Below are 72,089 nucleotides of genomic sequence, written 5' to 3' on the forward strand. Positions count from 1 at the left end.
TTTCTTTGCCCACACATTCCAACTGATCTATATCTAACTCTTTCCTTTTCACTCTTCCACACTATCCAAAACTCCACCAATATTTATGTCACCTGCAAACATATTAATCAGATTACATACATTTTCATTAAGATTTATAATACTTAACAAAACATTATATCTTTATACAATACTTACACAAGATATCCTGCAGATGTTGGAAATCCAGAGTAACACATACAAAACGCTGGAGGAACTCAGCAGGTCAGACAGCATCCAAGGAAAGGAATTAAAAAGTTGATGTTTTGACTGAAAACCATCAGGACTGGAAAGGAAGGGGGAAGAAGCCAGAATAAGAAGGTGGGGGGAGGGGAAAGATAAATGAAGCCAGGTGGGTGGGGGAGGGGATAATAAAGTGAGAAGCTGGCAGGTGATAGGTGGAAAAGGTGAAGGGCTGAAGAAGGAGGAATCTGATAGGATAGTGGAGCATGGGGAAAGGGGTGGAGGAGGGGCACCAGAGCGAGGAGCTAGGCAGGGAAGGGGAAGAGATGTAAGGAGGGAGCCAGAATATGAAATAGATGAGAGAAAGGGGAGGGGAAAATAATTACTGAAAGTAGCTGTCAGGTTGGAGGCTACCCAGACATAATATGAGGGGTTGCTCCTCCAATCTGAGAGTGGTCTCATTGTGACAGTAGAGGAGGCCATAGACTGGCATGTCAGAATGGCAATGGGATTGAATTGAAATAGTTAGCCACTAGGAAATCCTACTTGTTGCAAGTGGAATGAAGGTGCTCAACAGAGCAGTCCTTTCTTTCTTTTCAAATCTTTTTATTGTATATATAGGAAAAATAACATGAGTACATTGAAGTAACAACACTTACAATGCCTCAAAAAAAACCATCATCTTAAAGATTGAAAACAAGATTTTGTGATAACAAAGAAAAACTACTGAGCAGAAAAGTGAGAGAAAAAAAAGAGAACCCATTAGGTGTACAACCCCGGAGCCATGCGTCATACAAAAAGCTTCTAAAAATAAACATCAAACCGCCAGCAAGAAAAGAAAATATACTAAAAAAATTTACAATTAGATCGTGGAAAAATTATATCAATTAACTCAAATGATAATAATGAGCAAATGAGCCCCATCTTTTCTCAAAATCAAATAAAGGTTCAAAGGTTCGACTTCTAATTTTCTCCAAACTAAGACATAGCATCACTTGAGAGAAACATTGTGACAAAGTGGGAGCTGATGTATCCTTCCACTTCAACAAAATGGCCCTCCTAGCTACCAATGTAACAAATGCAATAACATGCTGGTCAGACACAGAAATACCACGAATATTTTGAGGAACTATTCCAAAAAGCACAGTTAATTTATTAGGTTGTAAATTAATTTTAAGTGCTTTAGAAATTGTTGAGAAAACCGACTTCCAGAACTGTTCCAATATAGAACAAGACCAAAACATATGTGTCAGTGTAGCTATCTCAGTTTTACATCTATCACAATGACTATCAACATTAGGAAAGATTTTAGAAAGTCTCTCCTTTGTCAAATGATAATGATGTACAATTTAAAATTGAATCAATGAATGGCTAGCACAAATTGAAGAAGAGTTAACCAACTTCAATATCCGCATCCAATCCTCTGTCATAAAAGTCAAATTAAGTTCCTTTTCCCAATCAACAGAGCAGGCCTTATTGATGTAGAGGAGGCTGCACTGGGAGCACTGGATACAATAGGTGACCCTGACAGACTGGCAGGGTGTTGACTCACCTGGAAGGACTGTTTGTGGCCCCTGAATGCAGGTGAGGGAGGAGGTGTGTGGGCAGGTGTAGTAATTCTTCATCTTGCAGGGGTAAGTGCCCAGAGGGTGAACAGTAGGGAAGGATGAATGGACAGGGGAATCATGGAGGAAGCTATCTCTGCAGAAAGTAGAGAGTTTGGGGGGGAGGGGTAAAGATGTGTTTGGTGGTAGGATCCCGTTGAGGATGGCAAAAGAGAATCATGCTGTTTGCGGAGGCTCTTGTAGGTAAGGGCAAGGGGAACTCTATCCCTGTTAAGGTGGTGGGAAGACTCAGTAAGGGCGGACGTCCAGGAAATGAAAGAGATGCACGTGAGGGCAATGGTGGAGGAAAGAAACCCTGTTGTTTGAAGAAGGAGGATATGACGTCCTGGAAAGGAAAGCCTCATCCTGAGAATTGATGCGGTGGAGACGGAGGAACTAATAAAAGGGAACGGCATTTTTAGGGAAGAAGCATAGTCAAGGTAATAATGTGAGTCATGGTGATGCTTTACAGGCAGCAAACAAAACCACTAGCTATTCTATTAAATACACTTTTTCTGGACTATGATCACTCCGATCCATGGCCTATAATTTCCCTTTGGGAGTTGTGTTTTTGAACTGTCCATATGACCTGGCATTTCTATGGTATCCTGATGGATTCAGTAAACTGGATTCTCAAGAATGCAGGTATGGCCACGGCAGCCATTGCTGGAACAGACTTGGAGCCAGATTGAAGTAGCAGAGCCCTTGCCCAAGAGCAAAAATCAAACTGATGTTTGATTGATTTAAGCGCCAAGCCAGATATAAAAGATCCAGGCGTCAAGGCAGAGGGTGTAGGATGAACCAGTGTTCACCTCACTGCTCCGCAAGGTTTCATCGACTCTGTGCTGAACTGACTCCAGCTGTGGCCTAGAATCCATTAGCACTCACCTCTGTGCTGAACTGGCTCTGTGGCTGTGGCCTGCAACCATGGGCACTCAGCTCTGCGCTGAACTGGCTCCGTGGCTGTGGCCTGCAACCATGGGCACTCAGCTCTGTGCTGAACTGGCTCCGTGGCTGTGGCCTGCAACCATGGGCACTCAGCTCTGTGCCGAAATGGCTCCGTGGCTGTGGCCTGCAACTATGGGCACTCAGCTCTGTGCTGAACTGGCTCCGTGGCTGTGGCCTGCAACCATGGGCACTCAGCTCTGTGCTGAACTGGCTCCGTGGCTGTGGCCTGCAACCATGGGCACTCAGCTCTGTGCTGAACTGGCTCCGTGGCTGTGGCCTGCAACCATGGGCACTCAGCTCTGTGCCGAACTGGCTCCGTGGCTGTGGCCTGCAACCATGGGCACTCAGCTCTGTGCTGAAATGGCTCCGTGGCTGTGGCCTGCAACTATGGGTACTCAGCTCTGTGCCAAACTGGCTCCGTGGCTGTGGCCTGCAACCATGGGCACTCAGCTCTGTGCCGAACTGGCTCCGTGGCTGTGGCCTGCAACCATGGGCACTCAGCTCTGTGCTGAACTGGCTCCGTGGCTGTGGCCTGCAACCATGGGCACTCAGCTCTGTGCTGAACTGGCTCCGTGGCTGTGGCCTGCAACCATGGGCACTCAGCTCTGTGGCTGTGGCCTTACTTTCAGGGACTCTGTGGTATTTCTTTACTTTTTTATTGTTTGCACAACTTGCTCTTTTTTTTGCACACATTGGTTGCTTGACAGTCTTTGCTGTGTGGGCTCTATTATGTTTCTTTGTTTTGTGGCTGCCTGCGGGAAGACGAATCTCAGGGTTGTACTTCGTATACATACTCTGATAATAAATGAACTTTGAACTTTTTAAGCTGTGAGAGTCAGTAGGCTTATAAAAGATATCAGTGGACAAAGATTGAGAAAGAGGAGAGAGGTGTCAGAAATGGACCAGGTGACAACAGGTGGTAGGAAACTGAAAATTAACAAAACTGCAGATGTTAGAAATCTGAAAAACAATTAGAAAATGCTGAAAACACTCAGTTGGTCAGGCAGCATCTACAGAAAGGGAAACAGTCGATGTTTCAGGTTTTTGACCCTTCGTCAAAATTAGGGTAGCAAGAAATGCCAGTATGTTTCTGATAGGAAGAAAGGAGGTGGAGAAATATTAGAACAAAGGGTATGACTGTGATGGGCTGAGTTGACGTGACTAAATGCAGACAATTATCAGCACGAAAGAGGTGTACAAGATAATGAGAGGCATTGATCGTGTGGACAGTCAGAGGCTTTTTCCCAGGGCTGAAATGGCTAGCATGAGAGGGCATAGTTTCAAGGTGCTTGGAAGTAGTTACAGAGGAGATGTCAGGGGTAAGTTTTTTATGCAGAGAGTGGTGAGTGTGTGGAATGGGCTGCCGGTGACAGTGGTGGAGGCGGAAACGATAGGGTCTTTTAAGAGACTCCTGGATAGGTACATGGAGCTTAGAAAAATAGAGGGCTATGGGTAAAGACTAGGTAGTTCTAAGGTAGGGACATGCTCAGCACAGCTTTGTGGGCCGAAAGTCCTGTATTGTGCTGTATGTTTTCTATGTTTCTATGTTAATCTACGAGGGCTGATTGATATGTTCGTGGCCTAAGGTAGAAGGAGTCAAACCTAGCACATTTATTTTTTAACATAGTCCCCTCCTACATGTACACATTTAGTCCAGCAGTTGTGGAGCATATGGATTCCTTCTTTGTAGAAGTGGGTCATAGCAGGAGTGATTGATAAGTTTGTGGCCTAAGGTAGAAGGAGATGAGTTATACAGCTCTCATTACGAGCATGTGCAGTTCAACTCTTTGAGTGAAAATGCAGAAAGTTTGAAGTTAATAACTCACCTCCTTCTATCTTGGGCCTCAAACTTATCAGTCACCCCTCGTAGATATGTGCAGTAATTAAATCTATCTGAGGGCGGTGAGACCTGCCCTCAGACAGATTTGTGCCACATTGAATACAAAAGAACAGGAAATGTAAAATACTGGAAAGGCTGAACAAGTCAGACTGCATCTATGGAAAGAGAAACGGTCAAAATTTCAGATGAAAGACTTTTCCTCAGACCTGAGAAAGAGGAAAATAAGTTTATCTTGTTAGCATCAAAATGTGGGTGAACCCATGGGAATGTCTCTTTCTGCTTTACTATGAAACTATCCAAACAAAACCTAACTTCATGAATAGCAGACAAGAAAACACCTACAGATACCGGAAATGCTGATGAAGGGTCTCGGCCTGATGTCAACTGTTTACTCTTTTCCATAGATGCTGCCTGGCCTGCTGAGTTCCTTCAGCATTTTGTATGATCATGTACCATGTGATGCTTCATTCCCAGATGGGTTCAACACCTGTTATGCTCACTTTGAAAGGGAGAAGAAAACCACAGTTACGAAGATTGCTGCCCGCAGCACCCGGAGACTCTGTGATCGATCTCTGTCTTAGAGGATGATGTCAGACTGCCTTTCAAGAGGGTGAACCCTTGCAAGGCAACAGCCCCAATGGAGTACCTGGTCGGGCCCTGAAACCTGTGCCAACCAGCTGGTAGGGGTGTGGGAAGACATTTTCAATCCCTCATTGCTACAGTCGGAAGTTCAAAAGGGCGACAATCACACCAGTGCCCAAGAAGAGCAGGGTGAGCTGCCTCAATGACTATTGTCCAGCAGCACTCATATCTACGGTGATGAAGTGCTTTGAGAGGTTGGTTATGGCTAGAATCAACTCCTGTTTCTGCGAGGACCGGGACCCACTGCTATTTGCCTATCGCTACAACAGGTGTAAGGTGGATGCGATCCCATCGGCCCTTCACACACACTTGGATCACCTGGACAATAATACCCATAACAGGATGCTGTTTATTGACTACAGCTCAGTGTTTAACACAATCATTCCCACAGTTCTGATTGAAAAGCTCCAGAACCTGGACCTGTGTACCTCCCTCTGCAACTGGATCCTCGACTTCCTAACTGGAAGATCTCAATCTGTGCGGATCAGAAATAACATCTCCATCTCGCTGATAATCAACACTGAAGCACCTTATGGATTTGTGCTTAGCCCGCTGCTCTGCTCTCTCTACAACCATGACTGTATGTCTAGCAACACACATCAAAGTTGCTGGTGAACGCAGCAGGCCAGGCAGCATCTCCAGGAAGAGGTACGGTCGACGTTTCAGGCCGAGACCCTTCATCAGGACTAACTGAAGGAAGAGTGAGTAAGGGATTTGAAAGTTGGAGGGGGAGGGGGAGATCCAAAATGATAGGAGAAGACAGGAGGGGGAGGGATGGAGCCAAGAGCTGGACAGGTGATTGGCAAAAGGGGATACGAGAGGATCATGGGACAGGAGGTCCGGGAAGAAAGACAAGGGGGGGGGACCCAGAGGATGGGCAAGAGGTATATTCAGAGGGACAGAGGGAGAAAAAGGAGAGTGAGAGAAAGAATGTGTGCATAAAAATAAGTAACAGATGGGGTACGAGGGGGAGGTGGGGCCTAGCGGAAGTTAGAGAAGTCGATGTTCATGCCATCAGGTTGGAGGCTACCCAGATGGAATATAAGGTGTTGTTCCTCCAACCTGAGTGTGGCTTCATCTTTACAGTAGAGGAGGCCATGGGTAGACATGTCAGAATGGGAATGGGATGTGGAATTAAAATGTGTGGCCACTGGGAGATCCTGCTTTCTCTGGCGGACAGAGCGTAGATGTTCAGCAAAGCGGTCTCCCAGTCTGCGTCGGGTCTCGCCAATATATAAAAGGCCACATCGGGAGCACCGGACGCAGTATATCACCCCAGTTGACTCACAGGTAAAGTGCCACCTCACCTGGAAGGACTGTTTGGGGCCTGAATGGTGGTAAGGGAGGAAGTGTAATGGCATGTGTAGCACTTGTTCCGCTTACACGGATAAGTGCCAGGAGGGAGGTCAGTGGGGAGGGATGGGGGGACGATTGGACAAGGGAGTTGTGTAGGAAGTGATCCCTGCGGAATGCAGAGAGAGGGGGGTGTATGTCTAGACATAGTTCAAATGCCATCTATAAATTCCCTGACAATACAAATATTGTTGGCAGAATTTCAGATGGTGACAAGAGGGTATACAGAAGCAAAATATATCAGCTAGTTGAGTGGTGTTACAGCGACAACCTTGTACTCAACATCAGTATGACCGAAGAACTGATTGTGGACTTCAGAAAGGGTAGGGTGAGGGGACACACACCAGTCCTCAGAGAGTGATCAGAAGTGGAAAGGGCGAGCAATTTCAAGTTCCTGGGTGTCAATATCTCTGAGGATCTATCCTGGACCCAACATATCGATGCAGCTACAAAGAAGGCATGACAGCAGCTATATTTCATTAGGAGTTTGAGGAGATTTGGTATGTCACCAAAAACACTCGCAGATATCTGCAGATAACCCGTGGAGAGCATTCTAATTGGCTGCATCACTGTCTGGTATGTGGACGTGGGGGCACCACACAGGATTGAAGTAAGCTGCAGAGAGTTATAATCTCTACCAGCTCCATCATGGGCACTAGCTTTCCTAGCATCCAGGCCACCTTCAAAAGCTGATGTCGTAATAAGGCAGCATCCAACATTAAGGACCCCCATCACTCAGGTCATGCCTTGTTCTCATTGTATCATCAGGAAGGAGACACAGAAGCCTGAAGACGCACACTCAACAATTCAGGAACAGCATCTTTCCCTCTGCCATTCGATTTCTGAACGGACATTGAACACTACCTCACTATTTTTTTAATTTCAATTCTTGCACTACTTGTTTAATTTAACTACTTAGTATATATTTACTATAGCATTGTACCGCTGCTCCAAAGACAACAAATTTCACAACATATGCCGATGATATTAAACCTTATTCTGATTCCTTTGCAAAGGTTTCTAAAATGTAGATGGCACTTGTTTTCTGTAAAGAAAAAAAGACTTCAAGGAATCTGAGGAGAAGGTTTTTCTTGCAAAGGGAAGTTGGAATTTGGGATTGGTGGAGGCTGGTGCTCTCACATTTAAAGGCCATATTCCTGAGCTCTGGAATTACCAAGGCACAGAAGCCTGGGGGTCAAGTACTGGAAAATGAGATTAGTATCGATGCATACCTGCAGGTCATACAAATATAGTGGGTTGAAGGGCCTGTTTTCGTGTTGTATGAACATTTTCCATTGTTATATCCTCATTCTTCCCTTGAGGCTTTTTAACTATAAAATAATTCATTTTGCCTTTCAATATTTGACATGGTGCATTTGAGACAGGGAGCAAGGAGGCAACCCAGCTGTGAGAAGAGAGGTGGTGTTCAAAGAATCAGCTGAATCTATAGGGCTAAAACTGTGGGCAGTCTGCCCGGTGGAGATGTATTACAAAGGGCCAAAAGAGGCAGCCAGTCCTGGGTTTGGAGGCCTGTCTGGGTGTGTGGAGGGGATGGATGGGAAAGGAGCTTGTATTGTTGTTATTGCTGCTCGCTGTTTAGTGGAGCATTGTGGGCATGCTATGTTGGCCCAAAATGTGTGGTGGCACTTGCCGGCTGCCCAAGATTGTCCAGAAAATCCTTGGATCTGTTGGTTGTTAACGCAAATGCCGAATATTGATATACAATACGGTGCAAAATTCTTAGGCGCATGTAAAAAAAATTCTGGGATGCGAAGGTGCTTTCAAAACCAAATCAAAACTTTCTGAATATCAAAAAATTACTACAAAGAACAGTGAACAGTAATAAATTAAATCAAATCAATATTTGGTGTGACCATCGCTTGCTGTTAAAACTGCATCAATTCTCTCAGGTGCACTGTTGTGCGGTTTTATAAGAAAATTGGCTGGTAGGTTGTTCCAAGCATCTTGGAGGACTTGCCACAGTGTTTCTGCAGATTTTAGCTGTCCCGTTTGCTTCTGTCTCTCCAGATAATCCCAGACAGCCTCGATGACGTTGAGATCAGGGCTCTGTGAAAACCACGCTCTCCGAAACCATATAAAGAATCTAGGGTGTCCAAGAGTTTTGCACAATAACAGTATTGTGCATGTGATAAATAAATCTGAATCTGAAAGATTAGAGCAAACTTCAGATGTACCAAAGCAATAGAGCAGTAAAGCAACCAACGGAAATCATTCAGAAATCCAGTAGTCAGAATTCAGCGCCAGCATGTTCCCGTATGAAAGGAAAGGATAAATCAAAGAAGGAAGATTACAGCAGGTGCAGAGAGCTGAAATAAGAAGAAGCCTGAGAGAATAGAATGTGCAGGGGGCATGCTTAAATAGTAATTAGGGTGTGAAGAGGGAGCATGAAATAGCACTAGTGCGCAAGATTAAGGAAACTCCAAGGCTTTATATAACTATGTTAGGGACAAGAAGGTAGCCAGAGAAAGGATAGGGCCCAGAATGAAAGAAAGTGGTAATCTGTGAGTGGAGTGGAAACCCGTAGACAAGGTGTTAAGTGAATATTTCTCATCTGTATTCACGATAGGGAACAATAATGTACTTTGATGATAAAGGGGGGTGCGGAGGAATTCGAGAACACTAGTCAAAAACCAAAAAAGTGGTCTGAGGTGTACATGTGGTGGGTAAATCCACAGGGTCTGATGAGATATATTTCAGTCAAGGGAGGAGATAGTTGGGCCCTGACTGCAACTTTAAATTCTTTACTGGTCACAGGTGAGGGCCACCAGACTGGAGGAAGAGCAACAGGGATAAACCAGGGAATTAAAGGCTGGTGAGAGATAGGGAATACTCTGAAAAACATTCTGGGAGACAGGACTATTCTCCACTTGGAAGGGCCATGGTCAGCACACCTTTGTCAGTGGGATGTCCTGTCTGATGAATTTGATGAAATTCTTGGTGAGGTGATTAGGTGCATTAATGAGTATAGTGTGGTTGATGGGAGTCTACATGAACTTTGGTAAGGCTGTTGAAAAAGGAGACTGGTTCAAAAGGTTAGAGCCCATGGGTCCCTGGGCAATTTGATAATTGGTTTGTAATAGAACCATGAACACTACCTCAGTTGCAGAATGATATTGATGAGCAGAGAAATGGCAGATGCAAGTCAATCCCAAAAAAGTGAGAGGATACCTTTAGGGAGGAAAAATAGGACTAAGAATGGGAAAAATTGGAAAAATGAAAGATAGGACTCTAGAATGTACTGAACAACAAGGGGCCTCGGAGTTAATCTTTAAGGATCACTGAAGGAGGCAGTACAAGAAGATGTTGAAGAAGAAAGCAGAGCTGAAAGATTGTGTTAGGCTATAGTGTGTAGTTTTGGTTGCCATACTATAGGAAGTACGTGATTACACTGGAGAGGTTGCAAAGGAGATTCACTAGGATGTTGTTGGGATAGAATGTTTTGGGTGCAAGGAGAGACTAGATAGGTCTCTCATCCAAAGGAAACATTTGCTTTCATTGGAGTGGAGGAGACTCCTCACACATTGTCCACATCCACACCCCACTCCACTCTCTCACACCTCACCCGGATACCACACACACAGTCCATATCCATACCTCGCACTCTCCCCACACCAATGCTATATGCAACACCCAGCCACAACTGGAATAATTGAATTGGTGGGAATTATTTTCTATGGAAGAGCAGGCTGATGGGAGTCTTAACTGCACATATAAATTTCTGAGAAGCCGAAGTGGAATAAATAGTAAGAACCTATTTCTCTGGAGCAAGGTCAAAAACCAGGGGTTTACAATTGGTAGATGAATTAGAGTTGTGGTGAGGAAATATCAAAGAACATAGAACAGTACAGCACTGGACAAGTAATGATGGAAATTTATACTAAATGTCCTCCTCCTGTGTATCATTCATATCCCTGCATTCTCTTCATATTCATGTGTCATGCTTCCACTACTACTGGTAACACATTCCAGGCACTGTATGCATAAAAAAATTGCCACTTACATTGACTTTGCCCCTCTAATCTTAACTGCAAATCGACTTGGGTGTCCTAGTGCAGGATTCCTTAAATGTAACCTTGCAGTAATAAAGAAGGCAAATACAATGTTAGCATTTCTTTTGAGAGGACTAGAATATAAAAGCAAGGATGCAAAGCATTGGGAAAACCACATTTGAAGTACTGTGAGCAGTTTTGAGACCCATATTTAAGAAATGATGTGCTGGCATTGGAGATGGTCCAGAGGAAGCTTATGAGAATTATCCTGGCGATGAAAAGATTCACGTATGAGGAGCGTTTGATGGCTCTGGGTGTGTACTTTGGAAGAATGGGGGAAGTGGGAATCTCATAATATACCAAATATTGAAAGGCCTAGATAGAGTAAACATGGAGAGAATGTTTCCAATAGTGGAAGTCTAGGACCCAAGGGCACAGGGTGAAGAAATCCATTTAGAACAGAGATGAGGAGGAATTTCTTCAGCCACAGCATTTTGATTTCACGACATATGCCAGTGATATTAAACCTGATTCTGATTCTGTGGAATTCATTGCCACAGATGCCTGTGGAGGTTAAGTACTTGAGTATTTTTAAATTGGAGGTTCATAGGTTTTAAATCAGTAAGGTCACCAAAAGAGAAAAAGGAGGTAAAAATGAATCAGCCATGACTGAATGTCGGGGCAGACTCAGTGGGCTGAATGGCCTGGTTTGTTACTATGCTTTTGATCATATGGTCTAAGGCAGCTCACCACCACCTTTGTGAGGATCAGTGAAGGATCAAAAGTTCTTGATGGGTTTTTGGAAATTTGTAGGACAGTTCCAGTTAGCAACAGCCATTTTAACCCTATTGGAGTCTGCCCTCTCCCTCAGCCAGGCATTTACTCATCTTTTCACCGTCTCTCTCCACATACAGCAGCTTCTCCGTACACTTTTTGTACTTGAGTGTGTTTATTTTAAAAGCTCTAATCTGCCTGTGGATTTCCTCACCTGTAATAGATGGGTAGATACTTTATTGATCCCAAAGGGAATTACAGTGTCACAGTAGCATTACAAGTGCACAGATATAAATATTAGAAGAGAAGTAGAAAGAATAATGGTATTTTAAGGTTGTACAACATACAATAACAAGTCCTGGAGTGCACCACATGGTTGCTGACCATCACATCTTCTCTGTACTAATCCCATCCACCAGCACTTGGTCCCTACCTACCATACCTCAGCAAGGCAGATGCTTGTCCAGTTGCTGCACGAATCTTGTGAGAGCCTCTGCATTAATGGCCTTCTGTCTCAGGCTTCACTCACCCTCTGGATGAAAACAATTTTACTCAAACCGCCTTTAAACCTCCTACTCCCCGCTACAAGTCTGTGCCTGTCTGGTCTTAGTCACTCCTAACATGGGGACAAGTCTGCATACAGGGCAATCCACGGTGTGTCATGGACCTAATGTAGCTAATTGCAAACAAATCAAATAGCACGGTTAGTGCAGTCAGCATGTGAAGATTTTAAGGTTGGAGTTCTTGAGTTTCTACAGAAATTTTAATGCTTTCCTTTGGTGAGTAGCCAAGGTTAAAGTGGTATTTATTTTGGCAACGTATGTCTTGGACTGGTTTAAATGGAGTTGAAGCAGAACTTTGTGGGAAAATGTTTCCGCGGTCCTGGTGGTAATTTAAGATTTCCTGGAAGGCAGTCATTTTCAGGTAGGATGGGGCTGCTTTCCTGGAATTCTCAAGCCGATTCTTTCAAATCCGTCTGACTTGTGCTTTCCTCAGTTGATGAGTGGAATGTAAATTATGTAATATAGCAGCTACGAGATGTTTTTAATCCACTGAACAAAGACACCTCTGGTCTGGTGTGTGAGTTTTGACTGCCCAGCCCCCTGAACCTACTGCACCCTTCGATACATTCATGACAGATCCAATCCAGGCCTCAACGTCCCTTCTCCATGTTCTCCCCATATCGTTGTCTCCTTGTGATTACATGTTCATCAGTCTCCTCCTCAAATATATTTGTAAATTCCACCTCCAGATCCCTTGAGTTTAGAGAGTTCCAGATTCATAACTCTGAGGGCAGAACCTCATCCTCATCTTCTTTTTCTGAGTGGGGTCTTTTTCTGACTGCACTCCCCCTCAGTCACAGTGTTTTAGAGTGACAGGGCATGGAAGCAGGTCCTTGAGACCACCCTGTTAACCAAGGACCCCATCTAAGCTAGTCCAATTTTCCCATGTTTGGCTGATATCCCCCTAAACATTTCCTATCCATATGACCATGTAAATGTTGTTATTATGTCAGCATCAGCCAGCTCCTCTGGCAGCTCATTCTTTATATGCTCCTCCCTCTCGAGAAGAAGTTACCCCTTAGATGGCTTTTAAATCTTTCCCCTCTCACCCTAAGCCTTGTCACTTTTGATTCCCTCCTCCTGGGAAAAATACTGTGCATTCACCCTAGGTGTGCCTTTATAATTTTAGATACAGTAGCTCTGGAAGGTCTTCCCTCGGTCTCCTGTGCTCCAGGAAGTCCTCCTCCACAGTATCACAGCACACTGATTTGCATTGTATCTCTGTCCCGCCAATTATTACATGAATCTTGTTCTGTCCCTTCTCTGTTCCTGATTTACGCCACTAAACATTAGTAACTGATGCACCGACCCCACCTCCAAAGGGCAAGTGGAACCACCGGAGATTAGAGTGAACCCGCTACGAAGGGTATTGATTGGGTGGGTGGTGCCTTTGGAAAGGGAGAGTGTGTGGGGGTTATTGTATGTGTGGGTAGTGTCTGTGGGAGGAATGTACATGGCGAGATACCGTGTCTGTAGGTTGTGTCTGTGAGATGGTACTGCGTGGATGGGTAATTAAGGGTGAATGTGCTTTACAACAGGGTTTGGGAGGAGCAGACGACATCTAAATGCTCTTTCCACATTCCTGCTTTCTTGTGTTCTCACGGGGTGGGAACATTTGTGCGTTCCTTTTCATCCTGATGTTATTTGATGATTATTTCAGGACATTTTTTGTCTTTGTAAAGCAATAAAAAACTACCTGTCAAATATTCTTTTTTACAGACATGCCCTATATAATTTGTTTCTATTAGCAGCTTGGCAGGAGATTGCTGGTGTCAAATTGGCCTGCTTTTGACTTCACTGTAATTCTTATGAACTTAAATAAAAACAGCCTCTTCATAGCAGAGACAATGGAATCAATCACTGTGGGTCCAAGGGGAGAACATTATCTGGTGAGGGAGGCAGGTGGGACATAAGAAGAGGTCCTTTTATTTGCTGTGACTATTGTTCGGTCCTTTAGGGACATATTTCATTTCTCAAATTCCTGTGGGTTTCTGTTCATCTGCATGTGTTTTACACAATCCTGTTGCTATAAAAATGTGAAAAATGACTTAATGCTTGAAAAATCACATCCTCTTTTCTCCAAGTATTCAGCTTCTGATAGCAATGCAATATCATCAGGGATTTACTAAGGTGTAAACCCACTGACAGGGTCTTGGTGCCGACATTCTGCTGAAATCCGGGGTGATCTCACCACTGCTGAGCCCTGCCCGGAGGACCAATGTCCTGTCGTGATCTGCCTGAAGTCGGACCGCTTTCCGTCCAGTGTGACCAACCGTCCATTAGGAATAACCCTGAAGCACTGGTCAGTTCCCAGAGTTTCACTGGGCTGTTAGTTGCCCGCTAGAACATAGATGGGGTAAAGTGATTGGAGATGCTGTTGGCAGTTCTCACTTTTATTTGAAGTTCTTTACCTCCTTTCCTGTCAGGAAGGAGATACAGAAGCCTGAAAGCACACACTCAGCGATTCAAGAACAGCTTTTTCCCCCTCTGCCATCCAATTTTTAAATGGACATTGAATCCATGAACACTACCTCACTACTTTTTTAATTGGGTTACTTATTTTAACAACTTTTTAATAGACATATAAATACAGTACTTAACTGTAATTCAGCTTATTTTCTCTATATTTATTTTTCATGTATTTCATTGTATTGCTGCCATAAAGTTCACAAATTTCACGCCATATGCCGGTGATGTTAAAGCTGATTCTCATTCTGAAAAGTCTTCAGCACAATGCCCACAAACAAGCCAAACCAAAATGGGATGCCCCACAAACCCACAAACATGAGAAAATATGCAGATGCTGGAAATCCAAAGCCACACACCCAAAACACTGGAGGAACTCAGCAGGCCAGCCAGCATCTATGGAAAAGAGCAAACAGTCAGCATTTTGGGTGGGGACCCTTCTTCAGGTCTTGGCCCAAAACGTCAACTGTTTACTCTTTTCCATAGACACTGCATTGACCTGCTGAGTTCCTCCAACCTTTTGTGTGTGTTGCCTCACAAACTGTTGTTCAGGTTAATTTATTTATCACACGTACATCAAAACATACAGTGAACTGTGTTGTTTGCATTTACAACCAACAAAACTTAAGGATGTGCTGGAGGCAGCCCACAATTGTCACACACATTCCAGTGCCAACATAGCTTACCCATAATGTTGTTCATTTTAAGCTGCATTGTCAGATCTCAAACTGTGTTTGAACCTTGCATTTCCATCTTGATTTGTTTTTGTCTTTCTGGTGCCGTCTGCAATTGTGGGAGTGGGCTGAGGTCCCCTCGGTTTACACTGAGTTAGAAGTGGCACAAGCGCTCTCCTGTTGCCTCTGTCCAGTGCTGAGATCCAAACCCAGCTTTAATTCACCGCACACCAACACACAAAAGGAACGCAGTCTGGCGATCCGTCATTCGAAGGGATATCTGTTACCAGAGTTGCTGTGGTCTGACCAAGTGGTACTGGAGTTGAAAGGATTAAATTATGAGGGGCAGTTGACCTTTATTTGCCTGAGAATGTTCAGGGATGACCTACTTTATATGTATAAGATGCTTCAAGGATTTGGTCGGTTGGATGCAGACAAATTATTCCTTCCTAGTGAAATTAGAAAGATTTATTTTCTATGCAAAGAGCAGCGGAAATCTGAACATTTAACACAGGGCAGGAAGACTGAGAGGGGTCACAGTCTCCACCTGAAAAGGCCATAACTGAGAACACACCTGTACAGGTCCTTCCTGGGTTATGACCACCCAATGTATGGATACCTGGTAAGTACAAACTGGCTGGATGGGACAGATGGATTTGTCGCAGTGGGACTGGAACCATCTCCTGCCGGGTGAGAATGGGATATTTCCGTGAGCCTTTTCTTCCCCCCCCCCCCAACCTGAGGGACAACAGTTGGGGTCTGGGTCTGAGCACAGATGGGAACTCTGAGCAGATGCATTCACTCTCTGAGTCAATAAGGCTAGTTGGCGGCCACTCTTCCTGCGCCTGCTCGCTCTCCCATCACAGCTGGTGTTCATTCCTGACTATGAACAGTGAGGGTTACGGACAGTTCTCAGGAGTGGAACCCTACCTAACCCAGGTATTGCCTGTACAATATCACATCTCTTATCCAAGGAGGAAAGAACATACATTGAAGACAGCACAGAGAAGAATCACGGGTTAATATCTGGATGAAGACATTGTCTTTGAGGAAAGGACAATGTTCGCTGGAGTTCAGAAGAATGAGCTTCTTACTGCAAGGTAGAGAATTCTGCAGCGAATCCCCCTCCCATCCCAGCCGTATCGTAGGAACTCTCAACACAAGAGACAATCCTGCTATTCCTTCCAATTATCTTGAACCTCTGGTTACTGACCCCCTGCCAGTGGAAACAGTTTCTCCTTATTTGCTTTGTAAAACACTTCCATAAAACCTCCATTAACCCCCTCTGCTCTGAGGAGGGGAGTCCCAGCTCGCCCTGCCTCTCCACAGACGATGTCTCCCTGCTGTCAGTGCAGTGAACCGCCTCTCCAAGCCCTCCTAAAGAGCCATATCGGCATCCAGACACCTACTCCAGCTGACTGCTGATTTTGATTTAGAACTCGCTGGCGCTTGTACACTCTGCCTCTATTAATAGAGTCCAAGATCTTATTTGCTTTATAACTGCTGTATTAACCTGTCCTGCTGTCTTTATACTGTCACAGTGAGAGCTGCGTGTCTCTCTGCTCCTCACCCTCTTTACCATCCTGATCACACAATTTTCCACATTCTCCAGAGCACCTCCATTCCGAAGATTTCTGTGTGGAGAAGCAGGTGCTTCAATCACTCTGGTGATTTTTTAACTGTTTGACTTCTCTTTGTGACTGTCAGGGGTACACGTTCCCCTTTAAATAACCCGTGTCCCAGTTAAAAAAATCCTGCAACTTCCGGAGTGAGTCTCATTTGTAAAGATAACACACGGTGACAGGCTGCTGATAAATGTTCCAGTAATTCAGGTTCGGGTTAATGAAAGCATTGCATATGTGTGGTGAATGACACAGTTTGGAGTGAGGTAAATTACAGTGTGAGGCTGCACTTTAATCAGGGACTGCTGGGTGTTGGGTGTTTGCTTGTACTATGTTAATTGGCATCACGCTGGCTCTTAGCCCGAGCATTTGGCTTTAATGGTACGAATGTAATGTTTTACATATTTCAACTGGCGTCTATAGCTGACATTTTACTAATTCCACATTGGTCGATCACCAGAAGAAACAAGCCAGTCTGAAGCCTAACAACAGGGAACAGCTATACACTTGTCTTTACACCATTTTCCAGATTTATATAGTTGCCTCCTTCATTAACGTATCAGAACTAGGAGTGTTGCAGACATAACTGAAACCCTTCCACTGGTGAAAACCTCATTAAATATTGACATAATCTTATCTTCTTCATTTAGCCCTCTAGAATGTGTCGGAACTAGTATTTGTTTAGATTTCATTTCCATTTTAACAGCCAGTAATAATTCAGCAGCACTGGGCTGTAACCTACATTGAATCAGGGATGATAATCTCACGGACAGACTGAAGCACTGATAGTAAGACTGGGCCTTGTGCAGTGAGAAATCCCACTGAGAATGGTGGGCTCCTGTGCTACAAACAATGAGGAGGTGGTTTGTCACAGCAGCCCACACGCAATGCTTCAGACTGACATTCATCTGGCTAATATTTTCTCCTGAGTGGGTGGGACAGCTGCTTAGTTTGGAGCTGCTTTTGGATTGGCATTCTCAACACTCTGCCCCAGCCATCTCCTGCCTCTCAGTCAATCGGCTTACAAATTGAAGTCATTGCAAAGTCTCATTTGGTCTGAATCATGTGGCGTTTGCAGACTGGCCTCCTGTCCACCACTGTGTGCGCGGCGCACTTTACAGCTGCTTGTGAGTGCTCTCTACCACCACAAAGCCATTAATTACTGTGGATTTTAACACTTCAGGAACCATTTGAACATGCAATTTATCTTGTGCCAAATCAGATTCCCAGGGAAGCAATTCTTCAATTAGGTGCAAAAAAAGCTGCTTTGCTTTTTTTCCGCTTGTTTAACTTTATAAGGTTTGTTGAGTGTACTGAATGCCTTGGATAGGATGCTGCAAAGTTATTCCAGAGTACGCTTAGATGCAATTGGACTATCACTCATTCCCATCATTGCGGTACTTAAAGCTCCCCGCCACACCAAACAACAGGCACTGAAACTGTGTGTGCAGTGGGAGCTGCACTCTGTCCGCACGAGGGCAGGATTAAACACACCAACCCTTCTCCGAACAGGCAGTTGTGAACACAACTGTCTCATCATGCACAATGGGATCCCAGGGGCAACAGTGTTAAGACGAACAGTAAATTGTTTTACTGGCAAGCCTTGACAGAGGAAAATACCTCCATTCTGCCAACTCTTCACCAAGTAGTGGTGGGATCTATCACCTCCATCTGAGAGTCAGTGGAAGTAGCAAAGTGATTTCTCTGGCAGCGTAGCACTCCCATAGTTCTGCATTGGAATGCCATCTGCATTTGAGAACGTAGGACAGTACCGTACAGCAATAGGCCCTTTAGTCCATGATGCCTCTGTTGACCATGGCACCAAATTAAACTAACCCCATCTGCCTGCACATGATCCCTATCCCTCCCTTCTCAGTACTGACACACCACGGGTGCTGGAACCTGGGGCGACAAGCAACCTGCTGGAGGAACCCAAGTCCTGATGCAGCCTTTCAACCAGAAACGCCGACAATTCCTCTCTCCTATCAGACGCTGCTCGACCTCCCGAGTTCCACCGGCTGACTGCTCTTTGCCCCTGTGCTCATTTCCTGGAGTAAGATTTGAACTCCTGATTGTGTGGGGAAGAGATTCGTTGGGATAATGCCTGTGAGGAAATTGTTCAGCTTGTTTTCCCTGGTCTACAGCAGAGTGAGAGGGGAGCTGGCAGAGATGCGCAAAAATATAAAGGCGAAGACCAAAGATATTTCCCCTTGGCATGGTGTCTATAACCAGACAGCAAGAGTTCAAGGTGAAGAGCATGGAGAGATTAGAAGACATTAGAGAAAGAATTGTTTTACTGGTATCTGGAATACACAGATTGAGAGGGTGGCGTATCACTCACAACATTGAAGAAATGTTTAGCCTAGCACCTGAATCACCAAGACAGCAGAGGCTTTGGGCCTACAGATGGAAAATGGGATGAGTATGAACAGAATAGGGGAGGTAGGCCAAAGGACCTGTCTCTATACTGTGGGACTCCAGGACTCTGACATTACTCCAGTCAGCCACAAGCACCCACCATTCTCTTCCTCAGGCTGGGCTGACACACCGTGGATCAAACGGGAAGCTTTACTAATCCTCATTGTTTGGAAGATGCAAATGGGGAATCAGCAAATCCCAGCAGATTCTGGCAGCCTATTCTTTACTATGGGCACGTGGCCAAGTGGTTAAGGCATTCAACTAGTGACCTGAAGGTCGTGAGTTCGAGCCCCAGCAAGGCACTTAACCACACATTGCTCTGCGACGACACTGGTGCCAAGCTGTATCGGCCCTTGGACAACATTGGTGTCGTGGAGAGGGGAGACTTGCAGCGTGGGCAACTGCTGGTCTTCCATACAACCTTGCCCAGGCCTGCACCCTGGAGAGTGAAGACTTTCCAGGTGCAGATCCATGGTCTCGCAAGACTAACGGATGCCTTAATTCTTTACTATCAAGGGTGCTGCTCATTTGGCAAACAGAAATCAGGCTAACCAGTCGTAATGTTCTCGCTAATTCCTTGCTGCTGTTTGAATTAGGGAGTCATGTTTCTCTCACCAAGGTCCTGAGGCACAACCTTCTTTGATACAGCTCTGGGGAGAGTAGTCATCGCTGCCCGTCTGCAGGTGTTAGTGTAAGGGGCAGTAGCAGGCTCCCTGTGCTAACATCCACACTGCCCACCATAGAGGTCGTGAGTTATTTAATCAGGAACTGAATATCAGCTGCAGAATTCAGAATCAGGTTTATTATCACTGGCATATGATGTGAACTTTGTTGGTTTGCACCAGCAGTACTGTGTAAAGACATAAAATTACCATAAATTACAAAATAAAAAGTGCAAGAAAAAAAGGAATAATGAACCATGTTCATGAGTTCAGAAATCTGATGTCGGAGGAGAAGAAACGCTTCTGAATCATTGAGTGTGGGGTCTTCCAGCTCCTGTACCTCCACCTCAATAGTAGTAATTGGAAAAAGGCACATCCCAGATGACGAGGGTTCAGAATGCTACCTTCTTGAGGCATTGCCTTTAGAAGATGTCCTCAAAGGTTGATGGAGCTGCAGCCTCCTTTGATCCTATCATTGGAGCCTCCATAATGGCCAGTAATACACCCAATCAAAATGCTCTCCATCATATATCTGCAGCAATTTGCAAAAGTCTTTGGTGACATACTAAATCTGCTCAGACTCCTAACAAAGCAGATCTTCTTTCACACTATTCCGGTGATAATGCAGTGATTCCGATGGTATGGCCAGTTCAAGTGGTGGGGCATTGGGGCAATGCTTCACCTGTGAATGATGAATGGGCAATGTCAGTGGTTTCCAAGAGGTTCCAAGGCCAATGGGACATGAAGCCCATGATGTTTCCATTGCTGATGATATCCCAGTAGTGGGTCAGGGAGGGAGGGCAGGGCTTTAACTTCAAACCGGGCGAAGGTCTGATCCTGCTTCAGCTTGGCGCATATCTGTGCTGTTGATTTGCTGACACAGCATCAAACCCCTCACCCTTCAGAATCAGCATTATGTTTAATATCAGTGGCATATGTTGTGAAATTAGTTTTTTGCAGTAGCAAAACATTGAAATACAGTACATAACGATCTAAAAAACTACAAATGAGAATAAGAAATATATATAAAAATTAAATTAAGTGCAAAAAGAGCAAAAAAAAAGTGAGGTAGTGTTCATGGATTCATTGCCCATTTAGAAATCTGATAGTGGAGGGAAAGAAGCTGTTCTTGACACATTGTGTGCGTGTCTTCAGGCTCCTGGACCTCCTCCTTGATAGTCACAATGAGAAGTGGGCATGTCCAGGTTGATGGGGGTCCTTAATGATGGGTGCTGCCCTCTTGAGGCATCACATTTTGAGGGTGTCCTCCATGCTGGGGAGGCTAGTGCCCATGATGGAGCAGGCTAAGTTTGCAACCTTCTGCAGCTCTCTCCTGTGCCGTGGTCCCTCCATACCAGACGGTGATGCAGCCGGTTAGATTGCTCTCCATGGTACACATGTAGAAACTTGCTAGAGTCTATGGTGACATACCAATTCTCCTCAGACTTCTAATGAAATATATCCCCTGTCCATGCCTTCTTTGTAATTGCATAAATATGTTGGACCATGGATACGTAGGTCTTCAGATACGTTGACACCCAGGAACTTGAAACTGCTCTCCCTTTTCACTGCTGATCCCTCGATGAGTTCTGGTGTGTGATCCCTCGATTTCCCCTTCCTGAAGTCCACAATCAATTCCTTAGTCTTATTGACTCTGAGTGCAAGGTGGTCATTGCGACACCACTCAACCTGCTGATCTATCTTGCTCCTGTACGCCTCCTCATCACCACCTGAAATTCTGCCAACGATAGTTGTGTCATTGGCAGATTTAGAGATGGCATTTGAGCTGTGCTTGGCCACGCTGTCATGGATGTAGAGAGAGTAGAGCAGTGGGCTAAGCACGCATCCTTGATTTACGCCAGTGTGTTTTGTCAAAGAGGAGGAGATTTTATTTCCGATCCTCCGTTCCTTTCCACATGGCCTGTGACCTGCTTCTGAGTTTGATAAGTGAGCAGCATCCATGGTAATGAAGGATACTTGGCCAGAATTTCTTGAATATTTCCCGATTCCCCATTCCCACTTCTGTGCTGGTCTGCACAACTAGGGTTGGCAAATCTTCGCACAGGCTCCATGGTATGATTGCCCAGCCTGAGGAAGAGGATGGTGAGTGTTGGCGTCAGGTGATATCACATTGATCTAGGTGTGGCAGTTTGCACACCCAGGACCACTGGGCATTGCACACGTGCACTTCAGTTGCTCATGGGTGCCAGGCCCAGGACTGAACTCTTGCCAATCCCCTCTGAATGTTAGTCCTCATTATCATTCCACTCTTGCTGGCACAGTTCCAGTTTAACGGCATTCATTTCATTCTCACTAGCCCTCCAAATCCCACAGCTCTCTGACTTGTTCAGAAGGTAGCCAATAGATAGATAGATAGATACTTTATTGATCCCAAAGGGAATTACAGTGTCACAGTAGCATTACAAATGCACAGATATACAAATATTAGAAGGGAAGTAAGAAAGAATAAAAAATAAGTTAGCTCGAACAGTCTAACAGGATGAGGTCATCACTTACCCCAGTATAGGTTGTCTCATTTTAATGGCCAAGGGTAAGAATGACCTCATACCACGCTCTTTGGAGCAGCAAAGTTGTCTTAGTCTATTACTGAAAGTGCTCCTCTGTTCAGCCAAGGTGGCATGCAGAGGGTGAGAGACGTTGTCCAGAATTGTCAGGTTTTCCGTGGGGTCCTTTGTTCTACCACAGTCTGCAGTGTGTCCAGTTTGACTCCTATAACAGAGCCAGCCTTTCTAATCAGTTTATTGAGTCTGTTAGCTTCACCTGTGCTGATGCCATTGCCCCAGCACACTACCACATTGAAGATTGTACTGGTGACAACAGGCTGGTAGAACATGTGAAGGAAAGCCCTGCATACCCCAAAGGACCTCAATCTCCTTAGGAAGTAGAGGCAACTCTGGCCCTTCTTGTACACAGTGTGTGTGTTGGTGCTCCACTCAAGGCTGTCATCCAGGTGCACCCTCAAGTCTATCACCATCTCCTTTGCCTTACTGATGTTGAACTGCAGATGATTCAGCTTGCACCATTTGACAAAGTCCTCCACCAGGGCCCTGTTTTCATCCTCCTGTCCTCCCATTATACACCCAACTATTGTTGAACCAACAGAGAATTTCTGTAGATGACACGACTCAGTGTTGTATCTTAAGTCTGAGATACACAGGGTAAACAGGAAGGGAACCAATACAGTCCCCTGTGGGGCCCCAGTGCTGCTTATAGCCATGTCTGACACACAGCTCTGAAGCCACACAAACTGTGGTCTGCCAGTCAGGCAGTCCATTATCCAGGACACAATAGAAGTGCCAACCTGTATTGAATGGAGTTTTTCACCCAGCAGTGAGGGCTGTATGGTATTGAAGGAACTTGAGAAATCAAAAAAACATGATCCTCACAGTGCTGTCCTGCTTATCCATATAGGAGAAGGCTCTGTTCAGCAGGTAGACGACAGCATCATCAACTCCAGTGTGCTCCTGGTAGGCAAACTGCAGGGGATTGAGGGCTGATCTGACCGGGGGTCGGAGGTGAGCCAGGACCAGCCTCTCTAGGGTCTTCATGATGTGTGAGGTCAGGGCCACTGGAAGGTAGTCACTCAAGACTTTCTGTTGGCCCTTCGTGGGTACTGAGACCACACATTTTCCACACAGTCGGGACCCCTTCCAGGCTGAGACTCAGGTTGAAAATGTGCTGGAGAACTGCGCACAGCTGCTCAGCACACTCCTTCAGGACCCTGGGGTTCACACCATTTGGCCCCAATGCTTGGCCATGTCTGAGACCTCTAATGTATCAGCAGAGTCATAGGGAGCGTGATGCCATCAATGTCCCAATTACTGAGACTGCAGGCACTGTACAACTGAAGTTCCCAGTCTAGAATTTATCTCAAGTTTCAAATAAATTTATGATCAAAGTATGTATACTCTATACAACTTCAAGATCAATCTTCTTACAGGCAGCCACAAAACAAAGAAGCCCAATAGACCCCATTAAAAAATAAGACTGTCAGACACTCAATGTGCAGAAAAACAAATCATGCAAACAATCAAAGGAAGCAAATAACATTCAGAACTGAAGTTCATGCAAGTGAGTCCATAGCCATGAAGTCTGTCACGGTGGATCCAGGAGCCTGCGAGTTGCAGGCCACAGCCTTGGATCAGCGCAGCGACAAGTAAACCTTGCAAGAAACAAGCCGAACACTGGCCTGTCCCTCTCCTCCGGCCCTAACACCCTGACCTTTTCAATCTGGCCCAGTGCCTAAACCAGTCATACAGCGGGTCGGGTGAACCTGGGCCCTACCACTTTTCAATACACTCTCGGTCTCGAAACCCACCAGTACGATTCAACCCATATTTGACCTTTCCATGCTAGTCCAATGCTTAAATCAGTCAAACAGTGGGTCGTTCCTCACTCTCGGATCTGGGCTCCACCACTTCAATGCACTCTCGGTGCCTAAATCGGTCAAACAGCGGGCCATTCACCGTTCTTGGATCTGGGCCTCACTGCCTCGATTCAGCCCATACACGCCATGCCAAAACCGTCCTGCACCTTTGAGATGTCAGTTCACACCACAAGGATGCCAGGTTGTACAGACAGGTCAAAAGCTCAACACCAAAAGGGAAGTTACAGGTTTCTGATTGCAGTGATCATTTACCAGGAAAAAACGTGATTAATACAGTGGTAACACAGACAAAGTGCTGGAGGAACTCAGCAGGCCGGGCAGCAACTATGGAAAAAAGTACCATTGATGTTTCGAGCTGAAACCCTTCAGCAGGACTGGAGAAAAAAAGCTAAGGAATAGATTTAAAAGGTGGGGTGAGGGGAGAGAGGAACACAAGATGATAGATGAAAGCTGGAGGGGGAAAAAAAAGCGGGGAAGAGCACCAGAGGGAGGCAATGGGCGGGCAAGGAGATGAGGTGAGAGAGGGAAAAGAGGATAGGAAATAGAGAAGGGGTGGGGACATTACCAGAAGTTTGAGAAATCGATATTCATGCCATCAGGTTGGGGGCTACCCAAACGGAATATGAGGTGTTGTTCCTCTAACCTAAGTATGGATCATCACGACGGTGGAGGAGACGTGGATGGACATATCGGAATGGGAATGGGAAGTGGAATTAAAATGGACGGCCACTGGGAGATCCTGCTTGTTCTGGCGATGAAGCATAGATGCTCGGCAAAGCAATCTCCCAATCTACATCGGGTCTCACCGATGAACAGGAGGCGACACTGGGAGCACCGAACGCAGTAAGTGACCCCAACAGACTCACAGGTGAAGTGTCACCTCACCTGGGAGGACTGTTTATGGCCCTGGATGGTAGTGAGGGAGGAGGTGAAGGGGCAGGTGTAGACTTGTTCTACCTTCAAGGGTAAGTGCCAGGAGGGACATCAGTGGGGAGGGACGAATGGACAAGGGATTTGTGTAGGCAGCGATCCCTGTGGAAAGCAGAAAGTCAGGGGGGGGGGGGAAGGGGCGGGGGGAAAGATGTTCTTGATGGTGGGATCCCATTGGAGGTGGTGGAAGTTTCGGGGAATTATGTGCTGGATGTGGAGGTGGTAGGTGAGGACAAAAGGAATCCTATCCCCGGTAGGGTGGTGGGAGGATGGGGTAAGAGCAGACGTGCATGAAATACAAGAGATGGGGTTGAGGGCAGCGTTGATGGAGAAGGAAGGGAAGCCCCTTTCTTTGACAAACTAGGACATCTCCTTCATTCTAAAATGAAAAGCCTCATTCTGAGAGCAGAAGTGGCAGAGACAGAAGAATTGAGAGAAGGGGATGACAGAGGAATTGAGAGAAAATGATTACTGAGGAATTGAGAAAATGGGATGACTGAGGAATTGAGAAAAGGGGATGGCTAGTAGTTTTGTTTTCTGCCAGCAAGTCATTGCTGTGTTTCACCAGCGCTTTCTTAAATAATCTGGAACATGAAGAAACATGGATTCATAGAGTTATACATAGAAAGAGCCCAATTCATCCATGCCAATCAACATATCTACCCCCTCTAAACCAGGGGTTCCCAACCTTCTTAATGCCATGGACCAATATCATTAAGCGAGGGGTCTGTGGACCCCCCTTGTCCTATCCATGTACCTGCCCAAGTGTCTTTTAAGTATTGTAATTTTACCAGTTTCTACCACTTCCTCTGGCAGCTTGCTCCATAAACGCACCATGCTCTGCCCCTGGCATGGGCTCCAGTGCATTTGAAAGAGACTGTAGAGGGTTGTAAACTCAGCCAGCACCTTTGGGGTATGTCTGCCCGGCAGTGAGGACATCTTCAGAAAATGCATCTACCATTGAGGACTCCCCTCACCCAGGACATGCCTTTTTCTCATTGTTACCATCAGAAAGGAAGTAAATGAGCCTGAAGAACCAGTCTCAACATTTTACGAACAGCTTCTTCCCCTCTGTGATCAGATTTCTGAACCCATGAACAAAACCCCATTTGTTCTCTTTTGCACTAATTATTTATTATATTTTATTGTAATTTATAGTATTTTTACATCTTGCACTGTACTGCCACCACAAAACAACTGATTTCATAATAATTTGCTTGTACTCAGTGCCCTGGCCAGTGAAGGCCAGCATGCCATATACCTTTTCACCACCCTCTTGAATTGAGTCACCACTCTCAGGAAACTATGTACTGACACCCCTAGGTCCCTGTGTTGTACAACACGCCCTGGGGCCCTGCTATTCACGCTCTATGTCCTGGCCTGGTTTACTTCACAAATAGCACCAATTTGCACTTGTTCTTGAAGGACAAGGATCCCAGACTGGGACACAGCTGTATGGAGCCTGTGCACACGGAGGACCAGCGCATTGTCCAGTTAACATCTGGTACTCATTGATGGGAAAATCTTCAGCATGTGTGACCAGTGGGATTGTGGACTGTGAAGAAGCCATCAATCCATCAGTCTGTGGTGTTGAGTGGAGACTACAGATGCTGGAACCTGGAGCAACAAATAAACTGCTGGAAGAACTCAGCAAGTCAGGCAGCATCTGTGGGGGGAAAGGGAAGAATCAAGCCTCAGGTCAAGACCTTGCGTCAGGACTGAATATGGATGGAGATAGCCAGTGTATATAAATATTTTTTTCTCATCCTGATGGATGGTGTGTATATGTATTTTTCTCCAATCTCGGGTCTTCTATCAGAGGCCTGGGAGCACGAGGGTTTGGCGCAGTATCCTTGCTTTCCCTAGTATGCTGTCTTCTGTACTGGGATCTCAGATGTTGTTCCAGGGATTTGTGACACCTAGTGCAGGTGTCACAGCTCCAAGTACTCCTATCACCATTGGGATTATTCTGGCTTTAACCTTCCATGTCATTTCTATCTGCTCTTTCAAGCCCTGGTATTTCTCCAGCTTCTCATGTTCTTTCTTTCTGATATTACTGTCATTTGGGATTGCCACATCTATTACTATTGCTTTCTTCTGTTCCTTGTCTAGTATTACTATGTCTGATTGGTTGGCTAGTGCCTGCTTATCAGTCTGTACTTAGAAGTCCCACAGGATCTTAGCTCTGTTAAGATTACTACCTTCCATACTCATCCCATACTACCATACCACCTTCTCGGGAGTTTCCCATTTGGACTTGGGAGTGTCCAGTCCTTACTCCGCGCAGATGTTCCTGTACACAATTCCTGCAACTTGGTTGTACCGTTCAGAGTATGCTGTCCCTGCCTGCATCTTGCACCCTGCTACTGTGTGCTGGATGGTTTCAGTCTGCATCTTGGGTCTTGTCTGGTGTGGCAGACCCCTTCTTTTGTGCTCAGCGCCTGTTCTTGTGCAGCCATGAGCAGCACCTCTGTGCTGTCCCTCAGCCCTGCCATTTCCAGCCTTTGGCAGGACTTTCTTACGTCAGCCACCTCTGATATCTGGCGATGTTACATCCCGTGCAGTGGCTTGTCCTACCACTGTCTGTGGTCCTTCGGCTCTGCTTCACCCACTTCCGTTTCCGTATCCCCTGCCTGCCGTCTGAGGCATTCTCCTAGAAGGCTGTCCTTGGGGGCCATCTTCCTGACATACTCATGGTACTCATACTCATGGATAGATACAGTATTAGAGGGAGGAGCAGCAGAGGAGGGATGATGTGCAGGTGGAATCAGATGGGCGAAGAGTTAGGAAAGGTAAGCCAAGGGAAGGGAAACCCACGTGGGTAGGTGGTGGGTGGTGATATCTAGCTGAGTGGGTGATGGGATGGTAAAGGTGAAGAAAGGGAGAGAGACCATGAAGACCAGTGGGAGTGGTGGAGTCATCAATAAAAAGAGTATGGGAGTACTGTGACAGTGGAGTGACCGAGGGTTGGGGCAATGGGGTATTGGACTGATGGAGTGATAGAGTTATGGACTATCTTATGATGGAGCACCTTAACGATTGAATAATGAGGTGATGGAATGAAGATGTGTTAGACTGTTGGAGTCAGTCAGAGTGTTTCAGTGCAGGAGCAAATGCAGTGTTGATCCAAGGGAGTGTTGGTTGCTGGGGTCATGGTGGGATGGGAAAATGGGGGTGGGGGTGATGGGAAATGGAGGATGGGACATGGGGAAATGGTGGATGGAGAGATGGGGAAATGTAGGATGGAGGATAGGGAGATTGTGGATGGATGGAAAGATGGAGAATGTGGAGATGGGGATGTGGGTGGGAAGGAATAGAGAGATGTGTGATGCAAGTTCGGGGATGGGAGATGGAGAATGGAGGATAGGGGTTGAGAGATGGGGAACAGAGGAATGAGGCAATGGGGAGATGGAGGATGGGTGGTGGTAGTTGAGGGGGATGCAGGATGGGGAATGGGGAGATGGTGGGATGCAGGAAGTGGTGGGTGATGGATGTGATCGATGTGAGATGTGAGAGATGGGGAATGTGGGATTGGTGGGATGTGGGGATAGGGAATGGAAGAGATGGGAAGATCAGATGAGGAGTTGGGGGATGAGAGGGTGCGAGATTGAAAAATGTGATAAAGGATGAGGTGTTGGATTAAAAGATATTGGAATGTTCAGTTGTTGGGGCGTTGGAGTGTCTGGGTGTTGGGGTTATGGGATATTGGGGTGATTGTGTGCTAGGTTTTGGTGTGCTCCAGAGCTGTGATAGAGAATACAAAATTACATGGGACATATACAGGGTAGAAGTAAGAACCATTTGCCATAGCAGTGGGATCTAAATCAAGGGGGTAAAAGGTCAGGGGGTTAAGAGGCTCAGAGTAGACTTGAGGAAGAGCCTTTTTCACCTGGAGGGAGGTAGGAATCTGGAACCTACAGCCTGAGGGGGTGGTGGGGCAAGATCTCACACATTGATGCAATAGGGAGCACCCTATCTGGATGCATAATGACTCAGTGTGGCGACTGCTCTGCACGCGAGCAAAAGAAACTGCAGAGTTGAGGACACGGTTCAGCACATCATGGCCCCCTCCACGGACTCTGTCTGCTCCTCTCCCTGCCTCAGTACAGCAACCAGTATAATCAAACACACAACTCACCCTGGCCGTTCTCTCTTCTCCCCTCTCCCGTCAGGCAGGTGATACAAAAGCTTAGAAGCTTGTACCACCAGGTTCAAGGGCAGCTTCTACCCCACTTTATCAGACTCTTGAATGGACCTTTTGTACAATAAGATGGAGTCTTGACCAAAAATCTACCTCATTATGAACTTGCATTTTTTTAGTTTCTTGCACTGCACTTTCTCTGCAGCTGTTACACTTAATTCTGCATTGTTCTACCTCAATATGCTGTGTAATGAAATGATCTGTATGAACAGTAACAAGACAAGCTCTTCACTGTACCTCTCTATGTGTGACAATAATAGACCAGTTCCAATTTAAGAACTATCGAGGCCAGCACTTAAATCCGGAAGGGACAACGGGCTACAGATCAAGTGCTGGCTGATGGAGTTAGTGTAGACGGTCACCAAGCACACGGTGGGCTGAAGGACCTGATTCTGAGCTGCAGGAAAGCAAAGGGACCTGCGAAACTGGGGTAGAATTGCTGTCACATGGGCTGGGGTCTGAAGGTGGGAGGTTATTGCGTGAAGCAAGGTGTGATCGGATCTGAGGTTTGAGGTTAGTGCTGAAACTGCTGGAGGTACTCAGCAGGTCCTGCCCCAGGAGAGAGATGTGGCCCCTGTTTCACTGGGGCTCCCCTGCAGTTCTGGGTTTATTTGGAATTTCTGGCATCCAATGTGTTTTGCTCACACGTATATCGAAACATACGGTGAAATGCATTGTTTTGTGTCAATAACCAAAGCAATGTGCTGGGGACAGCCTGCAAGTGTCGCCATACTTCCAACACCAACAGAGCACGCCCACAACTTACTAACCCTAACTTGTACGGACGCCGTTTTGGAATGTGGGAGGAAACCTGAGCACCTGGAGGAAACCCACGCAGTCTCGGGGAGAACATGTCCTTGCAGACAGCAGTGGGAAGTGAACCCCAGATCTTACAGCTGGCGGTGTAAAGCAATACTCTACCATGCTGTTCCTGGGGTGATATTGGTGTCTGGCTAGATTTGTGTTCCTGGGCTATGGGGTTTCTGGCCCTGGGTGCAGACTGTACCCAGCCCTAGCTGGATCCACTCCAGCTTTGGGGTTACCTCTGGGTTCAGGGGGTCACTCTCAGATTCGGAGAGCGTTTTTGGGTTCAGCGAGTTTCTGACCCAGATTCAGGGAATGACATTGTACACAGGCCATGATCTGCTCCAGTTCGATCCACCCTGAGTTCTGGGGGGTGGGGGAGGAGACCTCTAGGATCAGGGGTATGTCTCTCTTTCAGAATTAGAGGATGTTCTCCAGGTCCAGTGGGGTTCTGGCCCAGATTCAGGGAGTGACATGGCATACAGGCCATCATCCACTCCACTTGGTTCTGCCCTGGGTTCAGATGCTGCTCCACAGCCTGCCTGGCAGGTTGGGCCTTCACTGCTGCTGGGGTAACAGGGATTGTTGATGGATCACGGCTCTCCAGAGACTGTAACACACATAAGCAATCGACGATAGTGGCGCGCTTCCTTCTGGAATGTTCTGGCCATTCCATTGCAGTGTGACCTCAGTGAAATGGAACTAATAGGGATAACCAACTAGTCACCGTGTTAAACCCATCCCAACAAACAGTGTCCATTCCAGTCCTCCTGAGCCAGCAGTACTCAGAGAGAAGAGCCCACACAGGCGGTCACAGTTTAGAAGTAAACAGGATTACCCTGAGCAGATAACCAGCAGGATACAGATCCTATGAAATATGAGGTGGGGGGAGTGTCACAGATGCCATTTAATCTGAATTAGGTACAAAAAGCTGGACAGACTCAGCAAGTTAGACAGCATCTACGGAGGAGGATATATCTAACAGTATCAATAGGGGACCTCCCTCCATAGACGCTGCCCGAGCATCTTCAGCATCTTGTGCTTGATGTTCAAGATTTCCAGCACCTTCAAAATCTCGTGTCTCTTTTTAAACTAGACGCGTGTGTTGCACTGGGGGGAGGGGGGGGGTAGGAATGCTAGGGGAAAGCATAGGCTTTGTCCGTGCATTGGTGTACAGTACAAAGGGACCTTGAGGTCATGATCACAGTTCCCTGAAGGCAGCGACTCAAATGGACAGGGTGGTAAATAAGACATGTGCCATACTTGCCTTCATTGTATAATAGCCAGGATGTCCTGTTGCAGCTGGATAAAACCTTAATCAGCCCCCATTTGGGGTTTGTGTGAAGTTCTGGTGGCCGCATTATAGGAAGGATGTGGAGGTTTAGGAGAGGGTGCAGAAGAGTTTCACAAGCATGTTGCCAAGATTGAGAACATTAGCAACAAGGAGAGGTTGGACAAACGAGGATTGTTTCCTCTGAGGAGCAAGAGGCCGAGGGGACACCTGATAGAACTTTATAAAGTTATGAGGGGCATAGGCAGAGTAGAAAAGCAGAGGCTTGGATGGAAATGTCAAATACCAGAGGGCAGAGCTTTAAAGTGAGAGGGGGAAAGTTTAAAGGAGATTCACGAGCAAGTTGAATGGTGGGTGCCTGGAATACGCTGCCAGGGGAGGTGGTGGAAACGGATGCAACCACAACAGTTAAGAGGAATTTCAACAGACACTTGAATTGTCAGGGTGTAGGGGTATGGAGAGGTGTGGACCATGTGCAGGCACTAAGGATTAGTTTGTATTGGCATCATAGTTGACACAGACATAGTGAGCCAAAGGGTATGTCCCTGTGCTCTGTGCTCCATGTTTTAGCTCTGGCATTGCTGGCTTGTGCAGTGGGTGAACTGTAAATGTTGTTTGTAGCTTGGGGAGGAGCGGGTGAAAACATTGGGGAGCTCAGTCTGTGTCTCACAACCACAAGTACTGGGTCAGAAGGCTGAGGTGAGAGGCCCTCAAAGTCTTCCCTTCAGAGATTGCCTGGCTATAGGGGGTGTACCCAGAGATCACGGCTCCTGCACACCGCCCCCTTGCCCCCCGGAGTTGTCACTGATGATGTTGGACCATTCATTCTCTTCCTCACCCTCAACTCCTGGCTCCTCCTGTCTTCCAGGGTTGTGCTGCAGAGGGGGAGGCACAGGGTTCCCACCTCTGCTGCTGAGGACCACTGGGGCATGAGGAGGTCCAGACTACACCATGGTGTGTCAGGCCTCTCCTCACTCTCCACCGCAGGGTGGGTCTGAGCTGCACAACCCCGATGCTGCAGGGGAGTAGAGAGCCAGATCCATCGAAGGCAGTTCTCCTTCCCCAAAATGAGTCCATCAGTGTGGCCCAGCAAGGGCACCAGCAACTGTCACTACTCTGGAATCAAGGAGCGTGCATCTACCCAGGATAACGTTTCCCTGGTCAAAGCACATCAAGTGAACGACTGACAGACATGGAGCTTTTGACTCAGAGTGACAGGAAGCTCCAGGGGAGCCTGCAACACCAGTGAATCCCTGCTTACTCCCTCAGCTCAGAGACCCATCACACACTCTGCTCATCAGTGCATCTCACAAATACTCCAGCAACCTGTCCATCCAGCACCGCCCCAATCCAACTCCAGAAATACAGTACTCTCTCACTACGTATCTCCACAGGTGCAGCACTCTGTCACGAGATACCTGCAGAGGTACAACTCTGTCACTAGAAGTCTCCAGTGGTACAACACCCTGTCACTGGATATCTCCAGAAGTATAACAGTCTGTCATTAGATTATCTCCACAGGTACAATAATCTGTCTCTAGATATCTCCAGAAGTACAACTCTCTGTCACTAAATATCTCAATTAGTACGGCTCTCTGTCTCTGGATATCTGGAGAAATAGAACTCTCCATCACTAGATATTTCCAGAAGTACGGCACTGTCTCTAGTTTTTCTGCAGTAGAACACCCTGTCACTAGATATTTCCAGAAGTACAACAACCTGTCACTAGACATCTGCAGCCAAACTATTATTCTGTCATCAGCATTAATGGCAACACTCCAGGGAACTGATGAGGGACGGACGAATGCACATCTGGAGCATCATCCACGATCGCATTGAATATTGGAGCAGTCTTGAGGGGCAGAATGGCCTACTCCTGTTCCTATTGTCCTGTGTGCTCTGAGGTGCCCCTCAACCATGTCTCTTCCAAGGAAAACCAGCCTGGTCTGTCCAGTCTTTCCAGAACGAGAGCACCCCATCCCATCTTAGGAAGTCCAAGCGCATCGACTGTGTGACAGTTTGCTTTGTAACTGAGTGTGCTCGAGTTCCCTGGGCTTCTGCTGGGCTGCCCGTCATCAGCTGCAAGACTCCAGGAAACGTTCCTGGCTCTGGTCAGAAATTCAGCTGAAAATGACACAACATTGAAATGAGGCAGGTGATGACTATTGTCGACACCAGAGACACCGTCTCTACCCTGGTGGAGGCTGTTTTATTGTGTACAGTAGTCATCACCTGCAAAGCTTCACAGAGCAAGGGATCCTTCTGCAATGTGGAGAAATCTGGCCGTGTGTGGAGGGAGTTATTTCCGTCACAGTGAGGAATCTGTCTGACACAGAGGGAGGGATCTCCCTGTTACAAATTGAGGGATCTCCCTGTCACATGGCAAGGGATCTCCCTGTTACAAATTGAGGGATCTCCCTCTCAAACAGCGAGGAATCTCCCTGTCAGTGAGGAGTCCCCAATTACAGTGAGGGCTATCCCTGCATCACAGTGGGGAATTCCCCCAGTGAAGGGCCACCCCATAGCAAAGAAGGATCTTTATCTCACAGTGAAGGGTCCTCCTGACATGGTGAGGAATCTCCGTGTCATTACCTCTTCACACCGAGAGGGATCTCCCTGTCAGAATGACAGATCGTCTGATCACTCCGGGAAGGATCCCGCCGTCACACAGAGCAGGACGGTCGTGTCACCTGCATCACAAGTGGAATAAGAATGATTCACACATGGAGAAGGATCTTTCGCTGAGAGAGGGATCTCCCTCACATACCGAAAGCGTTTTACGTCAGACACGGAGAGGGATCTCGCACAGAGGTAGCTCTCATTTGGCAGAGGGATCACATTCAAACATGGAGAGAGGTCACCCTCACCCCTGTCGCCGAGCTGGTGCAGAACTGGGTAGATACATGGCTGGGTTATAGCGGAGTGCTCCTGACCACCATGGGGATATATCTGGGGACGAGATGGTACTCTAACGCTGGGCCGAATGGCTAGGTGTGCGGGGCAGGGACGTCTCACCCGGCTGGGTCCGTGATCTGTTCCGGGACAGATGAAGAGAGCTGCTCGTCCCCACTCTCCCGGTGAAGCGCAAGCACCCGGGACGAGAGCCAGGTCGAGGGCTGCAGGTGACGGCGCTCAGTGTCTCTCGGATGCAATGGCTGTAACTGTTGCACCGAGACGGCGCCGTGCAGTGGGTGCAGGACGCGGTCGCTAACTGAATTTCAAATGGCACTGAGCAATTAGTGAAGCGCCTACCTGGGTTTTGTATGAATGCAGCAGAACCCAGAGAGGCAGTTAAATGAGCAGCGCGTTGCTCAAGGCGATGCAGACTCCAACCACTCTGTAGCTTCTTCACTTGCTGGTTGAAGGTTCAAAGTCGGACGAGCTGCGGTGATACCTCATCCCATCCTGGCAGGCAGCAGCGCACAGACAGACAGGCAACGGCTGGGCGCAGGAGCGGTGGCGCTGCAGTGCCGGCGGCGGCCAGGAGGTGGTAGTGTCGGCGCACTGAGGGGGTCCGGAGACTGTCTCCTGATGCGCTCTAAGATGTTGTGCTGTTTGCCCCCAGTGTCTCTGGATAAAATGGATCACCTGGGCAGTGGGAAGTATTTGGGGATTCTTCTCACCCTCCCCCAATGTCATCCCTACGAGCAGACAGCTACTCTGGATTCAGAGTCAGAATCACCACTATTCTGTCCATTCAGCCCCGTAAGCAACCCACTGGGTTCGCTACTGCATCCTTGTACTCCTGTCCAGAAACTCCTGTTGGGCCATTCAACCCAGCAGTTTCAGACTCACAACAATACCTATGCTATCTGACCTCCTGCTAGACCACTGTTCAAGCCCTTTCACCTCCATCCCCACACACACTCCCACCCAGCCACCTACCTCTCCCACACACAGACAAAGTAACCCGCTGAAAATATTTCCTCCCACATCTCTCACCCAGCGTAATGAGCTCTTTGGACCTGTGTGGAGATCCAGAGAGTGCTGGGCTCTGAGGTTTTTAGAGCACCTGAATTGGTTAATTGTTTAATGAGAGTCATTAATCATTTAGATTTCCTTGTGTTTTTCTCAAGCTCTTTGTAATACAGTCTCTTGATGCTTTCTGTTTGAACTTGTTAAATTTATGTTGATAGGCTGAGGATTCCATATTACTTATATTCTTTAAGCAGACACCCGGTTAGTGCTAGTCATGGGGTCCTAGTTTTGAGAATGTTATGTCCCACAACGTCACTTGGCCGAGCCACTGGTGTTTTGTTGGAATTCTTATAAATAAACTCTTGTGCTGTCTCTACATTGGAGCCTGTCTTCCCTCACTCAGCACTTGCGTTCCGATATTCCCTGCACACATTGTGAGACCAGCACCTTGGATTAGCATTCACTTGTCCTGTAGAGGCAGTCTGGTTCAGTTCCTGAGAACTTTCCATAATACAAGCTTTTGGTAACTTGGATGTGAATGCCAGCTGTAAATGAGAAAGGAGCACAGTAGTGATGATGGGAGAACGAGCAGGCACAGGAACAGCGGCTGACAGTCAGTGCATGGAAATACCTGGTTCCCACCCAGCAGCATGAGCCAAATCCATAAGCTCATAAGGCATAGTAGCAGAATGAGACCATTCAGCCCATTGAGTCTGCTTCACCATTCCATCATGGTTGATTAACCATCCTCTCAACCCCATTCTCCTGCCTTCTCCCCATAACATTTACTATCCTGACTAATCAAGAACCTATCAACCTTTGCTTTATATATTCTCCAAATGACTTGGCCGTCTGTGGCAATGAATTCCACGGATTCACCATCCTCGTCATCTCTGATCTAAAGGGGTGTCTTTTTAGTCTGAGGCAGTACCCTGCCCGCTGGTCCTAGGCTCCCCCCCCCACTATAGGAAACATCCTCTCCATATCCACTCTATATAGGCCCTCCAATATTCAATAGGTTTCAAAAAGATTCTTCCCTCATTCTTCTAAACTTCAATGAGCACAGAGCCAAAGCTATCAAGTGCTCCTCATATGTTAACTCTTTCATTCCTGGAATAATTCTCATGAACCTCCTCTCGATCATCTCCAATGCCAGCACATCCTTTATCAGATAAGGAGCCCAAAACTGCTCCCGATACTCCTGGTGCGGTCAGACCAATGTCTTATAAAGCCTCAGCATTACATCCTTGCTCTTATATTCTAGCCCTCTCAAAAAGAGTGCTAACATTTCATTTACCTTCCTTACCACCGATTCTACCTACAAGTTGACCTTCAGGGAATCCTGCACAAGGACTCCCAAGTCCCTTCGCACCAGATTTTTTGAATTTTCTTCCCATTTAAAAAGTAGACTATGTCTTTATTCCTTCTGCCAAAGTGCATGACCAGACACTTCTCTGCACCATATTCCATCTGCCACTTTTTTGGCCATTTTACCAATCTAAGTCCTTCTGCAGACGCTCTGCTTCCTCGACATCACCTGCCACTCCACCAATTCTGTCAGTCAAATCATTGACATATAATGTGAAACCAGGTGGTCCTAATGTCAACCCCTGTGAAACACCACTAGTCACCGGCAGCCAGCCAGAATTGGCCCCCTTTATGCATCTCTTTGCCTCCTGCCAGTTAGCTGATCTTCTATCCATGCTAGTATCCATCCTGTAACACCATGGGCTTTTATCTTATTAATCCCACATCTCTATCACCCATTCCCTCTCTCTCCGAATCTCCTACCACCTCGCGACAACTTACAGCTGCTAATTAACCTGCAAGTCCATGGACAGAGTGGATGTGGCAAAGTTGTTTCCCATGTTGGGAGAGTCTAGTACGAGAGGGCATGACTTAAGGATTGAAGAGCGCCCATTCAGAACAGAAATGTGAAGAAATTTTTTTAGTCAGAGGGTGGTGAATCTATGGAATTTGTTGCCACAGGCAGCAGTGGAGGCCAAGTCATTGGGTGTACTTAGGGCAGAGATTGTTAGATATCTGAGTAGCCAGGGCATCAAAGATTATGGTGAGAAGGCGGGGCAGTGGGACTAAATGAGAGAATGGATCAGCTCATGATAAAATGGCGGAGCAGACTCGATGGGCTGAATGGCCGACTTCTGCTCCTTTGTCTTATAGTCTTATGGTCTTATTTCAGATGTGGGAGTAAACCTGAGCACCCAGAGGAAACCCATACACTCACTCACAAGGAGGACCTGCAGACCCCTCACAGACAGCAACCGAGGTTGCTGGAGCCAGTGACACTCCAAAGTCCCTCATCTCTGGACCAGTCCAGTCAATTTCCTCTGCACCCCCTCGAGAACCCTTCATGCCCTTTGCCAAAGGAGTGGTGATCAGAACCAGACACATTAGCCTGGACTTTCTAAAGGTTCAGTACTATGTCCCTGCTTTTGTCCTCAGAACAGCCCAAGATCCCATTGCTTTGCTCTCTCCATGCATCCTGCTACATGTGAAGATCCCTGGAGCTCAGATTCCTGCACACTCTGTTCTGCCTCTCCCTCTTCCTTCCACCAATGCATCCCGTCACACCTCTCCATGCCAGGTTTGAGCTGCCTCACTGCCACTCTGCTGGTCTCCCCATGCTCCACGATAGTTCATTGGTCTCATTGTGGTATCTGCTGCACCCTGTTCCCCCTAAGTTTGGTGTCAGCAAATGCTGATATTTTATCCTCTGTTCCAAAGTTCAAGAACATCCATATCCATTTATATATATCAGATCCACCACAAAGCTTGTGACTGAAAGTCAAGCATCCGCAGGTGCTGAGAGTAGAACCAACAAACACTGGAAACACCAGCAGTTTGGGCAGCATCTATGGACAGTTAACAGGCCAGAGACCCTTCATCAGATCCCTGGGGAAAAGTACTGTCTCCCATCCGCCAGTCCCTAAAACAACAACTTGTCACTCCTTCAGTTACTTATTACCCTTCCTGCTCTGACTCTCTTGCTTCATGACCTTGCTGTTATTAACCAGACTTGGAGTGAGCCACTTCCCTGAAATCCGCGTAGGGAACATCCACCTCATCCCCTTTATCGACTGCCACTGTCACTCCTTCAGACGAATGAGGGGGGCAGGAATGGGGAGCGGTGGGGGTCGCATGGGGGATTGCCGTGGAGGTGGGGGGGGATATTCTTCAATCAGGTGGGGGTGTTGGGGTGAGTTACAAGGAAGGGGGGGACAGTGGGTTTGAAGTGGGGATGGCGTTAGTGGGGTAGTAGGGAGAGGTTGGTTGGATGTATTGGGATATTTATTTATTTACTGAGATAGCCCCTTCTGACCCTTCGAGACACGCCACCCAGCAATCCCTCGATTTAACCCGAGCCGAATCACGGGACAATTTACAATGATCAATTAGCCCACCAACCTGTATGTCTCTGGACTGTGGGAGGAAACTAGAGCACCTGGAGGAAACTCACATGGTCACGGGCAGAACGTACAAACTCCTTACAGGCAGAGGTGGGAATTGAACCCGGGTCGCTGGTACTGCAAGCTGGTACGCATTGCCTGCCTTTAACCCAAACCATTCCTAATATCCATCAACAAATGGAACTGAAAACCCTGGAACTCGAAGCTGAAACTAAGCTGCTGGAGGAACTCAGCCTTTGTGGAGCGAAATAGAGAGTCTGGGATTGCATGGGTTAAATTGACAGTGTTTACTGGGCATTCAGTATCACTGCACCTGAGTTTAGTGGTGACTTGTTTTCTGTGGCCCCCATCTTGGGTTTAACTTGCTGGTTCTCTCTCGCCTTTTGTGTATCTGGGCTTTTTTGTTGGCATTTTGTGGACGGGGAGAATAAAGAGCGTGTCACTGTAAGGTTAGGTTGAGAGTATTCAGCAGTGGGCGGATCAGCCCTCTCGTGCTTTTTGTTCTCATCACTTGAGATTCAGTGTCACACAACCCTGCCACTTTGACCTGGCCCACGTCTTCATTAACCAGGTCCAACACTTGCCTTTCTTGGACCTTGCCCCTCCTGACACAGGTCATTGGGTTTGTGGGGGTTTGGCCAGGGTTAATCAGGGTGTACCGCGGGTTTGTGGGGGTGTGTGCCCCCTTGGACATTAGGATTAGGTTTGAGTGTTGGGCTGGTGGATGTATATGTGTGGCTGGGAGAGGTAAGGCTGTGGAGCTTTGAGTGGTGAGACTTTCATCTGACTGAAAGCATACAGAGGTGGAGGGAAGAGATGGAGTAATAGCTGGTGGGGGAGGCAGAGGTGGAATCTGATGGGGGAAGGGAAGGTAGACCATGGAACTACTAAATACGGTAGGTCGAGAGGAAAAATGGGAATGGGGGTTAGGGAGGGTTCCAGAAGGAGGAGTGGGTGAGCGATGGACGGATAGGACGGGGTAGGGTAGTTTCTTCCCTATCCTGTACCCACTCCTTCTGTTTATTATCCACTCCCCTCCCAACTTCTTTATCTGAATCTAAAATATTGTTCACATATGATATTAATCAGAGAACCTGCACCCTTTCTTAAGCGGGGATATTATGTTAACATGCCACAGAAGATCGCCAGATTCCCCTTTTATCGATAACTGCTTTTGTAAATGTGTTGGAGGCAGTTGAGAGAAGGTTTATGACACTGAGATTTGGTGGAATGCGTGGTGCATCTGATGAGGAAAGGTTGTGTCCATGGGAATATAGAGCAACGAGGAGGTATTTAGCTGAAGCACACAAGATCAAGGCTTAACAGAATGAATGTGGGGAGGCTGTTTCCTCATGGGAGAATTTAGAAACAAATGTCATTAAAGTTCAAAGTAAATTTATTATTAAAGTACATATGTGTCACCATATGCAACCCTGAGATTCATTGACTTGCAGGCATACTCAATAAATCCATAGAATAACCATAACAGAATCAATGCACCAACTTGGGCTTTCAACCAGTGTGCAGACGTCAACAAACCATGCAAATACAAAAATAAATGAATAATAATAATAAATAAATAAGCAATAAATATCAAGAACGTGTGATGAAGACTCCATGTAAGACAGAGAAGAGATATTTCTATTTCTCTTAGGGAGTTCTGTCAATGCAACCGTTGTCCTGATAGGACAGGGAATATTTTTAAGGCAGAAGGAAGCAAGGGGTGAGGTGTGGGTGAAAGCTAGGCAGATAGAATTGGCATTATGTTCAGGCTGCTCATGATCTTATTGGAAGGAGGAGAAGTCTAAGGCCCAAGTGGCCGGGCCCTGCCCCTGAATTGTGTGTCTGTGCTCCCATCTTCTCTCTGTACTGGTTTAAAGATAGGTTCCCTGTGTGCCCAGTAGTAGCAGTGCTGCGATCGCTCGAGTTCAGTACAATGTACTCCTAGTCTATTGATGGGTCTTCAGGTGGCTGTAGAGGCCAATCTGTGTGTGCCCAGTACACAGGGGATCACTGAGCTGACTTGGGTCATGTGTAACGTGACTCTAGCTGGTCCTGTTGGCACTCACCGTTGTTCTGCCCAGATCATGATGGCAGTCTAGGGGTGTCCCTCCACTGGAAACAACGATTCCAATATCATGCTCGTCTCTCCCACTCCACTTCCCCAACCCTTATCCCATCTTCCACCCCTCTTTCCCTGTCCCCATCCATAACTCCATCCTCTTTCCCAACCCCTTCCCCACCCCCACCCCACCCCAGTCCCATCATCCACCTCCTTTCCTACCCTTTTCCCACTCCTTCCCCACCCTTTCCCCATTCCCCCTTCCCTACCCTCTTTCCTATCTCCCATCCCATCCTTCGCCTCCTTCCCCATCCCCACTTCCCTCCCCAATCTCATACTCCACTCCGTTAACACCCCCACCCCGATCCCATCCTCTGCCCCGTCCCACCTCCTTCTCCTAGCCCCTTCCCACCCACTTTCCTATTTCCCATCCCTTCCTCCACTCCCTTCCCCATCCCTTCTTCCCTCCCCAATCTGATACCCTACACCCTTCCCCAACCCTGGTTCCCCATTTACACCCCATCCATCACATCATCCATTCCATTGCCCCCTCTTTCCCCACCTTCTTTCCCACTCCTTTTCCCTACACCCTTGCCCAGCCCCTTCTCCACCTTTCCCATTCCCCTTTCCTGACAGCCTTTCCCTGCTCCTTCACTAGTCCCCTTTCCCTAAACCCTTTCCCATCTCTCAACCCATCCTCCATTCCCTTTCCCCCCTTTCCCCAGCCCCTTCTCCACCTTTCCCATTCCCCTTTCCTGACACCCTTTCCCTTCTCCTTTACCAGTCCCCTTTCCCTAATCCCTTTCCCATCTCCCATCCCATCCTCCGCTCCTTTGCCTGACCCCATCCTCCGCTCCTTTGCCTGACCCCATCCCCTTCTCCACCCCCTTCCCAAGCCCTTGCCCAGCCCTATCTCATTCCTTGCCCCCATTCCATTTCCCATCCCACACACCTTTCCCCATGCCAGTGGTGGCGCTGTGGTCACCAGTCAGCGATATGAGTTCACGCATACCTTGTTATATTGGTCAGCTTAAGCTTGGTATTGATCTGGCATTCAAGCAGAAACACAGCGGTTAATTATAATAACCACACAAAATACTGTTATAATTTATGTTAGCACACTATTATAAAACCCGATGGCACGAATATCAGTTTCTCCTTCTGGTAAAACAAATTCCCCCCCTTTCCCCTCTTGTATTCCCCCCTCTGGCCTCTCCTTTTCTCACCTGCCTATCACCTCCCCCTGGGTGCCCTCCTCCTTCCCTTTCTCCTATGGTCCACTCTCCTCTCCTATCAGATTCCTTTCTCCCCAGCCCTTTACCTTTCCCACCCATCTGACTTCACCTGTCACCTTCTAGCCATCCTGATTCCTCTTCCCCCACCTTTTTACTCTGGCATCTTTGCCTTTCCTTTCCACACCAGAAGAAGGGTCTCGGCCTGAAACGTCGCCTGTTTATTCATTTCCATAGGTGCTCTCCTTGCCTGCTGGTGGAATGTCATGTCGTCCACTTGGAATAGCCCAGAGATTACCTGCATTTAGGGGCAATGTTGTTTGTGACAGCCTAGACCGTGGCACGTGGCCAAGTGGTTAAGGCGTCGGACTAGTGATCTGAAGGTCGTGAGTTCGAGCCTCAGCTGAGGCAGTGTGTTGTGTCCTTGAGCAAGGCACTTAACCACACATCGCTCTGCGACGACACCAGTGCCAAGCTGTATGGGTCCTAATGCCCTTCCCTTGGACAACATCAGTGGCGTGGAGAGGGGAGACTTGCAGCATGGGCAACTGCTGGTCTTCCATACAACCTTGCCAGGCCTGTGCCCTGGAAACCTTCCAAGGCGCAAATTCATGGTCTCAGGAGACTAACGGATGCCTATGTAGGCTGTGCAAAATCATAGACTCTTGGGGTATAGAGATGGGTTGAGTGACTGAGCAAGGTACAGAAAGTGGATTGTAATGTGGAGAATCTGAGAGCATCTATTTGGTGGAAAAACTAGCAAGTCTAAGTCATAAAGCACTGAAACAAGCCGCTTTGGCCCATCATTTCTATGCTGACCCACACACCCATTCATCTGCATCAGACCCTTCTACACCTTGTTAATTCCTGTTTTTGTCCAGTCATAAGCAGAGACTTTTTTTGGAGACACAGGAGATTGCAGACGCTGGAATCTAAAGAAGTGAACAGCCTGCTGAGGAACTCAGGGAGCCGAGCAGCATCTGTGAATGCAAAGGAACTGTTTTGCATCAGGACGGGGTATCTTTTAAATGGTGTGAGTTCAGAGAGACCCAATGTCCTTGTTTTGGTATCACTGGAAGTTGGCATGCCAATTCAGACAGTTGGTCTTTCCTGCAGAAGAACATAACGACTGGGGCAATGTACTCTCGCTGTAGTTGTAGACGCTCCTTGTGTACGAGAGGGAGGTCTCAACGCAAGGCCAGGTATACTTGTGACAGTGGGAATGCAAACAAGATTGATTGCAGCGTTGGGGTATAGTAGAAGTCGATGGATTATTTCTCTAGCATAGAAGAATGAGGAATTATCTCACTGAATGTACAGAATTCTTTTGGTGCTGTCACTCCGGGTTTTTAGCATCCAGTGTGGTGGATTCGAAGACTTTGTCGAGTTGGTATTGTGTTACATAGAGAACTCGTGAGTCAGATGTTGAGGCTGAGGTGTTGGGGTCGCACCCAGTCATCGGCCTATAGGGATGAATCAACAGGAACGCGGCCTCGCAAGCTTGTCCCACAAGTGATTATGGTCCATCTAATTACCCCTATTATGGCTGCCTGGTTTGTTCCTTCAGTTTGAAGCACCTGCAGGCAAGAATGGCTCACTTTGTAACTGCGGGCCACAGATTAACAGGCGTAGGGCAGTGTTAGTGGGGTCTGAGCTCTTGGGGAGATGTGGGGGTGACACAGAATGAGGGGCTGGCCAGTCAGGACAAGGTGAAAGAGAAATCGATTCTCTCAGAGGTGTAGATTTTTGGCACTCTCTACCAAAGACGCTCAGTTGCTGAGTACCGAGGTCGAAAAAGTTTTTGGATGGTGAGGGAAGCAAGGGATGTGGGGCCAGCGGAGGAAATTATACTACGGTAAAAAGATCGGCTGTGATTATTTTAAATGACAGAATGGCAGTGAGGGTTGGGCTGAATGGCCTGCTCCTGCTTCTATTTGCAACGAGGCATGGGTGTCATTATACACCAGTCATTGAAAGTGGGCATGCAGGTACAGCAGGCGGTGAAAAAGGCGAATGGTATGCTGGCATTTATAGCGAGAGGATTCGAGTACAGGAGCAGGGAGGTACTACTGCAGTTGTACAAGGCCTTGGTGAGACCACACCTGGAGTATTGTGTGCAGTTTTGGTCCCCTAATCTGAGGAAAGACATTCTTGCCGTAGAGAGAGTACAAAGAAGGTTCACCAGATTGATTCCTGGGATGGCAGGACTTTCATATGATGAAAGACTGGATCGACTAGGCTTATACTTGTTGGAATTTAGAAGATTGAGGGGGGATCTTATTGAAACGTATAAAATCCTAAAGGGATTGGACAGGCTAGATGTAGGAAGATTATTCCCGATGTTGGGGAAGTCCAGAATGAGGGGTCACAGTTTGAGGATAAAGGAGAAGCCTTTTAGGACCGAGATTAGGAAAAACTTCTTCGCACAGAGAGTGGTGAATCTTTGGAATTTCTGCCACAGGGAACAGTTGAGGCCAGTTCATTGGCTATATTTAAGAGGGAGCTAGATATGGCCCTTGTGGCTAAAGGGATCAGGGGGTATGGAGGGAAGGCTGGTACAGGGTTCTGAGTTGGATGATCAGCCATGATCGTACTGAATGACGGTGCAGGCTCGAAGGGCTGAATGGCCTACTCCTGCACCTATTTTCTATGTTTCTATGTTTCTGTTTCGTATTGAGTGGGTGAGAAATGCTGGCCCTTGCCAACTATACCCACATTCCAAAACACTATCGCGGAGTGGGAAGCCTCAAAGAGCGATTGTCAACAATACACCTAGATTGTCTGCAAGGGCTAGTAATGACACGAGTTGTACCAAATCCCTGTGGACTGAAGTGGTTTTCAGTGCTGGGCAGTCTTTCTGTTGGTATTTAAGCTTCCTCAGACATTTTATGAAAAAAAATATAATGTTTTAATATATTTTTAATCTGCTTTGAATTGGTGCCTAAATAAACAATAGAATGAGAGTGATTTTGTTTATCGTTTAGTCTCTGATCTTTACATAAATTGCTAGGTTGTGTTCAGAATGTAATCCCCTTTGTTGGTACATTATTCACCAAAAGGAAATCTATACCATCCTGTGGGATTAGATCATTTACAATAACCCTGAAATGAAGAGAAAACAATCAGCTGCAGCAATAATTATTTATGCTATTATTTAGGGATTTGTAATGATTAATTAATCATGAAACGCTATGAACATTGCATCCTGTGATCTACAAATAGCAAACTGCATGCCAGTACTGTCTGTGCCTCAGGCTGCTGCTATGTGCAGTCACTCTGCGGTATTATTCTGGAATGTTAATGTCATTGGAAGGAGGGAATTTAACAGAAACTTTCCTGAGATGCTGCACAGATCATCAGCTGAAGTTGTGTAGGTGCTGCAAGCAAACTCATCTCCCGCGCCTCGCAGCACTCGGCTGACAGAGGAGCAGCTTCAGTCTCCACTGCCACATTTCAGCCGCTTTGAAGAATCTGTCAATTTTGCCAGTGAATCCCCATCTCACAAAAATAACACCAGAAGGTTTGCAAAGGCAGTATTAGTTCCCGATCTAGCTATAAATGAGTAGACAAATAACTGTCTGTCTGTTCATAACTGCCTGGGTCTGCATCTTTTTACCATTTATCCCTGCACTGGCCTCTCTATCTTTCTGTAGTTAAGTGTATGTCTGCAGGTAGACTTTAGCTTTGGCCTGCGTCGGGCGCCCACACACAGACATACAGTAACGTTACTTACCCAGAAGGAGGAACGCCGGGAAGCGAGCCTCAGACCACAACGCAATGATGCAATGCCTCGAATGGCTTGTCAGATCAGTTTGAAGCTCGGCCAATCATCAGAGTTCAATACTGGCTTTCCCATCCCACCAAAAATGTGGATGCATTTGCATATTTATCTATGTGACTGAGTGTGTGTGTGTGTGTGTGTGTACATGCGCCTTTGTGTGTGTGCGCGCGCATGTGTGCCTGTGTGTGTGTGTCTACGTGTTTGTGTGTGTACATGCATGAATGTGAGTGTGTATCTGAATGCATGCATGCATCTATGCATGTGCGTGTGCACTCGTATGCCCCTGTATGTTTACCCCTATGTATGTGCATGCACGCGCGTGTGTGTCTGTGTGTGTGCGTGTGTGTGTGTGTGCACATGTGTGTGTGTATGTTTGTGTGCATGTGTGTGCGTATGTATGTGTGTATGTGTGTGTGTGCACATGTGTGCGTATGTATGTGTGTATGTGTGTGTGTGCATGTGTGTGCGTGTGTGTGTGTGTGTGTGCATGTGCGCGTATGTGTGTGTATGTTTGTGTGCACGTGTGTGCGTATGTATGTGCGTGTGTGTGTGTGTGCACATGTGTGCGTATGTATGTGTGTGTATGTGCGTGTGTGTGTGAATTTGGAGACCTGTACATGCAGCTCAGACTGATACTGACTCTGCTCTACACACAGAGCAGTTTTAATCCTCCACCATGTACTGGCACAAAGAAGCAGAAACTGTCCTCCTGCAGTGACCATTTGTTAATTCAGTAACTGGAAATAACTCCACTTAATAAGCACCATTTACATCCACAATAAAAACCACCACTTTAAGTACTGGAGAACTCATTATTTTTGTAATTTGTATATAAATGTTGAGAGCAGTTAGTGCAGGATTGCACTGCTGAAGTGGTAAGTGCACCACAGGAACAGCTACAAACTCAACATGACGCCGGCTATGCTCAGGGACATTTGGACTGTTTGGTCAAACAGGTAGGTTCAAAATACTACAGGAGCTGGAAATAGAAATAAAAATAGAAACTTCCAGAAATAACCTGCAGGTTAGAAAGTATTTGTGGAGAGAGAAACACTGAGGAATAATTTAGAAATAAAGCAAGTTTTCCGATGTGAGGGAGTGGGAAGGCGCAGAGTGAAGGAAAGATCAGTGATCATGTGGGGACTGGGAGAGGGATACAAGTGCTGGCTGAGAGAACTGGCTGGTAAAGGCTGGTGAGTAACAATGGTTATAGAAACAGGCCGATTGTGTCTTTGTTGACTATTGACCCATCCATACTGATCCCTTTTACCTTCCTCGGTGATTCAAGTATTTATCTGGATTCTTCAGTGTTGAGAGAGTCTCTGCCTCACCGCACCCAGGCAGTGAGTTCCACATTCCAACCATTTTCTGGGTGAAAATGTTCTTGGATCTCCTTTAAACTTTCACACCTTAGTCCAAATCTATGCCCTTTAGTAGTACGCACCTCGTCTCTGGTGAACAGTTTCCCATTGTCTGTGCTGATCATAGCATTGTGCACCCTCGGGTCACCCCCAGCCCTTCTACTCCAGGGAAAACAATTCCAAACAATCCAATCCCTGAGGCATTCTATCCCAGCAACGTCCCGGGAAATCCCTTCTGCACCCTCTCCATCGCAACCCAATCCTTCCTATAGTGTGGCACAGGATTCCAGCTGTGGCCTCTGCAATGTCTCATGACGTTGTGCCCTAAACAGCCTGCTCTTAAACTCTGTGTTCCAGCTGTCTGTGCTGCCATCTTCAGGGATCTGTAGACATGTACACCGTCTCCTCTTTACTGCAGTGCTCCTGAGGGCCCCAACGTTCACCGTCTATGTCCTACTCTTGTTTGTCCTCCTAAGAGACATGTAGACAGATAGACAAGTAGAGCCCCAGCGAGATACACCACAGCAAAACGCCCTTTGGCCCACCAAGTCTCCACCCAATTACACCTCTCAAAATAACCTCACTTTCCTCTTGCCAGGTTCCCATCAACTCTTTTGCTCCAGATGAAGTGTCTCAACCCAAGGAGTCAGCTCGTTCTCCTCCACAGATGTTGCCTGACTTGCTGAGTTCCTCCAGTTGTTGGCTCTAGATTCCAACACCTGCAGTCTCTTATATCTCTCTGTTCCCATCAACTCTCCCAAGGTTCTACAACTCACCTGCATGCGTGGGACAATTTGCAGTACCCGATTAGGATGCTGGTCTGCAAGTTTGGAGATGTGGAAGGAAACCGGAGCACCGGGAGGAAGCGCGTGTGGACACAGCAAGTTAGCAGATAGGTTCAGGAGGCCATTAGAGAGGCAAGTGAAATGTTGACATTATGGTAGTGGGGATGAATCATATAGGTCCTGTGACAGCTTTACAGGGCACTGGTGTGACGACAATGGAGTCCAGGACAGGTTTGGAATCGTTATTGTATAAGGGATTTAGTTTTCCTCCTTTGAGGTCTGGTGTCACTGACAAGGCTGAACTTTCCTGATACTCCTTCGTTGCCTTTCAGAATCTGGTGGTGAGCTGCTACTTTGAACCATTGTGATCTTCCTCGGGATGCACCTTCCCTGGTTCAGATGGGGATGCAATTCTAGGTTTCATACCCAGTGAGGAAGGGACAGTGAAGATTTCCAAGCTGGGATGGTGGACCAGCAGATGGTGGGAACATGCTTCCCGTGTCCATCGTGGTTAGAGCAATCAGGGGTTTGGGAGTTGCTGTCATTGTGTGCATTGTGTAGATGGTGCACACTGCACACTTTGTGAACCCATGGTAGAGGAAGTGAATGATTCAGGTGGTGGGTGTGATACAATTCAAGCAGATTGCTTTAGCCTGACAACACACGCAAAATGCTGCAGGGACTCAGCAGGCCAGGCAGCATCTATGGGAGAAAAGTACAGTCAATGTTTTGAGCTGAAACCCTTTGATCAGTCCTGATGAAGGGTTTCGGTCTGAAACATCAACTGTACTTTTTTCCATTGATGCTGCCTGGCCTGCTGGGTTCCTCCAGCACTTTGCATGTGTTAGTCGAATTTCCAGCATCTACAGATTCTCTCTTGTTTGTTTTGTCCTGGATAGTGTCTATTGTCTTGTAAGTTGATATGTAGGTAACCCTATGGGCTTTTCATCAACATTAACCCCAGAATATCCATAATGGAATCCTTGCTGTGGTAATGTAGGTGGGCAGATTCTCCCTTGTTGGAGATGTTATTGCAATGTAAGTCGTACTTGCTGCTTATCAGCTCATGCTCAAATGTCATTTAGGTCAGGCAGCCAGGGCTGGCTCCGTTGCTGAGGAGCTGAGAATGGAATTGAACATTGTGTGGTCATCGGTGAACATCCGCACCTGACCTTCTGGTGGAAGGAAGGTCAGTGGTGGAGCGGCTGAAGGTGGTTGGGTCTCGGACCCCAACCTGTGGAACTCCTGCAGTGATGTCTGGAACTGGGATGATTGACCTCCAACAACCACAACCATTTTCCTTTGTACAAGGTGTGATTCCAACCACTGTAGTGAATGCACCACCACCCTCTGCTGCCACCCCCAAAGTGCAGCAACAAGGTTGACTGAGCTGAGCATGACTTTGCATTTGGTTCTGTTGGATTAAAGTCCAGATTGTTGTTTGTATAATAATTTTTTTAACTGCTCCCTGCCCGCTTCATCATCACCGCGGTACCTCCCAGTGCTGTGTGCTGAGCCCACTGCTATACAATACTCACACACCACTGCACAGCCAGACACCAGAGTAATCACATTGTCAAGTTCGCCAATGACACCACACTGCTGAGGCCCATCACCAACTATGATGGGACAGCCTATAGAGAGAAGGCGGAAGAGCTCAAGGCCTGAAGCTGGGAAAATAACCTTTTCCTCAATGTCAACAAGACAAAGGAGATGGTTATCGACTTCAGGAGAACTCACACCACTCACAACCGTCTTTACATCAGCAGCACAGTTTCAAACTCCTGGGAGTGCACATCTCACACAACCACTCATGGTCTAAGAACATATCCTACATGATCAGGAAAGCTCAGCAGTGTCTACTTTCTGAGGAGGCTGAAGAGAGCTGGACTATGCACATCTATACTCATGACCCTCTAAAATGTGCAGTAAAGAGCATTCTAACAAGCTGCATCATAGCATGGTACAGGAACTGCACTGTGCCAGACAGGAGGGCTCTACAACAGATAGTCAATACTGTCCAACATATCTCTGGCACCAGCCTACTCTCAATCAAGGACATATATACAAAGGTGCCGGAAAAGGGCCAGGAACATCACGAAGAATCCCACCCACTTTGCTCGTGGACCGTCTGCCCCACGCCCATTAGGGAAGAGCCCAGGACCACCAGGCTCAACAACAGTTACATCCCCCAAGTCAGCTGGCTGACCAACATCTCCACCACCAACTCACCCCTCCACACCTCCACATCAATACCTGTCAGAGTCACCTTACGTCCAGACTCTCCTGTACCTAGCATCACTTTATGTACGTGCAATTAAGCTATGTATATAAGCTACCTTGTGTTTATATAAACTGTACTTTTTATTTTTGTGTTCTTTATCTTATTGTGTTTTTTTGTGCTGCATCAGATTTGGAGTAACAATTATTTAGTTCTCCTTTGCACTTGCGTATTGACAATGACATCTTGAACCTTTTAGCTTTCTTTACACTTGCTTATACCTTTGCATAATCACCTCTTTGTCTGTCTACTTTTAGTAACTTGAAGTATATTTTAGGTTCTATACCTTGTGCAGTTTCTGTATCTGCAAACCTGTTCACAGGTTTCTTATATAAAACTGGTTGAAACTGATTTGCAGTATAAAGGGAAGGAAGGCATGGTGCAGGCTGACCCTGTCTGATCTGTACAATGTTGCACATGTAATCAAACGGCTCCAACCATAAGATTTGTGTTTCATTCTTGACTTCTGGACAACATTATTGCCGGTTCTGACAGTTCCTTGGTTGGTTTTGGATGCCTGGTCTGGTTTTATTCCTTTAATTAGTGAAGCAGCAATGTTATAGCAGGGTTGCTTTCATAGACGCTTCAGAGGGGCTGTAGCTCCAGTGTGTGGTTCGGGGGTCAGAGTAGGTAAGGACAACAGATAGCTTTCCAGTGAGTCAGGTGGGTTTTTACAACATTCTGTTCACTGATGGGGTCATCATTTATGCCTTTGCACAATACTGCTGTCGTAAAGAATTAATTTCATGTGATATACAGTACAGTATATGTCAGTGATAAACATGGTTCTTATTCCGATTCTTAGTTGTCATTTTCCCAGATTTCAGATTATTGGCAGACAGGATCTGAACTCAGTTCTCTGAGTTGTTGGTCAAGACCTCTAGATTACTTGTCCAATCTGTATGTCCACTGTGCCTCTTCATACTCACAATGATGACATTTTCCTGGGTTGAATGAGCTAGCATACGTGGAATGGTGACCATCTTTGTGTATATTCTCATTGCTTGAAAGACTGAAAAGAAAATTATTTGAAATGCATGAGATTCTGAGGGGGAATTGACAGGGAAAGAATGCTTTTCTTCACAGTGGAACCGAGAAGTAGGGGATATAGTTTCAGAATAAGAGGTTATCCTTTGCACTCAGAGTGACGGATAAGTTTCTCTCCTCTTTAGATTCTTTCCACCTAGAGACAGCTAAATGCTCTGATGCTCTGTCCGCCAGAGAAAGCAGGATCTCCCGGTGGCCACACATTTTAATTCCTCGTCCCATTCCCATTCTGATATGTCTATCCACGGCCTCCTCTACTGTAAAGATGAGGCCACACTCAGGTTGGAGGAACAACACCTTATATTCCATCTGGGTAGCCTCCAACCTGATGGCATGAACATTGACTTCTTTAACTTCCGCTAATGCCCCCCCTCCCCCTTGTACCCCATCCGTTATTTATTTATATACACACATTCTTTCTCTCTCTCTCCTTTTTCTGCCTCTGTCCCTCAGACTATACCCCTTGCCCATCCTCTGGGCTTTTTCCCCTCCCTCCCCTTTTCCTTCTCCCTGGGCCTCCTGTTCCATGATTCTCTCATGTCCCTTTTGCCAATCACCTGTCCAGATTTTGGCTCCTTCCCTCCCCCTCTTGTCTTCTCCTATCATTTTGGATCTCCCCCTCCCCCTCCCACTTTTAAATCTCTTACTAGCTCTTTCTTCAGTTAGTCCTGACGAAGGGTCTCGGCCTAAAACGTCGACTGTACCTCTTCCTAGAGATGCCGCCTGGCCTGCTGTGTTCACCAGCAACTTTGATATGTGTTGCTTGAATTTCCAGCATCTGCAGAATCCCTTGTGACAGCTAAATGGACTCTCTGACTTTCGAGATCAGTATAGGCTGAGTTTTGAATGCTTGAGTTATGGAGAACAGGTGGGAAAGTAGAACTGAGGTCAGAATCAGATCTATTATGATAATGAATGAAATAACACTCATGAGGGTCTGAATGACCTCCCCTCCTCCTTTCTCATCTATACTAATGGCACCTGTTCTCTCGGGATTTGGGCACAAACCTCACATGCCTTGAGATTATGACAGTGACTCCTGTTCCCTCAGGACTGGGACAATGCCTGATCCCTTGTGATGTAAAGTTTGAACCCTGAATCCTCTAGAACAGCAACTTAACTCCTCCTGGATTGTGGATTTGACCTCAGATCCCTTGGGATTGTGAGACTGACTCCAGATCCTTCAGGATTGTTATAATGACCATTATCAATTGAAATTTGGATATCAGCTTCTAACCCTGAGGATTTAGAGACTTGAGACTAGGACAATGATCCCTGATCCCTCCAGATTGGGACACCTGCCTCTCATCTCTTAGGATTGTTATATTGACACTGGAATCTCCACTCCCCACTCTGAGATACCAACCCTGATCCCTCTGGATCAGAGACCAACTGAGCCCCGCTCCCTTGCATTTCAGAAAGTGACTCTTGATCACCCTTGATTGGGAATCCAGCCCCTTATAACTTGGCATTGGAACATTAACCCCTGTTCCTTTGGAACTTGGACATTGACCTGAGTCTCTTGAGAATTAGACACTGACCCCAGTTCACCACAACAGAAATGTAATTCCTCCGGATTTGAACAGTGGTCCTAGATTCCTCAAAATGGGACATGGGCCATAGAACCTTTGGGATTTGATACTGAGCTCAGATACTTTGGAATGCAAAAACAGACCCCTAACTCTCTGGATTGAGATATTGTGTCTGACTTCCCAAAGATTAGAATATCAACCCTGTTTCCTTGGGTTTTGTTCACTAACTGATTATTTGGGATACAGACTCCAGGACCTGGTGCCAATGGGTTGGCATACAGATTACACATGATTTCTGGGATTTGAGTATTGATACCAGATCCCATGGAGTCTGAAACCTCACATTTGGCTACTGGCCTATGATCCTGTGGGGTTCTGAGAGTGGCACCTGGACAGTTGTGACTGGGAACTCAGTAACTGATAATTTAGAAATGGGACCCTGATTCCTGTCCTTGTCATATTTGGAAGCTTGTCCTGTATCCCCCATACTGACTCCTAATCCCCTGGTACTTTGACATTGCTTCCTGACTTTAGTCCATGGACACTGGTATCTGACCCGCTGGATTTGGACCATAACACTGGATTATTTGGAATTCAGCCATCCTTTGGGATTTGGCTTGGTCCAGATCCCTCAAAATTTGTATATGGTCCTGTATGTTTGGGAATTTGAAGATCAGCCCTTCCCTTCGGATTTAGGCTTTGATATTGGACCCCCTTATTGGGACGTAGTATTTCATCCCCTCTGGGTATGGACTGAATACTAATCCCTGGATATTCACTGGATTATCTTTTGGGATTCAGTTTCTAATCCTGGATACCAGGATACCTGGATACAACTTCACTGCCTGTCCTCTCGATATTAGTTTCTGATCCTTTCTTTTTGCCTCAATGCTCTTCACTAAAATCGAGGCGAGAAGACTGCAACTAGCGGGGCACTGTCTACGCCACCCCGAGCTACCTGCCAGCCTAGTCATCATATGGGAGCCCAAGCACGGGAGGATGAACCCTGGGCGCCCTCCCAAGACTATGGTCAACACGCTCCTAGAAGACAGCGGCGCGGCTAATGTAGATGAACTGAACACACTGATAAGGGAGAGGGAGAAGTGGAGAGTCCGTCTTCGTGCCCGACGTCGACCCCCTAGGCCTGAGTCGACCTAGTAGTAGTAGTAGTAGTATCCTGGATACCTGGATATGACTTCACTGCCTGCTCTCTTGATATCAGGACACTGAACCATGAATTAATTGGAAAATGGAGCCTGATTCCTGCTCCTTTAGTATCCAGTCAACTGCACCTGGACTTTAGAATTTGCCATTGACCCTTGACCCAACGGGATTTGGACACCAGAATTGGGCCCCTCAGTTGGGACATCAGTCTCTGGTTGATTGCGATTTCGAACCCACCTCCTGGTACTTCAAGATAGTGTGGTTAGTTCAGGATGAACTGGCTTCGAAACCTGATTCCTGATCCCTTGGAGACAGGACACTAATTTTAATGCCTTTAGGTTTGGAGCGGATTCTGATCATTTTACGTTAGAGTGTTCACAGCCAATGTCTCAGATAGGGTAGTGATCCCAAACTACTGATCCTGGTTCCAGCACTGATCCCCTGGGATTAGGGCACATGCCGTGGATTGCATCGGGCAAAGACACTGACCCTTATCCCTCAGGGTTCTTCCAAGGACCTTTGATCCCTCAGGATTTGGACATGGCCAATGATTCCTTGGGATTGAGAAGCAGAAGTAGGAGCAGGTAATTCAGCCCATTCTACCTGCTCCACAGTCACTGGTCTTTTACCACACGACCTTTTTCACATATCCTGTCATCCTCTGGCCGCCTATTAATGTAAGGCTCGCCAGCCTGTAGCTTCCAGGGTCATCCCTGCTGTTCTTTTCAAACAAGGGCACAATATCAGTTAACCTCCTGTACTCTGACACCTCACCTGTGGTGAGTGAAGATGCAAAATTCCCCTTCAGAAACCCAGAAATCCGCCCCCCTCCCTACCATAAACACAAGAGATTCTGCAGATGCTAGAAATCCAGATTAACACTTCTGGAAGAACTCAGCAGTCAGGCAGCATCTATGGAAATGAATAAACTCGACATTTTGGGCCAAGACCCTTCTTCAGGGCCCTGTGTTAATCCATTCTCATAGCATCTTGTGATAATTTATGTAAGGTTTCAGGATTCTCATTAATTAAAGCCCATTTTTGCCTTCCTCATTTCTTTCTCCTACCTCTCTAACAGCTTCCTGTCTGTGGGAACAGTTTCAACATCTGTGCAAGTTTGGAAAACGTAAATCAATGCTTTCATTACCTATCCAGCCACCTTCTACAAAACCTGAAGGTTATTAAGACCTGGGGATTTAGTAGTTATTGGTCCTATTACCTTTTCCAGTGCTACTTTTTCACTTAACTGTAAGTTCTTCGAGCTGCTCACTTAGAGTCGTAGAGAATTACAGCACAGAAAGAGGCCCTTTGGCCCATCTAGTCCATGCCGAAACCACTTAAACTGCCGAATCCCATCGACCTGCACCAGCATCATAGCCTCCATACCCCTACCATCCATGTACCTATCTAAGTTTCTCTTAAACATTGAGATCGAGCTTGCATACACCACATGCTTGCAGTTCATTCCACACTCTTATGACCCTATGAATGAATAAGTTTCCCCTCATGTTCCCCTTAAACTTCTCACCTTTCACCCTTAACCCATGACCTCTGGTTGTTGTCCCAACCAACCTCAGTGGAAAAAGCCAGCTTGCGTTAACCCTATGTATACCCCTCATAATTTTATATACCTCTATCAAGTCTCCTCTTAATCTTCTCCAATCCAAGGAATAAAGCCCAAACCTATTCAATCTTTCCTTATAATATTCAGGTCATCCAAACCCAGCAACATTCTTGTAAATTTTCTCTGTACTCTTTAAATCTTGTTTATATCTTTCCTGTAGGTAGGTGACCAAAACTGCACACAATACTCCAAATTAGGCCTCACCAATGTTTTATGCAACCTCAACATAACATCCCATCTTCTATACTCAGTACATTGATTTATGAAGACCAATGTGCCAAAAGCTTTCTTTACGACCTTATCTACCTGTGACACCACTTTCGATGAATTATGGACCTGTATTCCCAGATCCCTTTGTTCTACCACACTCCTCAGTGCCCTAACATTCACCGTGTAAGACCTACCTTTTTGGTCCTACTCAAGTGCAAAACCTCGCACTTGTCTGCATTCAATTCCATCTGCCATTTTCAACCCATTTTTCCAGCTGATGCAGATCCCTCGGCAAAGCATGATAGCCTTCCTCTCTAACCATTACACTCCCAAATCTCGGTGTCATTTGCAAATATGCTGATCCAGTTAACCACATCATCACCCAGATCGTTGATATAGATGACAAACAACAGATCTAGCACCGATCCTGGTGGCACACCACTTGTCACAGGCCTCCAGTCAAAGAGGCAACCCTCCATTACACTCTCTGGTTTCTCCCACAAAGCCAATGTCTAATCCAATTTACTACCTTATCTTGATTGCGAGCAACTGAAGCTTTTTGACCAAGGTGGCAGCTTGTCAAAAGTCTTGCTAAAGTCCATGTAGACAACGTCCACTGCCTTGCCTTCATCCTCTTTCCTGGTAACATCATCAAAAAACTCTATAAGATTGGCTAGACATGACCAACCACGCATGAAGCCATGCCGACTATCCTTAATCAGTCCATGTCTATCTAAGTACTTATATCTCAGGTACCTTGGAATATCTTCCAATAACTTTCTTACAACTGATGTCAGACTCACTGGCCTATAATTTCCTGGTTTTTGTTTAGAACCTTTTATAAACTGCGGAACAACATTGGCTATTCTCCAATCCTCTGGTACCTCTCCTGTCACTAAGGATGTTTTAAATGTCTCTGCTAGGACCCCGGCAATTTCTGTACTTGCCTCCCACAGGGTCCGAGGGAATTTCTTGTCAGACCCTGGGGATTTATCCACCCTGATTTGCCTCTGGATAGCAAACACTTCCTCCTCTGTAATCTGTACAGTGTCCATGAAATTGATGCTGCTTTGCCTCACTTCTATAGACTCTGTGTCTGTCTCCTGAATATATACAGATACAAAAATTTTTATTTCAGATTTCCCCCATCTATTTTGGCACCACGCGTGGATTACTATTCTGGTCTTCCAGAGGATCAATTTTGACCCTTGCAATTCTTTTGCTCTTAACATACCTGTAGAATCCTTAGGATTCTCCTTCACCTTGTCTGCGAGAGCAACCTCATGCCTTCTTTCAGCCCTCCTGATTTATTTCTTAAGTGTTCTCTTGTATTCCATAAGTACCTCATTTGTTCCTACCTGCCTATACCTGCTATGCACCTCCTTTTTTCTCTTAACCAGGACCTCAATATCTCTCGAAAACCAAGGTTCCCTACATTTGTTATCTTTATCTTTTATTCTGACAGACATATACAAACTTTGTACTCTCAAAGTTTTACTTTTGAAGGCCTTCCACTTACCAAGTACACATTTGTGAGAAAACTGCCTGTTCCAATCCACACTTGCCAGATAATTTCTGATGCCATAAAAATTGGCCATTGCCCAATTTACTATCTCAGACCACAGACCAGTCCTATCTTTTTGCATATTTAATGGCGTCATGGTCACAACATACAAAGTGTTCCCCTACACAACCTTCTGCCACCTGCCTTGTCTTATTCCCTAATAACAGATCAAGTATTGCACGCTCTTTCATTGGGATTTCTACGTAACGTTGAAGGAAATTTTCCTGAACACTTTTGACAAACTCTATGCCATCTAGTCATTTTACAGTATTGGATTTGCAGTCAATATATGTAAAGTTAAAATCACCTACTATTGTGGGCACATGGCCAAGTGGTTAAGGCGTTCGTCTAATGATCTGAAGGTCGCCACTTCGAGCCTTAGCTGAGGCAGTGTGTTGTGTCCTTGAGCAAGGCACTTAACCGCACATTGCTCTATGTCTGTGTGAGGAGTGGTGCGCCACACAGTCTTTCGTTCTGCGCCTTGTAAGGCATGAAAATGCCCGACGCTGGCCTCTTAGGCCTGAGTCGACGATCCCCTCCCCCACTATAACAACTTTATGTTTCTTACAACAGTCTGTGTTCCTCTAAATCCCTCGGACTGTTGGGTGGTCTGTAATATAGACCCATTAATGTGGTCATACCTTCCTTATTACTCAGTTCCACCCGTAATGCCTCACTAGATGAGTTCTCCAGGCTGTTCTGATGGGGTACTGCTGTGACATTTTCTCTGACTAGTAACACCACCCCTCCTCCTTTAAACCCTTCTGCTCTGTTGCATCTAAAACAACGGAACCCCGCAATATTGAGCTGCCAGTCCCGCCCTCCTGCAACCAAGACTCGCTAATGGCTCCAACGTCATACTTCCGGGTGTTGATCCGTGCCCTGAGCTCATCCACCTTTGCCGCAATCCTTCTTGCATTGACATATACGCAGCTCAGAACACTAGATGCATTAAGCTCAACTGTTTGATTCCTGGCTTTGTCTGAGGTTTCACCAACATCTGTCTCCATGACCACTCCACTAACTGCTCTGACACTCCAGTTCCCATCCCCGTGCAACTCCCGTTTAAGCCCCACCCTGCCGCATTAGCAAACCTTCCTGTTAGAATATTAGTCCCCTTCCAGTTCAGGTGCAAACCAGCCCTTATGTGCAAGTCATACCTTCCTCGGAAGAGAACTCAATGATCCAAAAATCTTATTCCCAACCTCCTGCACCAACTCCTTAGCCATGTTTTAAACTATATAATCTTCTTAGTTCTGGCCTCACAAGCATGTGGCACAGGTAGCAATCCTGCGATCACAACTCTGGAGGGAGCCCAACTCCCTGAATTCCTTATGCAGAACCTCATCACTCATCCTGCCCAAGTCATTGGCACCTACATCGACCACGACCTCTGGTTGTTTACCCTCCCACTTGAGGACGCAGAGATCTCGATCCGAGATGTCCCTGACCCTGGCATCCAGGAGGCAACATACCATCTCCCCTTCCCTTCTGAGTTACAGAGCCACACTCAATGCCAGAGACTTGACCACTGTGACTTTCCTCTTCTAGGTCATCTCCCCGCCCCCCCCCCCCCCCCAGCAGTATCCAATTGATATACCTGTTGTTGAGGGGGATGGCCGCAGGGATACTCTGCACTGGCTCCTTAACCCCTTTCCCCTTCCTGACTGTCACCAGTTTCCTTTGTCCTGCACCTTGGGTATAACTACCTCTCTATATGTCCGATCCCTCACCCCCTCAGCCTCCTGAATGATCCAGAGTTCGTCCAGTTCCAGCTCCAACTCCTTAACGCGGATTGTTAGAAGCTGCAGATGGGTAAACTTCTTGCAGTTGTAGTTGTCAGGGACACTGGAGGTCTCCCTGCCTTCTCACATCCCAGAAGAGGAGCATTCAGCTATCCTACCAGACATCTCTACTGCCCTAAGTTCATAGTTCTTCACCAGTTCCAGCAAGGGTTCTATGAAATCCATAAATATGGACATAAAATATTGGATAATGACTGTCATTTCCTTCTTCCCTTGTATAATTTCTCTGTAAGGGACCCACATTGACTTTTGCTTATCTTGCATATCCTTTTGCATATCCATAGAAACTCACTTACACTAACATTATGTTCCTCACCCCCTACCTTGGCATTTAACTTCTTAATTTCCCATTAATGCTTTTGCTGAATTATGACATTTTATCATTCCCCCTTCTTGCTGCATTTTGGTGACACACATGCAACTGTTCTCCTTTGATATTTTTAACTTCTATTGACAGCCATGTCTGGACACATTCTGTCTTTTTGTTTTAAATAATGCTTGTACCCCATTCAATCTTTACATGTTACCAAATGCTTTTTACCATAATACTATAAGACCATAAGACACAGGTGGTGACAAAATGGTTGCTGTGATGCATCTCGTTTGGTAGTGTAGTGGGTAGTGCTTGACGCTCTCACTTTCATCTTTCACCACTGGCTGGCAGTCTTGTGAAAAGCTGAATGTGTAAGTCTTTCCCTGCCAGTATACAGTCTCTCCAGCAGCAAGCCTCATGTAGTGCCTCCTCGCTGGCGACACATGGAGGCTGAACTCCTTTCGGACTCAGGCTGAACTACAGAGGATGGGGAAGAGGTCTGGCCCCTGCATACATAGCACGCAGACCCACCTGTGTGTGGGCACACCCTGGTGCTCGTGAACACAAAATAAATGATTGGTGTTCACCCAATTAAAGTCAGTATTTAGTAGCTGCACCTTTGGCAGCAATTACAGCCTTGAGTCTGTTGGATAGGTTTCCATAAACTTTGCATATCTGGACACTGCAGTTTTTCCCCATTCTTCTTTCCAAAACTGCTCAAGCTTTGTCAGATTGCATGGGGATCATGAGTGAACATCCCTTTTCAAGTCCAGCCCGAAATTCTCGATCGGATTGAAGTCTGGACTCTGACTTAGCCATTCTGGAACATTAACTTTGTTGTTTTTAAACCATTCCTGTGTAACTTTATGCTTGGGGTCATTGTCTTGTTGGAAAACAAATCTTCTCCCAAGTTGCAGTTCTCTTGCCGACTGCATCACGTTTTCCTGCAGGATTTCCCTATAATTTGCTGCATTCATTTTACCCTCTATCTTCAAAAAGCCTTCCATGCCCCACAGCATGATGTAGCCACCACCATGCTTCACGGTAGGATAGTGTGTTTTTGATGGTGTGTGGTGTTCGGCTTACGTAAGTTGTGCAGAAGATACGGAGAGTTTGCAGAGAGATGTAGATAGGTTAAATGAGTGGGCAAGGGTCTGGCAGAAGGAGTATAATAGTGATAAATGTGAGATCATCTCTTTGGAAGGAAAAATGAAAAAGGAGATCATTATTTAAATGGTAAGAAGTTGCATCATGCTGCTGTGCAGAGGGACAGGAGTGCTTGTGCATGAATCACAAAAGGTTGGTTTTCTGGTGCAACAGGCTGTCAAGAAGGCAAATAGAATGTGGGCCTTCATTGCTAGAGGGATTGGATTTAGGAGCAGGGAGGTTATGCTGCAATTGTACAAGGTACTGGTGAGACCGCACCTGGAGTACTGTGTGCAGTTCTGGTCTCCTTACTTGAAGGATATATTGGCTTTGGAGGCGGTGCAGAGGAGGTTCACCAGGTTGATTCCAGAAATGAGGGGGTTAGACTGTCAGGAGAGACTGAGTCACCTGGGACTGTACTCACTGGATTCAGAAGAATGAGAGGAGAGCTTTTAGAAAAATAAAATTATGAAAGGGATAGATAAGGTAGAGGCAGGGAAGTTTTTTCCACTGGTAGGTGAGACTAAAACTAGGGGACATAGCCTCAAGATTCAGGGGAGTAGATTTAAGACAGAGATGAAGAAGAACTGCCTTTCCCAGAGAGTGGTGAATCTGTAGAATTCTCTGTCTAATGAAGCAGTGGAGGCTACATCAGTAAATAGATTTAAGGCAAGGTTGGATAGATTTTTGCACAGGGGAATTAAGGGTTATGGGGGAAAGGCAGGAAGGTGGAGATAAGTCCAATGGCCAGATCAGCCAAGATCTTATTGAATGGCAAACAGGCTCAATGGGCCAGACGGTCTACTCCTGCTCCTATTTCGTATGTTCCTATGTTTAGTCTGATGGCCAAAAAGCTCAACTGTGGTTCATCAGACCATGGGACCTTCTTCCAGCTGACTTCAAAGTCTCCCATATGCCTTCCGGCAAGCTCTAGCTAAGATTTCATGTGAGTTTTTTTCAACAGTGGCTTTCTCTTTGCCACTCTCCCATAAAGCTGTGACTGGTGAAGCACCCAGGCAACAGTTGTTGTATGCACAGTCTCTCCCATCTCAGCCACTGAAGCTTGTAACTCTTCCAGAGTTGTCATTGGTCTCTTGGTGGCCTCCCTCACGAGTCCCCTTCTTGCAGCGTCACTCAGTTTTTGAGGATGTCCTGCTCTAGGCAGATTTACAGCTGTGCCATATTCTTTCCATTTCTTGAGATTGACTTAACTGTACTCCAAGAGATATTCAGTGACTTGGAAATTTTCTTATATCCATCTCCTGACTTTTGCTTTTTAATAACCTTTTCACAGAGTTGGTGGAGTGTTCTTTTGTCTTCATGGTATAGCTTTTTCCAGGATACTGACTCACCAGCAGTTGGACCTTCCAGATACAGGAGTATTTTTACAACAATCAATTGAAACACCTTTACTGCACACAGTGATCTCCATTTAACTAATTATGTGACTTCTAAAACCAACTGGCTGCACCAGTGATGATTTGATGTGTCATATTAAAGGGGGTGAATACTTATGCAATCAGTTATTTTCAGTTTTATATTTGTTAATAATTTAGATCACTTTGTTGAGATCTGTTTTCACTTTGACACAAAATAGTCACTTTGTGAAATAGTGACACTGTGTCACTTTGACACAAAATAGTCAACAACTGGGCTGCAAGATGAAGACGGAGGGTATGGAACTGAGGGGGGTGTATCTGGGACGCCAGGTAGCACCGTTGAGCCGTCTGGAGCCGTCGTGGGCTTATCAACGAAACGTCAAAGAAGGAGGGTGCCCACCTGATGACCCCGATGACGTACCCATCCTCCCTCCTTGTCACCACTCCAAGTCTACTGCCAATATCGAGAGTACCAACTTACCATAGGGATTGAAACATCAAGTCCTAGTAGCTCTACTCCTGTTGATCGGTGTTGAAAAAAAACACTGATTCAATGTTGTAAATCAATAAAACATGAGAACTTCCAAGGGGAAGGGTGAATACTTTTTATACATACTGTATATATATTAAATTAAATACTATTATATCTTTTTTGTATTTGCACAGTTTATTTTTTATTGCTTGCTGGTTGAACACCCAAGTTGGTGTGGCTATTCATTGATTTTATTATGGTTATTCTCCTACTATGAATCTATTGAGTATGCCTGCAAGAAAATGCATCTCAAGGTTGTATAGAATGACATATACATACTATGGTAATAAATTTACTTTGAACTTTGCAGTTCAGAACCTAATTAGTCTGAGTCACAGCTTGATCTGAGTGGTCCTGACGACCATGCTTGATAAATCTTTTGGAATTATTTGAGGAAATAACAGGAGGACAGACAAAGGAGAATCAGTGGATGTTGCTTACTTGGAATTTCAGAAGGCCTTTGACAAGGTGCCACACATGAGGCTGCATAACGAGGTAAGAGCCCATGATATCGCAGGAAGGATACCAGCATGGACAGAAGATTGGCTGACTGGCAGGAGGCAAAGAGTGGGAATAAAGGCATCTATTCTGGTTGGGTGCCTGTGACAAGTGGTGTTCTGCAGAGTTTGTTTGGTTGGTTTTGGGACCGCTTCTTTTTATATGTCATTGTCTTGGATGCTTTGCAAATGATACAATGATAAGTGGAGGGGCATGTAGTATTGAAGAAGCAGAGATTCTTCAGAAGGACTTAGATAGATTGAGAGAATGGGCAAAGAAGACTATTTTCTAAATGGGAGGAAATTTCAAAAATCGGAAGTGCAAAGGGACTTAGGAGTCCTTATGCAGGATTCCCAAAAGGTTAATGTACAGGTTGAGTCAGTGGTGAGGAAGGCAAATGCAATATTAGCATTCATTTCGAGAGGACTAGAACATAAAAGCCAGGGCTTTATGAGGCATTGTTCAGCCCACACGTGAGTATTGTGAGCAGTTGTGAGCAAAAAAAAATGTGTTGGTATTGGAGATATTCCAGAGGAGGTTCATTAGAATGATTCTGGAAATGAAAGGGTTAAGAGATAAGTAGTGTATGATAGCTGCTGGAGCTTGGAAGAATGAGGAGGGATCTCATTGAAACCAATTGAATATTGAAAGGTCTAGAGAGAGTGGATGTGACAGAGGACATAGGAGCAGAATTAGGCTATTTGGCCCATCGAGTTTGCTCCGCCATTCCATCATGGCTGATTTATTCTCCCTCTCAACCTCTTCTCCTGCCTTCTTCCTGTAATCTTTGAAGTCCTTACTAATCAAGAACTTACCAGCCTCTGCTTTAAATATACTCAATGACTTGGCCTCCACAGCCATCTGTGGCAATGAATTCTACAGATCTGCCATTCTCTGGCTGAAGAAATTCCTCCTCATCTCTCTTCGGAGGCTGTGCCCTCTGATCCTGGACTCAGTAAATAAAAGAAACATTCTCTCCGCAGCCACTCTTTCCAGACCTTTCAATTTTTGATAGGTTTCAATGAAATCCCCCCCCATTCTTCTGAACTCCACTGAGTACAGGCCCAGAGCTATCAAACGCTCCTCATGGATTAACCCTTTCATTTCTGGAATCATTCTCGTGAATCTCCTCTTGACCCTCTCCGATGCCAGCATTTGTTTTCTTCGATAAAGGGTCCAAATCTACTCACAATACTTCAAATGCAGGCTGACAAATGCCTTATGAAGCCTCAGCATCACATCCTTGCTATTATATTCTAGCCCTTTTGAAATGAATGCTAACTTTGCATTTCCCTTCCTCAACACTGACTCAACCTGCATGGGAATGGTACCGGAGGACTGGAGGGAGGCGAATGTTGTCCCCTTGTTCAAAAAGGTAGTAGGGATAGTCTGGGTAATTATAGACCAGAGAACCTTACGTCTGTAGTGGGAAAGCTGTTGGAAAAGATTCTTAGAGATAGGATCTTTGGGCATTTAGAGAAACATGATCTGATCAGGGACAGTCAGCATGGCTTTGTGAAGGGCAGATCATGTCTAACAAGCCTGATAGAGTTCTTTGAGGAGGTGACCAGGAATATAGATGAGGGTAGTGCAGTAGATGTGATCTATATGGATTTTAGTAAGGCATTTGACAAGGTTCCACAAGCTAGGTTTATTCAGAAAGTCAGAAGGCATGGGATCCAGGGAAGTTTGGCCAGGTGGATTCAGAATTGGCTTGCCTGCAGAAGGCAGAGGGTGGTGGTGGAGGGAGTACATTCAGATTGGAGGGTTGTGACTAGTGGTGTCCCACAAGGATCGGTTCTGGGACCTCTACATTTCATGATTTTTATTAACGACCTGGATGTTGGTGTAGAAGGGGGGGTTGGCAAGTTTGCAGATGACACAAAGGTTGGTGGTGTTGTGGATAGTGTAAAGGATTGTCGAAGATTGCAGAGAGGCATTGATAGGATGCAGAAATGGGCTGAGAAGTGGCAGATGGAGTTCAACCCTGAGAAATGTGAGGTGGTACACTTTGGAAGGACAAACTCCAAGGCAGAGTACAAAGTAAATGGCAGGATACTCGGTAGTGAGGAGGAGCAGAGGGATCTGGGGGTACATGTCCACAGATCCCTGAAAGTTGCCTCACAGGTAGATAGGGTAGTTAAGAAAGCTTATGGGGTGTTAGCTTTCAGAAGTCGAGGAACAGAGTTTAAGAGTCGCGGAGTAATGATGCAGCTCTATAAAACTCTGGTTAGGCCACACTTGGAGTACTGTGTCCAGTTCTGGTCGCCTCACTATAGGAAGGATGTGGAAGCATTGGAAAGGGTACAGAGGAGATTTACCGGGATGCTGCCTGGTTTAGAGAGTATGCATTATGATCAGAGATTAAGGGGGCTAGGGCTTTACTCTTTGGAGAGAAGCAGGATGAGAGGAGACGTAATAGAGGTATGCAAGATATTAAGAGGAATAGATAGAGTGGACAGCCAGCGCCTCTTCCCCAGGGCACCACTGCTCAATACGAGAGGACATGGCTTTAGGGTAAGGGGTGGGAAGTTCAAGGGGGATATTAGAGGAAGGTGTTTTACTCAGAGAGTGGTTGGTGCGTGGAATGCACTGCCTGAGTCAGTGGTGGAGGCAGATACACTAGTGAAGTTTAAGAGACTACTAGACAGGTATATGGAGGAATCTAAGGTGGAGGGTTATATGGGAGGCAGGGTTTGAGGGTCGGCACAACATTGTGGGCTAAAGGGCCTGTACTGTGCTGTACTATTCTATGTTCTATGTTCTATTAACCTGCAGGTTAACCTGTATCGAATCCAGCACCAGGACTCTCAAATCCCTTTGCACCTCTGATTTTTGAATTTTCTCCCCGATTAGAAATTAGTCTATGCTAAAGTGCATGACCATACACTTCCCTACACTGTATTGCAGTGTCCACTTCTTTGCCCATTCTCCCAATCTGTCTAATCACTTCTGCAGACACTGCCTGTCCCTCCACCTATCTTCGTATCATCTGAAAACTTGGCCACAAAGCCATCAGTTCTGTCATTCGAATTGATGACATATAACGTGAAAAGAAGCGGTCCCAGTACCACCCCCTGCGGAACACCACTAGTCACCGGCAGCTAAACAAAGTAGTTCTCCTTTATTCCCACTCTTTGCCTCCTGCCTGTCAGCCAGTCTTCTATCCACTAGTATATTTCCTGTAATACCATGGGTTCTTATCTTGTTAAGCAGCCTCATGAGCGGCACCTTGTTAAAGGCCTTCTGAAAATCCAAGTCAGTAACATCTACTGACTCTCCTTTGTCTATCCTGCCTGTTATTTCCTCAAAGGATTCCAGCAGATCTGTCAGGCAAGACTTCCCTATGCTGACTTTGGCATATTTTATCACGTACCTCCAAGTACCTCGAAACCTCATCCTTAATAGTCAACGGATGAGGAGTTTTCCTGTAGTGGGTGAGTCTCAGATCAGAGGGCACAGCCTCAGAATTTCAATGCTTGGGATAGAATTAAATGTAAATATGAAACTTTCAGAATCAAACAGCTCAGGGAGGTTCTTCTGGTCAATTTCATGTTCAGGAGCCCTTGGATGCAATTTCCTTGTGTATGAACTTGCCCTGGTCCACCAGTATGACCCCCAACCCACCAACACAGCCCATGCCCCACCAGACCTACTGCTGAATGACTCCTTACCCCTGAAACAGCCCATCCCCCACCACTCCACAGCTGCATGGCCTCCAACTGCGCCACAGCTGGCCTTGCACAGCAATGGGATCACAGAATCACCGGTTGCCATTGGCGACGGAGCAAGGCGGTGGGGTGCTTCGTAGGCCCGGAACTCCCTGTTACTTTGGACAGGATCACTGAGATGGGCAGGCAGATTCCCTGAATAGACAGGAAGTGATTAAATGACACAACAACACTTTTCATTTATGCAGCACCAGAGACGATAAAATATCTTGAGGCAATTTATTAGGTAAAAATTGATTAAAAGGAAGTGTTGAATGGGTATAGGTTGCCGAAGACTTGATCAAAGAGCTTTGTTTTAGGGAGGGAGAGCAGGGTGGAAGGGGAGGGAAGGAGGGAGGCTGAGACAGTTGCAGAGTGTGGAGTGTTAGCAGTGGACTGAGTCTGCACAAGGCCAGAAATGGAAGAGAACAGGTAATGGGATGCAGTGAGGATGGAGGGGAGGGACTCGAGGAGAGCGAAGCCACAGGGACTTTTAACAGGAGGATGAGAAACTTAAAATGGAAGCATTGCATAAGCAGGAGCTGTGGAAGGATACAAGGGGCACGCAGAGGGGGGAGAGTGTTGGGGGTTAGGATGTGGTAGCAGATACTCTAGGGATGCGAACTATGAGCTTTATCTCTGGCTACCGTTTAGAGGAGTACTCTTTTTATATCAAGGCTTCCTTCTCTGTGACAACTTCATCCTGAGTGACAAGAGAATGACGTCAACAGGACTTCTTTCCCGGTCCTCCATCAGTGGAGTAATAATGCCACATCTCTGTCCAAGAGCATTGCCTTTTTAACTATTCCACAACAAGTCCACGGACGGTGAGATTTGAAAGGAGAGCGATTCCTCCAGGGGTTTATGTCAAGGAAGCCAAGTTCTGCAGGCGATGTCACTAAAGAGCTGTCACACATGCCTTAATTATGATTAATAACACACTGTAAAGATTACTCTTGCTAAGTTTGGTCGAACTTCCATGTCCAATGCTAAATATTATCTCAGCAGCATCTGCTGAAGCAGTTTCTGTTCTTGCAATGAGGCAGTTCATTCACGAGCTCAGGGGTGCTGTGATTTCCAGAGTCAGGGTTTCACAGAAGGGATGAATCTCCACCCTCCAGCTATCTGCTCCCCAGGAGGGCACCGCATTAGCCTGACAGACGGTGACATTCGGCAGCTGCTGAGTTGGCTGTCTGATTTGCTCCATTTCCTCATATCCTTGTTTCCATCGTGGAATGTTGTCCTGAGAAGCCCTGGGAGAGTGAATCGGATGCTCGATTCAGAAGCTCGTCGCTGGGAAACTCAGTCTAACCAAATCGCCCCTGGGAATTGAGACAAGAGCAAGCGAAAGTCAGTGCTCACCGTCACTACAGTGAAGCACATCCCTGATAAAGACTGCAGCCGGGGCTGTGGGAAGAACTGGTCTCACTTGTGGGTGGCACTGTGATAGGAACTGGGGCAGGAGTCTGCCACACGGCCGTCTAGCCTGTCCTCATCAACCCTGCTTCCTTTCATAGTCATAGGGTCATATGCCACATGGCAGGTTCTTCAGCCCATCCTGTCTGTGCAGTTCAAAAATCCTTTGATTGCAGTCTAAAACATCTTCAGCAACAGAGCACAAAGGGAAAAGAATTCCAAAGATTCATCAGTTTCTGTAGTTCAGTCTTCGGTTCGTAATTGCAAGATTGTGAGACACAGCACCCAGGAGTTACGTTCTGGTAAAGAGTCACAGGCCCTTCTATCCAATTAAATAAGGCAACATCCATCTTCAAACATTTCCACCATTCGGGTCACACCATCTTCTCGCACTTGCTGTCGAGCAGGAGGTACAGAGGTTTTCAGTGCACCTGCGCATACATGTACTTGCACGTGTGCCAATAAGCTCTGCATTATTTTAGGAATTCAGTTTTCCTGCAGCCCAGGGTCTATGGGTGTAGTGATGGGAGAATTTCTCCAGCGGCTGGCAGCTCAGCCTGTTTGAGTTCCAAAGGCAACTGGTCCCTTCTTGCTGATCCTGGAATGAAGTTGATGAGGGAGGGGAGGTATTAGGATGTTTTTGCCAGTAAATCTCATTGAGGTCAACAGTGATTGCCACCTCTTCAGGGCACTGGAAAGATTTCAGCTAATATTACAAGCCATCATATTTTAACGTGTCTTCTAATGGAACAAAACCATGTTTCTGACAATATCGGGGTTCTGCTTAAACCGGAGTCATTATTACCAAGAGTAAAGTTCGTAACTTGGCTAAGTACTAATATAGCAAATTTTATTTTTATGGGTTGAAATGTCTATTAATATTGATGGTGTGACAAGTGTTAATTCCTTATTCATAATTACCCTTGACAGTGTGCAGTGCAGCTCAGGGTCCAAGAGTGTTACAGCTCAGCAACAGGCTGTTCCACCCACCACGTCCACCTTCAACCCCTGCAATCTTTCAGCTCGGTGACACTTCCCTATACCATTCAGTAATATATACCAACTGTGAAAAAAAGGAGACAGGATGCTGCAAAATGGAGCAATGGACAAATAGATCGAGAAATTCAGGCAGCATCTGTAGAGGCAGAGAGAGAGACATGGTCAATGGACGGGGTCTGCACCCAGCATCAGTTGGCCATCACCTTCTGAATGACCCTCAGGTCCCTTTTAAATCAGTCTCCCTCTCACTTTAAAATATACCCTCTAATTTCAGGCCTATCCACATTAGGAAAGGACTGTGACCTTTCAACTCATTATTATATACCTTTGTATATCCAACTGCCTACATATGATGGAGAAAAGCCTCAGCCTATCCAATCTCTCCTTACTGCTCAAGTCCTTCAGTCTCCTCGTGAATCTTTTCTGCACCCTTTTCACCTTCATGTCATCCTTCCTATACACCAAGCATGCGCCCATTAACATCTGCAACATGACAGTGCCCATCTCTTGTACTCAGCACCCTACCTGATGAAGACTGGCACGTCAAATGGCTACTTTAACACCCAGTCTACTGTGTTGCCACTTTCAGGGAACAACTTGCTTGTAATGTCTCTCTGTTCTTCAATATTCTCCAGGGCTCTGTCATTGACTGTGTAAGTCCTGGCCTGATTTAATTTGCCAGAATGTGCACTTCACAACAATGTGCTGGAAGATCTCAGTGGTTTGAGCAGCATCTGTGGGGGAATGGGACTGTCGACGTTTCATGCTGAAACTCTACGTCAGTGCTCGTCTGTTTGAGTTAAATTCCAAGTGCAAGTCCTTGGCTCACTTTCCAATTTACTCGAGATTCTTGTTTAATCTCAAATAACTGCCTTCGTTTTCGTCTTTGCCTCTGATTTTAGTGTCATCTGAAAATCATTTAATTTTCTGTATTTAGAAATATAGCATGGAGCGTCCCCTTCCAGCCCAACAAGCGGCACTGTCCAGCAACCTACCTATTTAACACTAGTCTAATCACAGGACAATTTACAATAACCAATTAACCTACTAACCAGTACATCTCTGGACTGGAGCACCTGGAGGAAACCCATGTGGTTACAAGGAGAACAGACAAATTTCTTACAGACGGTGTGGGAATTGAACTCTGAAGTCAGAGCTATAACAGTGTCCTGCTAATCGCTATGCTACTGTGACTTCCACAATTACTAACCACGTCAACTACATTCTCATCCAAATAGCCAATCCCATCCTCAGATGTTGTCTGAGTAAAGTTTGCATGTTCCCCCATGACTGTGTGGGTTTCCTCTGGGTTTCGCAGTTTTCTCCCACGTCCCAAACAGGCACAGGTCTGTAGATTAATTGGCCACTGTAAATCATTCCTCGTGTGGAGCTGAGTGGTACGATCTGAATAGGTGAGCTGATAAGAGTGTGGGGGAGAATGAAAACGAGCTCACAATGGTTTAGTGTGCATGGATAGTTGGTGGTCAGCACAGACTTAGTGGGCCAAGCAGCCTGTTCATGTTCTGTATCTCTCAATGACGCTAAAAGCAGTCACTAGCACTCTCTCACCTCAGCTCTGGAATTCAGTTCCCTGGGATATATGTGGATTAAGTTATTATCATGTATAAATCCAAATTGGAGCATTGATGAGCGTTTGGCAAAAGCAATTAATAGCACTCTTATCTACTGCTGACAACTGAGAGCAGGCCGACAGGACGGTTTTTACTTTGATTGGATTTGGTCTGTACTTTGTAAACAGGATGTACCAGGCAATTTTCCACATTGATGGGCCGTTCCGGTGTCGTGATTGTTCTGGAACAGCTGCGGTGAAGCTAGTTTGGAGTGTGGGTCTTCAGCACGATAACTCGGATGTTGTCAGTCCCTCTGAGCATTTGTACAGTCAGGGCCCTCAGCCGTTCTTGGATATTACCTGGATGGATTCAAATTTGATAATACAGGTTTCTGAAATGGTGGGGATTTAGGAGGAATCTGAGACGGATCATCCAGCTGGCACTTCTGGCTGAATTTGATGATGAGATCTTTAGCTCTGGGTTTTGTGTCTGCCTGCTGGGCTTTGTAATCGTCACAACCACGGATTTGGCAGCACAGTAGATATGGCGACTGCGCTTGTGAATTTGCATGTGTCAGCTAATTATTATTCAATCGTGACAGTATTTAACTCCATACTTGTCGTTGTGCTTGTCGAGACTCGGACAGAGCACAGCAACGCTTCGCTGCCTGTTTGCCTGTCTCCTACCTGACCAACGAATCTCGTGGCCAAGGTCAGCTGCTCTCTCTCTGCTGGGTCCACCTTTGTGGTCGAGACTTGCTGTTACCAGGTTCGGATGTGGCCCAAGTGCGGAGTGAGAGACACTGAAGCAGGTTGATAGTTCACAAACTTTAATGCGAACAGTGTTAAAAGGAAAATAATCAATAAACACTAGGCCAAACAGGGCTGTTAACTAAAACTCTCAAATGGGAAACGAAGCCTACACTGCGGCTGAAAAGAACGTCTAAATATTAAACGAATACCGCGAGTCTTCAGTCAGTTGACTCGAAAGTCCAATTTTCTCAGGGTAGGCTGAATGCGAACAGGCAGTGAAGTGTTGCTGTGCTCTGTCCAAGTCTCAACAAGCACTACCACAACAAATATGGAGTTAAGTACTATCACGATTAACTAATAACTAGCTGACATATTGCATATTCACAAGCGCAATTGCCGGATCTACTGCGCCGCCGAATCCGTGGTTGTGACAGGAATCATTAATGGAGATGTTTATGACCTCCAACCACCCACAGTTGTATTTGGCAGGGCTGATTCATGCAGTGACTGTGGAGGGCTGAATCTGCTGCTCAGCTGTCACGTAACCCTGCGATGCAGCCTCACTGGC

This window comes from Mobula birostris, chromosome 18 (assembly GCF_030028105.1).
Source record: "Mobula birostris isolate sMobBir1 chromosome 18, sMobBir1.hap1, whole genome shotgun sequence".
In the NCBI taxonomy this organism is placed as follows: Eukaryota; Metazoa; Chordata; class Chondrichthyes; order Myliobatiformes; family Myliobatidae; genus Mobula; species Mobula birostris.